This window comes from Schistosoma haematobium, chromosome 2 (assembly GCF_000699445.3).
Source record: "Schistosoma haematobium chromosome 2, whole genome shotgun sequence".
Taxonomy (NCBI): domain Eukaryota; kingdom Metazoa; phylum Platyhelminthes; class Trematoda; order Strigeidida; family Schistosomatidae; genus Schistosoma; species Schistosoma haematobium.
In genome coordinates, this window is record NC_067197.1 from 39,946,086 (window position 1) to 40,018,174 (window position 72,089).

Consider the following 72,089-nt stretch of genomic DNA (forward strand, 5'->3'; position numbering starts at 1 on the left):
AACCTAAAAGAATTAGTGAGGTTATAAGGAACTTATATCTTTTGGTAAGAATAACAAAAGAAGTCTTGTTGTAAACATGAATTCATTGTATAGAGTTCAAGTGGATTAAGGATTGTGTACTTTGAAATGAAACTATTCTATTCAGGTCTCACAACAACAAAAAACTTAGTTACAACTGTTACTCCTCGTGGAGGAGCATAGGCCACCCATCATCCTTGTCAGTGCTTTCCAGTTGTTATTCATCCTTTTCATATCTGCTTCTATTTCTTGACGTAATGTGATCATTGGTCTTCCTCTTTTCCGTTTCCCTTCAGGATTCCAAGTTATGGCTTGCCTCGTGATGCAGTTTGATGATTTCTGTAATGTATATCCTATCCTAATCAATGGTATCAAACGTATTAAATCCTCAATTTTCTCTCTGTAGATTGCATATAACAGGCAAGCTGACACTGTCCCTAAATCCTAACCCTAAACCTTTAATCTTCAAACCAACGTCGACCTAATGGTACTGTTTTACGGATGAACTGATCAGGTAGTTTTCCTTATATTTTGTGTTAAATTCGTTTATTCATATGGCTACAGAGTAATTTAACATTACAACTAATGTCAAGGTGTGGTTAGTACCCTAACTCTTACCCTGAATACCTAACCCTAACTAGAAACAATGCAAAAACGCTTACAAATCTATTTATGTCTTTATCAAGGTTCGAAAGGACGGACAATCTGTATTCACGAGGGCCAGTTTATACGATACTGTTTCCCATTGCTTTTATTGCTTTCTTTTTTGAAGATTATTTAATTACATAATCTTTTTCCTGATTGCCTAAGTGTTGACTGAAAATTCTTTGTGGTTGCTTTAAGCTTTGCTTTAGTAGCTGTTTTCATTAATTTCCAAAGTTGCCAGCAATTAATAAGATTATTTTCTATAAAATTATCTATTTGGTGGTCGAAATATATGTCGAAGTTTAATCACAGCCTTTAACTTGACTAATTTGTAAAATAATCATAAGTAAAGTTGACCCAGTCTAGCCAATCATAAAACAGAAGATAAAAATGAGTAATTAACTCTACGAAATATAGTAATTACAAAGTAATATTGTTGTCAGAGTGGGACTTTTCAGAGATTGTAGTAACGGTTGTTTAACTTAGATCGACTTACGAATTCAACCAATAAAATTACTACAATCTTCACAAATCCCCATTCTGATAATAATCACCATGTATTCACTAACGAGTAGCTTCAAGATGGAATTCCTGGTGTTCTAATGAGAAGCCGTGATTACTGGAGTCCAATCCGTGTTGAGTGTGGGACAGTCATCCACCTCAGACAATGGATGAAATGTTGCGCAAGATCATGGATTGATTGAAGTTAGACATTAAAACCACTGGATATCGGCTCAGTGGTCTAGAGGATAAACGTTCATGCTCGAGACAGAAGGTCCTAGGTTCGAGTCCTTTGTGTGGGATCGTGGATGAGCGTATCTGAGGAGTCCCATACTAGAACGAAACAGCTGTCTAGTGCTTCCAGGTTTTTCAACGGTGGTCTTAGCCCGATTCATGAATTGAAGTGCTAATATTATTGTTCCAGATTACTTATTGATCTTTTAAAATTAGATAAAGAAATTCATCTGTACAACTCCAGACCATCTTCACTTAAGAGTCATTATATGATCGTAAGTAGTTTCCTTAAGTGACTGTAAATGCCTTACACATTTTCGGTGTTTACTCCCGTAGTGAAAACAATTTATATTACGTAGTATAACTGATATAAGACTTCGAAAAGTACAATCTGTACAGATTATTCTTATGCAATTCCCATAAAAGTTACAGTGAATATTTTGGTTTGTAGTATTAAGTACTATTTCTTTGAGATTCAACTTTAATAGAGATAAATACCTAATTTCTTTTCATTATTTTGTTGAATTCTATTAAAATTAAATGCTACTTCATCTCTTACTCTGAATGATCTAACCACCATTTCATGAACACAATCGTAGATGAGTAAAATAATTAGAAATCTGAAGTTTTACAATAAACTTATTACTGAAATTGATAATCGTCTTGGCGAATACCATAATCTTAAATCGACTTTTTCCCCGAGTCCTTGATGTCCTTCAGTAGATTTTGATTGATCCGGAATTATAATTAAACCTTACCAAAAAAAAGTTTGAGCAAAGCAAGATCAGTATATTCACAACCGAAGAACATCTGGCACTCAAAACAACTGTCAACCAACCCCAAATTCAGAACTTTCAATACAAATGTCAAGACAGTTCTACTGTATGGGGCGGAAACCTGGAGAACTACAAAAGCCATCATCCAGAAGATACCAGTGTTTATTAACAGTTGTCTACGCAAAATACTTCAGATCCGTTGGCCAGACACCATTAGTAACAACCTACTGTGAGAGAGAACAAACCAGATCCCGGTGGGGGAAGAAATCAGGAAGAAGCACTGGAATTGGATAGGATGCACATTGAGGAAAGCACCAAACTGCATCACAAGGCAAGTCTACACATGGAATCCTGAAGGCGAAAGGAGGAGAGGAAGACCAAAGAACACACTACGTCGATAAATGGAGACAGACATGAGAGGAATGAATGACAATTAGACATAAGTGGAAAGGAAGGTAGAGGACAGAGTGGGTTGGAGAATGCTGATCGACGGTCTATGCTCGATTAGGGTTAACAGGCGTAAGTAAAAAAAGGTTGAGGTTGTCTGAAACTTTCTTCATGTTCACCAAATGTGTTATAAATAGTGCTTCCAGTTATTTCTTCGTTAACTAGGACTTCATGTTAGTGTGTTACATAGACTAGCGAGTATATAACCTAATGATTAGCAGAATTCAAAAAAATCTAACTATTAGACAGACATTACATCGACTACTACTTAATGACCAATTAACGTATACAACTGTCCTGTAGGAAGTTAGTCGATGTCTGAGGAAAGCTTGATGGTATTTTCCATGACTATAACATTGGGTAATATAGAAAGCATCATTTCTATAATGATTGTAGATACACCTATCTGACAAGTGCTGATTAGCACGAAGCTTTAACTTATACAAAACTCCACATAAACTTCATCCAATCAGTTTTTCAATGTAAATCATATAATCCAAAGTGATTTGTTTGCCTAGTACAGTGCGCATCTAGTTTAATAAGGTGATTTGTTTTCTGTTATTTCATTCTTGATGTGGCACACTCACAAATATACACTAAATCAGTACATAATTACAAGCATATTCTACTGTTTGGTTGGAATAGCATAAATAAAAAAAGAACTTCAGAGTGTGCGGCACTCGTATAATGGTTTGAGATTTCTTAAAAGCTCACACCCAAGGCCAGAAATAAATGAAAATAGTTTTAAAATAACTGTTTACCATCCCACGATTTTTGATGCTCCCCTGATTGACATCAGTCTACAATTTTTATAGAACAAAACAGCTCAAACAAACATCCATGATGATGATGATTATGATGATGTAATACATATATCTAGATGTACGGTACGAAAAAGTTAATAGCTTTCGTCTGCGTCTATCGGCTGTCAATAATTGTGAATGAGTGAAGTAATAATCTATGTCCATAAACTATATTATTTCATGTAGAAATTAATATAGTGTAAGCTTGTGTAAATGAGTATTATGATGTATAGATTTTTAAAAGTTTATCTGTGATATTCTCTGTTGTCTGTGTTGCTGGGGTGCCATTAAAAGTAAGAAGTACTGTGCAGTTATTTTGGATTAGTATGAGACTCAGGAGCATACGACAAAAACCGTTTGATGCTTGAACGCGTTAATTTATAAATTCTCACTGGAAATCGGAGGAGTTAGTCGGTAATAAGCAGCATAGAACCTGGGACATGCGTAAAGGTGTCTGTTTCGTCGCTACCGACTTTGGACGATGTGACCCAGTTTCTTCAGCTATTGGTTCTGACAAGAAGATGGATCCTGACCAGTTATTCTGAACCTACCTACATAGTTTGATTCAGCATTTAATGATTTCGTACACAGATTCTGAATTTTAGTTTGATCTACCTTAGCTACCTTACAAACTACTACTACACTATTAAATATCACGTTTTTGAGAGAGGTGAATGGTAATCATGGGTAAGAAATATACACTTCAACCACCTCAATCGATAAAGACTCACTGCATTTTCATCATCATCATCATCATCATCATCATCATCATCATCATCATCATCATCATCATCATCATCATCATCATCATCATCATCATCATCATCATCATCATCATCATCATCATCATCATCATCATCATCATCATCATCATCATCATCATCATCATCATCATCATCATAGATAACAAGAAAGAACAGATAAATTGATTGAAGTTTACTAATGTATGAGAGGACGATGATGAATTATTTTCTCTTGAAACTAAAGATAAACTAACTATTACATTAAAAACAATATAAACAGTTAGCTTTATTTACCAATATTTCATTATGCCTGATTGTCACATACATATATAAATTCATGCATACATTCACATTTATACATTTCTCTCTTACTTATTTACTGTGTATATTAATCCATTCTCTTTTCATTTATCCAGCTAACATATATACATAAATATATGCAATAGATTTAATTTAATTTTTATGGCTATTATGCAAGAAAACTGGTAAACAAAAGGATATACTTATATCAATTGTGTTTGTGTATGTCTAGGGATATGTGTAGACATGGATATAAGATAGAAGAAAATTATCCCAATCGAAGTGATTTCGTAGAGATATTTCCATTCTTATTATATACTTCAATGTGATTAGTTTTAAATTCGGTTTTTTTTGTTGGTTAGTTTGTTTGTTTTCTCTTTCTTTCTTTCTTTCGAAAATGGCGCTCTTTGATAAATAACATTATTTAAATAAAATACTTTTTTTTCTTTATTCATTGAAATCTGTCATACTTACATATTCATTTATTCATTCATTCACATTCTAAAATACACGCAATTAGAAATGAGAACTCTTGAATAACTGAGCAACAATATGTTGTTGTTTTATATATAATAGAAAAGTTTTATAGAGGTGAAGTGTTTTTTTTCTTTTTGAAACAATAAAATAGATAAAGAACTTTTAAATAAACCAATATTGAACGAATTATTCACTGTAGTAATGCAATTCTTTATTGATATATCTGTTATTTATTTAGTTAAACACATAAACATTGGTGTATGGAGTTGCCAAGTAGATATACGCTACATAAATCATTTGATTTATGTAGGGCTAGGATACTGCTAGGGTGCTCAAAATGAAGTAGGTGGTTTTCTTAGGGGGCCACACCTGGAGCCTTTGACTTAAAGGTCTAACCTACAAAGCAGTGGAACAACCTAAGGAAATGCAGTCCCGTGGTAGCCGGTGACCAATAATTGGTACATACACCATTTGTTTCCTTAGGATCCTGAAGTCCAGGTGCACCATTGGTTTGGAATCGGGGTTTCCCACCTCCCTAGGTGGATCCTCCGTATCCACCTACTCGGTTAAAGACCTGAACATTCGACTTTTTGTCCTCTTAATTTCGTAAACAACACCCGTATCATGAGAAGGCATTGAGTAAGACTTCCCTGGAAGTGGTTGTATGCACATAGCCATGTGAGAGCATTTCGAGAGGGAGAATGCACTCTCCTCACGCTCGGCCGTACCAGGGCATATGGTGGGCTCCGTGGCTTGATGAATAAGGCATCTGACTTCGGATCGGAAGATATATCTATTAAAATAAATCGAATTATCACAGAAAGAGAGAGTGTGTGAAGAACCGAGTTTCATTCTCTTATATACTTAACCTGTTTATCTATCAATATTCATGTTTTATTTGGCATGGGACTTAAAAATCCGGATAATTTGTCTGTACTATTTAAAGATGTTAATTTGTATAAGAAAGAATGAAATATTCTTATATTGTTTGATTACAATGCTTTCAAGAATAATATTGTGTGTATATATGTGTACGATTTGCTTATGGTTAAGTTTTAATAAAAGCACGTTTGTAAAGTAGTATAATCAACATACATTTGAAAATAGAACTAATCAACTATTTACTCTTTACTTTTAGGACTTTCAAAGGTAAAATATTAAAGAATAAAATTCATTATCAGAATGAGTTTTGTGGAGATTTTAGTAAATTTCACAGGTTGAAATCATGAGTCAGTTGAAGCTAGACCACCATTGAAAACCTGGAAGCACTGGACGGCCGTTTCGTCCTAGTATGGGACTCCTCAGCAGTGCGCATCCACGAACCCACCCCTTGCGCGAAGCCAGTAGGTCCTGAGTTCGAATCCCGAAGGGGGCGGGTCAACCTGTGAAATAAAATTCATTGTCAAATCCATTCCATCTAATAACTGTCAAAAGTAACTTGTCTATAAAAATATTTTCTTTAAGAAGTATATTAGTGTCAAGTGAAAAGAAACTGTGACGAACTTATTAAGTAAAAGCAAAAATGTTTAGTCATCAGTTTGAAAAATAAAAACAGTAATTGTGTATGGTGTGTTCTACTGATGTTGATAGATATAAGTAGTATGTATCATCGATCAAAAGTGAAATGTATGGAAGGAGAAGGTTAAGAAGATCAAAGAAAAGAGAACGAGAACAATGAATGATCATTGTGGAAATGAAGGAACAGTGAAGTCTGAGACGATTGATTGATATTTGCAAGAGGAACAGTCAAATTTGAGACAATTGATTAACATTTTGCAAATTAAGTATTCACTGTATAGTTCTCAGATTTTACCAAGAGATTCTGTAATTTTCTGCTCAAATACATTCGGTTGTCCCAACTTATGTTCTCGTTCAATGGATTGGAAGTAGACATTAAAAGGATGAAAAGCAACTGGAAAGTATTGTCCAGGACAGAGTTAGATGGTGAATATTGTTGAGCGGCCTGTGCTCCTTCAAGATTGCTAACAGGCGTAAGTAATAGATATAAAGACATGCTACAATATCCGTAGATTACTGATCAAGTCAAAACGAGTATCAACCAAGGTCAGATTGAGTCGATAATGGTGAGTGCTAAATTTAACATGTGACTGATCTCTTATTTAGTTGTGGACAAATAATATTTCCGAATATACCAGATAACAAGATATCTAATATTTCAGTCTAGATGGCTCATATCAATATTTATCGATTAAGTTGAGATTTATCTTGATCATCTTTACTGGCTACCGTAGAAATATTCGTTGATTATGTGATTTGTTAGCAGAATTAAATGTACATTATCTTCTTCATATTCTTACTTGAATAATCAACGTGACCCTATTTTAAATCATGTGAGAGGACCCAATTTTAGGATGCAAAGACGATAGGCTAGGCCGTTCAAATATACCGGTTCAAAGCCAATTGATTGGTTAAAGAGATTGATGGGTGCTTGTTATCGGTTGAAATCAGGCTCAGTTATCCGAGAAACATATATCTATGTTTATAGATAAATCTGTGCAGGTATTTTAATTCGGATTTCCTAATAAAGTTTCCGATTTGTCCTTTGAAAGTTTACTTAAATAGCTAGTTGAACACACACATTGGAAGCGTGTATATCGGTACTATAATCGGACAACCACCTAACATAACAATAAATCGTTCATATATTTAGCTGACACAAAAAACTTTGCAAATTATCTGTATAACAATATGACTGTAGTTGACTTTCAACCAGAAGATATCGGATTCGAACCTAACTTCACATAATTTTGTTGTATATACTGGCTCTTCTGTTAAACGGAATTGAGCTGTACTGTTTGGGTTGTCACGTGAAAGTTTGGATGGTGTCTGGTCCTCCTGAAAACCAATGTAAAATTACCCTGGCCCACAAGGGTATATTTATACAACTATGAAGTTAATTTATAATAGAGCAATATACCACTGTGTAAATGAGCAATGAATATAATTTCTTAAAGCCTATTAAAAATTTAGATCTCATTATGTTATCAGAGTATCAAAACAATGTGAAAATATTAGCCCATGACTACTAATTACAAATCTTTAGATAATTTATTAACCGACTTAAAATTCCCGTGGGAAACTATTTGGATAATTTAGAACTGATTGGTTCGAACTGAAAAAAAAAAAATAAATAGTCCAATAAAACTATTCAAATAATGTATCACCATGAATCAATATTTAAAATAGTAAAACGTTTACCTCATCAATTAATAATCTAAAATGTTTATATATATTCAATAAACTTTAATCGGTTTTTTTTATTTCATACTACTTAGAGTCTTTAATGAACTCCGCCTGGAGTCCCCCTGGGGGCTACTGCCGGTCCCAAACCCAGATAAAGGAGGAGGGTTGGGCATGGGGTTAGCGTCCCCATCCCGTAGAAAACTAACTCGCTAAAAAAACACTAACCAGAAAAAAGTATTCAAACCTTTTAAACTCTACCCTGGGAGTCAGAAGGTCTTCATTTAGAAGAGTTATGACACCACATGGTGAAAACCGAGTTCCTTCGGAAGTTACGAGGCCGATACACCTTTTGACAACCAGAGTAACCATTTATTTAGATACATGGAATGTTCGTACAATGTGGGAGACCGGGAGAGTCTTCCAAATCGCTGCACTGCTAAGAGTCTTTAATGACTAATTTCTAATACAGACAAATAGTCAATAAATAAAGCCAGAGCAAACATTGATACAGAATAATATGAATTCATTATATTTCGTGGTTTCTCGTCAGTTGCTTACAACCACATATGTATTGGAATATATAAATGCATGAACGCCTTTCCTACTAATCCAGAAAAGTACATAGAGAATTTATCTAGTAGAAAACTAATTCGAATTGAAACTGAGGCACTCTCCCTTGAATTTAAGTTTCATATTCCGAAAAAATGTAGCGGAATAGACATCGAAACTCAGTTTGAGTATTTATATCAAAAATTGTCAGACCTTAAACCTATGAACTATGGAAAACACAGTTGGTTGAAATCGAAATTAGTTGATATTACTAGCCAGTACATGATGACATCAATCCCACAATCAGTGTTAACTAGAGATCACTAGCTAGCATTAAAAAAACTTGTGAAAGATGAAACAATATTTCTACTTCGTCCAGATAAGGGTTCCGGTATAGTCATTATTAACAGAGGTGAATACGTTAGCAAAGTGATGTCTATTTTAAATGATCTCACTAGAATTATCATCGATAATACCCAGAAAGACTTAACAGAGACGACTGAGAAGCGTCTTTTGAAAAAATTGAGCGAACTCCTGAAGAAAAATCTAATAGATAATCATAAATACAATGAACTCAAACCAAAAGAATCACGATTACCATTCTTATACGGCCTACCCAAAACACACAAACCCGACATCCCGATAAGACCAATATTATCCATGACTAATTCATCCTTCTATAAACTCGCCTGCTGGCTGACAAGGTGCTTAGAACCAATCCGAAAGAAACTAGCACCCTACAGTCTAAAAGACAGTTTTGAATTTGTACAAAAGCTTGACAACCTAAATGTTTCTGGTAATTTATGGTTTCATTTGACGTCTCATCGCTCTTCACAAACATCCCCTTGGAAGAAATGGTAGAGATCGTATGTGAATATCCTGAACTTCTACCTTTACCAATCCATGAATTTGAATAGCTCCTGTTTTTGTGTACTAAAAACATACAACTTCAATTCAATAATGTCTTTTACCTCCAAATTGATATAGTAGCCATGGGTAACCCTTTGGGCCCAATTCTGGCCGACATATTTATGGGAAACCTGGAACCAAAGAAGCTTAAGCATCCAATCGATGGTACTGCACTCTATTGTAGATATATTGATAACACATTTCTCGACTGCAACAATCACAAGCACTCCATTAGACTACTCAACCTATTTAATAAAGCACACAAGGATATAGAATGTACTATGGGACAGGAAGTTGAAGGCAAATTCCATTTCCTAGATATTAGAATCAGACGAAAATCTGATGGCACATTACAAAGACACATTCATCACAGAAATACCTGGAGTGGAGCATATCTTAATTATTACAGCTTCTGTCCAATGAGTTACAAAAAGGGTATTGTATGAACCCTTTTCGACCGCGCACGTAAAATTTGTTCAAAGGAATGCCTGGATGATGAAATCGCTCTCATCACTAATTGCCTACGTGAGAACGCATATCCGGTGAAATTCATCCATAAATATGCGAAAACCAATCCTCGGAAAAGTATGATAGAGTAGAAAAAACTTGCTTCTTATACTTACGTTTCAAAGGAGAAGAAATCGCTGGAATGATTAATCACAGATTAAATTCCACGTTTAAAGTGGCCTACCCAGCAGCAAAACTGACGACAGTATGGGAAACGAACTGCTCACTCAAAGAGACTAAAGTCGACAAGTCCTCTTTTCCTAGTAGCTCCAACTACATTTACCAATTTACATGTATTTTCCAAAGCACGTACATTGGAAGAACCAAGAGAAGAGTACATGTTTGCATTTCTGAGCAGGTTCCAAAGAAATTGAGGCTGCGTGGCACTAGGGCTCTCAACAGTGCAATAGCTCGGCATCCACTTGACACCGGGCCTACCATTGACAGCCTTCATGCTTTTAAAGTTATTAGCAGACAAAGAAGTACGGCTTCTCTTCGATTTGCCGAAGCAATCGCAATAAAAACACCTAAACCAGACATGTGTATTCAGAAAGAGACAGTAATAAACTGACTACTACCCTGGTAATCCATTTTTTATCTCTTATTTTTATTTTCTTTTGGTTATTAGTTTTATTTTGTCAATGTTTAGTTTGTGTTATATTCCTCTTAACTACCCTTTCATTCACACATTTCTGCTCACCTGATTCCCTTAAATTATGTGAACTCTCCAACCTCTGACCTGTTATTGCACATATGTATAGCACTATCCATCATTGCTTACAAAAAGCTTGTGAATTAAGGCAATATCGAGGCATACGCACAGTATACACATATGCCAATAACAGACTGATCAATTACAGTCTTAAACCTCAATGGGAAGATACAAACCAAACAATACCAAGTGAATATATATATGGTTTGATAACTTTTGCCATTCAAATCCTTTACATTCATTTATGTCAATTGTTCCATATTATTTCTTATTTCAATGTAAAATTCCAATACATATGTGGTTGTAAGCAACTGATGAGGAACCACGAAATATAATGAATTCATATTATTCGGCATCAATATTTGCTCTGGCTTTATTTAACTTCATAAAGGGAACTAATTGCATGAAATAGTCAATAAGTTTATGGATAAATATCATAACATATATCTACCCATTTCGATATTTTTCATGATACATCTTAACCAATATTGCCAATGAGTGCATATTTTACTTTAGTACTTGTGATGCATCTAAACTATCGAGACATGTCTATAGATTAATCTATGAATCTAATCAGTTGTTCTGTCATATATCCATACTGGTTAAAAAGAATTCAGGTATTTAAAAATCTGTGGACGTTTTAAATATATTCACTTGTAACAGCTATACCTTGCTAGCTGATTCGATCGTATGATAACGTAATTTACAAACAATTCACCCACATTTAGACCTAATAAATTATTTAAATATTTCAGTATAGAAGGGTGTAAAGTATTGTGAAGAATGCTAAGTTCCATAATTTTATATCACAGATTAATTTTAGCTAGAAAAATATTAAAAACCTGGAAGCCTTGAATATCTGTTCCATTTTGGTATGAGATTCCTCGGCAATGAGTATCCACAGCATAACCTTGTACCAAATTAAGGAACTTATAAAGATCCTTAGTGAATATTACAAAAGATAAGAAACATATGAGTGAACAGTTTGGATCAGTTAGCTTCCAACGCTTTCAATTCTATTGTTGTAAATATGAAAATATTTCGTTTCATATAGTATCGATAAAAGTCACGACTAAATCAACTAGTATTATTTACTGACAAACCTATGGCGTTTTGAAATTTGAATGGTATAAAATAGATTAAAGATAAAATTAAAAAGAGATAGATATAAACTTGTATTCGAGTTCAACAGCGGCTAGTAATAGAATCCACGACACTCGTTTCACCTTATTTGGTACTGATCTGCTAAATGTATCTGCATATCAGTATTAACGTTCACATCGGGACTCGAACCCTGTGCCTGTCCCCTCAAACATTATCACATAATCGTCTAAGCTACTACGCCTAGAAGTAGGAACACCCAAATGACAAGCCGCAAATAGGATGTAACACGCTTTCTGCAATCCACTACTAGCCAACATTAAAGCTTAATAAAATTTTATGACGTGATGGAAACACTGAGACAATTTGCTCAGAATACACATATGCTAGTAGAGTATAATAGATCACAGTCCTTAACCTCAACAACGAGGGAATAAAAACCCTTACAAATAAGATAATTATAAAGTTTTCATATATAATATGGGTAGCATTATATTCCAACGTGAATGGTTATATAAATTAATTTCCTTCCAGTGTTTATCACTATTATTCGCACTTCACATAAAGAGAAGGACAAGTTACTTACTTTATTTTCTCATTTTCTATATTCTACACCCATTTAATTTTTCAATCATTGTATAAAACTGACTACTGACTACTACTATAATAAAAGTATTTATGTATTATTAAATGAAGAGTTTAATAGGCAATTTATCGAAATCAATTACTCTCTAACAATATTCTCTAGTTTTTGATTGAGATCATAAACCGATTATTGTTAGACCACCATTGAAAACCTGGAAGCATTGGACGACTGTCTTGTCCTATTATGGGACTCCTCAGCAGTGAGCATCCACGATCCCGCCCACAGGATTCGAACCCAGGGTTCTCGGTTTCGAACATGGTCTAGAGGTTAAGCGTTCGCGCGTTCGCATTTTTTTAATCTAACATCAATCAGCTCATGATCTCAATGAAAAACTTAATAATCTTTATAACATCATACTGAATATTTTCTGGTAATTGATTATCTCAATCATAAATAAACTGTTCCTAACAAATTTATCTCTTTAATAGATTAAGAAAAATTCAACTTAAGTATTTGGGTCAGATTAAATCATTATTGTTTTCTATGGAAGAAATAAGAAAGAAATCCTAATTCATTTAAAGTAGATTATCAATAATCCTATACAATTCAATGTGTATCCATTTGTCCCGACCATTAGTTATTAAATGATTATCAATAGGAATATTATTGTTAAGTTTATAGTTCAAAATGATTAAAACAATGAAGGACAAGTATCAATGTTCAAGAATGTTTTTTTAAAAAATAACTACGTTAAGATTGGATTATGTTCCTTATAGTGGCTATCAAGAAAATCCAGAATGTTTATTTTGTTTTAGTTGTAATCTATCATTATTATTATTATTATTATTATTATTATTATTATTATTATTATTATGAATGGCTTTATTCAATACTTTATTTATGGTACTGTTATATCCTAGCAAAGGTTAAATTACGGGTAACTTCAGAGACCTAATGGACTAAGATTACCTATATATTCTTATGGTATAACTATTCAATAATTAGATTATGTATATTTATATTTCCCTTATTATAACCTTCGTTTTGACCTATAATTTATTATTGTACGATTTACTGTTCTTAAGTTATAGTCAGTTTATTAATTACTGTCTCCCACGTTCATAGCCACATTTTGGCTTTATTATGTTTAAATGTTATTTCCTATTTTATGGAGCTTCGCGGTCTGTTTGGCTGGTATATAAACCAGGTATGTTTGAAACAAATGATTCGCATAGTGGAGGCTGTTATTGGCATTCTGGACTCAGTTGGATGGACTAGGCGAGCAATGGACCAATAGGACGCTAGACTGATCAGACCGGTTGAACCTCATTGGTTTTAGTACAGTATAAGAGCGAATAAGTCGTATTTTGATTGACGAATAGATTACTTGATAACTAGAGGGTCATAAAGTCACAACATGTACAATATAGAATTCTCAGCACAAAGTATTTCAACAAGTTCCCTTTTCTTATTTCTTGATCGATCACGGCGAGAAATATTGAATGATCGCTAGTTAGATGTCAGCAGTTCAGAAGTCGACATTTGAATAATGTTCATCCTTTTCAATGCATATTGCCAATCACCATGATGCCTCTGATTGTACTTTTTTATAAGTTGTACAGGGAAAGCACGTAAACATTTCATAAACCCGTCTGAATAGGCTATGCGATTAATAGATATAATGATATGTTAATACAAAACAAAAACAGTTAACTTGTTGAAAGATCTAGATGACAGGAACAGGTAACGAAAAGATTCAAGCAGGATCATCTGACTACAGTTATATATTAGTATTCATATTAGGATTCGAATCCATTAATTTTTATTTAAAATATTGAAGTGTTACTGAGTTATGATGATTACCAGTTTGTCGAATATGTACAATAGGTTTAGATTTATTTTGACATGTAACAAATGCAAATTTCAATATTCGAATCTAAAAAAAAATAACAAGACAACTTCAAATGTTTCAAGAATACAATTTGAATAACAAATAAACAACCTTGATACTTTGTATCAGGGGATTTATGGAACATACTGATTCAGTGAAGATTTAAGTAAATCAACTAGGGAAGATAAACGGCTAAACTGTTGGAGTGATCCAGTAAATTTCTTGCAAAAGACGAGAAAGCATCAGGAAACACTAAGAAGCGTTTCATCCAATCAGCGTTCACTTGAAGTTTTAGCCAAAAATATCAAGGGAGTGAAACGTCACATATAGAGGTTCTGGTTGGTTGATTGCTATACTGCTACTATGTTTAGTAGCATTCCAGAATCTTTCGTGCAACCCAAGGACATTTAAAGATATTATAAAAACCCTATATTTTCTGTGTTAAAACGAACCTTGGAGTAAAGTACTTCTCGCATACTTTGCGTCTTCTCTCTCGTTGTTCAGGTCGCTGTATAGTTCTAGCTTTGGGATAACAGAATAGCTTAGGAAACGAATATAGCATTCAGTTTGCAAGACTTATCATAAACTGATTAGTAGTGTAAAGTGAATAACACAAATAAAGTGTAAGATCTTGATCATCAAAATACAACAGATTTAAATGAACATAACTAAATGTCATGAATATTCAAGTCACTTGTATACAATTAAGATGGTCAATTATCTGATTGAGAAATAAAAATTTCTTAACATCAATACACACAAATGTTCACAAACAAATTTCGGCGGTTAACCAGTATTATGTCAAAGAGTCCATGAGATCAATGAAGATTGGTCAAACTCATTCATGAGGATCAAAATGGAGAACTGTTATGGCCCAAAGCCGCCAATCAGAAGCAGCGAATTGTCGATCGAACCAAGGACGTGAAAAACATGCGAGCAACCTAGAGTCCTGATTGGTCCTGCTTTTCGCCTAACCCAGCCAGTTAAGTCCAGAACACCAGTCTCAGCCTCTGCAATATGAATCATTATATTTCAAACATACTGAGTTTATATACCAATCAAACAGACCACATCGTACCATAAAATCGGAAACAACATTTGTACAAGATTTAGCCAAATGTAACTGTGAATGTGGGGAGATAGTAATTGATGGACAGGGCATAACTCAAGAATGTTAAATCGTATAATAATAATTCATAGGTCAAAATAAAGCTTATAATAAGAGGAACACGAATATGAATAGTTTAGTTATTTAACAATTATACGATAAAAATATACGTATAGTATTGGTCCATCAATAGATCCCCAAAGTTGCCATTTATCATGTCTCTCGGGACCTAACAAGAACAAAACAAATTCTTCTTATTGTTAATGAATAGTAAATGTTAACGATAGAGTTATAACCTGAAATGATTGCAGTAAGAAACATAGATCATTGAACAGACACTCAGTGGTCTAAAATATATCGTATTTTAGTAAGAGCAGTGAATATCCATGATTCGATTACTGTTAAAGTCATAGCTATGAAGTGTTGGAGAGTTCCAATCTCTAGGATTGGACAGTTGTTCTGAGATCTTTAATTTTCTTTGCTCCTATTAATATCAACAATCAACCCTCTTATCTCAATATATGTTAATCGCTAAAGTTACTTATAGCATAAACATTGATATATTTATCTGATAAACAATTCACAATCATACTATTTTAGGTGTATATTTTGTGCACAAAATACAGTTTATAAATCCCTCCAGTAAATATACTTTCAGTCAGAAGGTTAATGATTCTATTTACTGAAATTCTATTTCAATCATGTTCTAGTCATAAATTACAAAAACCAAACAAACAAATGATCCAATCGATCATCTCTAGTCACTTGGATAATTTGTATCCAATTGAATTTGCAGTCACAATAATGTCAATTATAAAATCAATGAAAATAAAACCTTCATTTATCAAAAGTTTCACCTTAATTTAATATATGACAACATCGCGCACAATTGACATAAAAGTAAGAAACTGAAATTAACGGCTTTTGATTGTTATAGTTATGTGTGTGTGTGTGTGTAATTCATGGTATCAATCAATCACTTTGTTTTCTTAACTATCAATTGATGTATCTTATCTTTTAATTTCTTTTAAATAACCCATCATTCCATTGTTAGTCAGTCATAAGCGATATAGAACCTCAAGTATATGTCTAACCGTTCAAGATATTACACTATTCAACAACTGCCTATCGTAGATGACAAACTTAAACTGAATATGTAAACTGTTTATGAACATTAGCGTATAGAGATAAACGACTAATGAAGTGGTAGCTTTACGATTAAAGTGACCAACTTTCATACCCAGACCTCATATATTTCAGTTTGAATGCCCAGACAGTTTCAATACTAGTTCTTACACAAAAAACTGTTACTCAATTTCCATTACATGAAATCTGTATTAGTTTAACCGGTTTCATTATATTTAAATTATCCCTTACCTAAACTGGTGTACAAATGAAAGTAGTAAGTTATTAAATGAATAGATTTTATTATATTTAAGTCAAAGATGATTGAAAGTTAAATGTTGCATTGAAAGATATTTAATTAGCATCATATTTGGTACTAGGAAACTATGGTTTAGATGATCTAATTAAAAAGACAAACATCAATAAGAAGTTATTGGACTCTCAAAATAAATCAAAATGATTTATGAACATGCTACTTTTACTTAACCATTTTACAGTCAGATTTATGTACATTGGATTGACTAGTAATAAACATCAATTAATTATCCAATTAAGCGTCTATAACCAATAGATCTAATTGGTAGACTAAATTATATAATAACACCTCCTTAGAAGGTAACTACATATTACAGCTGATTTTAAAAAAACTAAAAAAACAATTTTATGTAATTTAATGGTGTAAATCATGAGTCAATAAAAGCTAGACCATCATGGAAAACCTGGAAGCACTGGATGGTCGTTTCGTCCTAGTATGAAACTTCTCATCAGTACGCATTCAGGTTTTCCATAATGGTCTAGCTTAAAATTGACTCATGAATTCAACTATTAAAGTACTACGATCTCCACAAAACCGCTTTCTGACAATTTTATGTTTTACTCACACTTTGATCAATTATACATTTTCTAACTGTTATATCCGATGAAGATTGAATTATGAGTAACTATTTGTAGACTGTTATTATATATATGAATTCTTATTGTGTAAGTGTATAAGTAACTGGATTAGATATATATGGATATTCCTTTTACCATAAGCTTTTATTTGACCTATTGGTCACTATTATACGACTTACTATTCTTGAGATATTCCCAATTTATTAGTTACAGTCTCTTACAATCACAGCCACTTTTTTGGCTTGATTTCGTATAATTGTTATTTTCTATTTTATGGTTTGATGAGGTTTGGTTTGCTTGTATACAAACTAAATATTTCTGAAGTATATGATTCACATAACGGGGACTAATATTAGTGTTCTGGACTGAATCGGCTGGATTAGGTGAGAAGCTACTTTCTCAGTGGACTGACTAATAAGACTCAAAGTTGATTTTAGGCTGCACGTACTAGTTTATGCATCATTGATCTAGTCAGTAAGTCAGTGTTCTAATTGACGAATTGGCCACATGATAACAGGCTATAAGGGCATAACACTAATTATATTATTAGGATGTTGTAGTATACTCCAAAAATTATGTTAAAATCTTGAAAACATTTCATGTGTTGCTACCATTGAACTATAATTTTATATTTCAGTTTCAGTTTGGAAAGGACAGGGGGCTTGATGGCCTGTGTTAGTCCTGGCTATGGTGGTCTCTCAGTTGATCCAACTTTCTTTTGAAAGAATCGACGGATGGAGCCTCAACCACGTGCTGAGGTAATGAATTCCACTCTTTGATGATTCGATGAGAAAGTCGATAGTCAGCTGACAAGTAATTTGTTCTCCGCTTGTGAACTTTTTTAGAGTGTCCTCATAAATTCTCTGTTTTGGAAGATAAGAAAAATGAGGGCATATCAGGTGCAAATTTATGACTAAGCAATTTGGAAACTGTAATCAAGTCGCCTTTAATTCTACGATATGATAACGGGAAAAAGTTTAGCTTGGCCAGTCGAGGATCATACAGAAGCTTCGTTATTCCGGGAATCAGCTTAGTTGCTGTTCTGTGAACCTTTTCCAGAAGCTCACTGTCTTTTTTTAAGCAGAGGCTAGCCGCTTGTATGCAGTACTCAAGTTTAGGACGTACGAACACTGTATACAAGGTCAAAAACGTTTTAGCGTCGACATGACTAAAAGCCTTACCTATTGACCATAAGGTTCTAAAACCTTTGGCCGCTATCGCACGACAGTGCGCAGTAGTCTTTAAGTCTCGGCTAACGATGACTCGTGAGTCATTATGTGTCTGGACGACAGGTAGTTCAGTGTTATTCATCGTGTATGTATCTGTACCTTGATGGCCGATGTGCATCACAACACACTTGGAAGTATTTATCGGCAACTGCCAGGTTTGAGACCATTCAGATAACTTCTTCAGGTCATTCTGGGTTTCTAAGCTATCATCCTTACATCGTATCGTTCTCCATATCTTGACATTGTCAGCATATAACAAGACCGATGATGATAGGAGACGAGGAAGGTCATTTATATACAAGAGGAATAGCACTGGCCCCAAAACTGTACCCTGGGGCGCTCCACCAAGCACAGTTTCCCAGCTAGATAACTTTGAGTTCATTGATTTGTTTATTTGTTTGTTTATTTGAACGTGGTTTTTTCATACTTCAAACTAATTGTCTCTATTTAACATTTCCAGTAGTTTGGTTTAGTGAGTTGAATCTAATCATAGAGTGAGATTTGATCTGGTAGTCTCACACTTTGAAATACTCCGATACCATAGTATAGATCAAAAGTTCAAAAACAATGTCATATACATACGAGATTCCACTATACTGTAGTTGTATTCAATGTAAAACTGTATTTTATGAAAGGTTTGATTTATCCTGTTGTTATTATTCTTGACTGAATTTTAATTCATTTTAATTAACATATGTGCATCCTGTGTTAATTGTCTTAATATTGTAATATAATGGCTAACAATGAAATCCGAGAAGCGCATTTCGTCATGTTCGGGATTCCACAGCTATATGAATCTGGATCTCAGTCTTAATGTTCAGACTGAGACTTAAAGTCAGTCGTGTTCGATTTATATGCAAATTATGTCATATCCTGAGTTATTGAGTTCAAATTGCAATTTACTTGTACAACGGGTGTGCTATTTATAGGGAGGTTTAAGTTTGTAGTGTCAGTCATTATTTTAAGCCCATATATCTTATATTCTAGTTTTCGAACATTCCATTTTATTCATTCTACTTGAGTCATATTTTGACCTTGTCAATTATTCACTTATCAGTCTTGACTGTTTTTATATATGAGCGTATATATGTGTACACTTCATATCCCATGATTCATCACATGTCTGTAGTTTATTTTGTCTGTCTATAAATATTGAGTAACGCTTGATTAAAATGGAGTTGGCTTCTCAGCCATCTTCCATACGTGTCATTTTGCTTTGCTCTGTTTCATTCGCTCCATGTACGAAATATATGTATTCTCAAGTCAATTCTCGTTATTCGACTTATTTAATTCCGTTATTGGATAATGCGATTTAAGTCGACGATGATATACGAGAATAGGTGATAGCAAACATTCGTACGCTCTAAATGGAGTCGAGAACTACGGGCCGCTAAAAGTTATCCTATTGTTGATCAGTTCTGAATAGGTTGAACCAAGCTTCATGTATTGGATTGCCACAGCCTATCTATTTATATTTCATAAGAATAAAGCATTTTATTCAAAGCATATTACAGTGATGTTATTATAAATGTTACACCTTTAATTTATTACGCAGATAGTAAAGTAAAAATTGCAATCAAGGAGGAGAGTTACATCATATAGGTTTGGTTTTTTTAGTATATTTTCATTTTGATAATATCATTTGTAACGAGTGAGTTTCAGTTCTGTTTTGTATCAACTGTAAACCATTATCCTGAATAGTGACACTTAGGCTGTGACAAACTACTATCCATCAACTTGAGAAATAAGGTGACCATTCGCTTATAATATCAAATAAGTGGAGTTGAAAACTATGTAATTACGAAGCTTAAGTGATAGTTTTAGATGAGGAAATCCAACCATGTCTAAAGTAAAACAAGTACTTTTCAATGGGATTGAACTTTATTGTGTTTTATCAGGATTTAGTTGAAACAATTAGTTACAACAACTGAATAATAACTAGGTAGTCAAAAACTCACTCACTATTGGATCTAAATCTCCCGAGCTCGATCTATCAAAATATTGTAGATACACATTAATGACGAACTTCATGTCTAGTTTCAACTGCATCCTTACAGGAGTAAGTATATTTCTTTCAATTTCATTAAGTTTTGCCATCACTACTTGGATACGTTTGTACCCTTTTATTTACTATTACTTACTTACTTACTTACTTACACCTGTTAACCCCAATCGAACATAGACCGCCGACCACCATTCTCGAACCCACTCTGTCCTCTGCCTTCCTTTCTAGTTCTATCTAATTATTGTTCATTCCTCTCATATCTGTCTCCATTTCTCGACGTAGTGTGTTCTTTGGTCTTCCTCTTCTCCTTCGGCCTTTAGGATTCTATGTGAGGATTTGCCTTATGACACTGTTGGGTGCTTTCCTCAATGTATGTCCTATCCAATTCCAGTGCTTCTTCCTGATTTCTTCTGATGTTGGGATCTGATTTGTTCCCTCCCATAGTAGATTGTTGCTAACAGTGTCTGACCAACGGATCCGAAGTATTTGATGTAGACAACTATTAATAAACACTTGCATCTTCTGGATGATGCCTTTCGTGGTTCTCCAAGTTTCCACTTCTTACAGTAGAACCGTATTGACATTTGTAGTGAAAATCCTGACCTTGGAGTTGGTTGAGAATTGTTTTGAGTTTCAAATGTCCTTTAGTTGTGAATATAATGCTCTTCTTTTGCCAATCCGTGCCTTCATATCTGCATCAGATCCACCGTGTTCATCAATGATGCTGCCCAAATATATGGAGGTTTTTACGTCTTCCTAATCTTCTCCGTCAAGTGTGATTCGATTGTTGCATGCTGTGTTGTATCGGAGAATTTCGCTTTTACCTTTGTATATGTTAAGACTTACTGCTGCTACACTGGTTGTCTTCTCTTGCATTTGTTGTTGCGATTGTGATAGGAGGTCCAGATCATCTGCGAAGTTTTGATCGTCCGGTGGCATCTTAGCTGTCCATTGTATCCCATTCTTCCCACAGATGTTGACGTCTTCATGATCCAGTCGATCACCATGCGAAAGAGGAAAGTTGAGAGTAAGCAACCTTGCCTGACAGCGGTCTCTACTTAGAACTAATCTACCAGCTGTCCTTCATGCACGATTTTTCAGTTTAATCCATCATAGGAATTCCATATGATCTTCTCAGTCATGCCATAGTGTTGTCCCGTTCATGCTATCAAATTCTTTCTTGTAGTCAATGAAGTTTATTTGCTATAATCAACCAAAATACTGTAAAAAAAAAGTATTTTGAGTGTTTTAAACAAATAATATGTAAACACAATAAATGATTTGTATTTTAACAGCAATAATTTCATTCAATATTTAGTTTTGTATTCTTATTAAAAAGAACTATCTAAGAAGAAGCGGTTTTCTATACTCACTCACTTCAAATTCTTGGATTGTTGATAACACTTTTAAAGTCAATAATATCATGAAATGCTAGTGTTTACATACATCACCCTTCATTCTACCTTGTTTCAATTTAGTTCCCAGTTAAACTTACATTTAATGAATACTCATAAAGTTTCCATTTAATTCAAACACTTGATCGTTTTAATTTGAAAACAAATTAATTAAGTGATGATGATTGATGATGATAAAAAAAAGTTTCCCAATAAACTAAAACGATAAGACTGTAGGAATATTTTAGCCTACAGCTATCATTTGACCTTGGGTAAGCAGTGTGAACATAAATGTTTGTGTGTATACGATTGCTATGGAAAAAAACTGATGGTATGTTGCTCTGTAAAATGAAACATCATATTATTGATGAACTTATGTATCATAAAAAATAGGTCACTATTATTTCAGATGATAACATATGGTGGACAGCAAAGTTCTTAAGTGTCTGATCATGATATATTGGCTAGTTTTAGTCGAATTTAGATCTTGGTTATATCACATACAACCAAAACAGTCCCCAATGGTTAGAGGGAGTTGACACGAAACTTTAATTGGTCTGGGTTTTGTCATAGTTACCATTCATTAACAAGGTGTATCTACAGCACCAAAGAAATTGTCGCATCCATTAGAATTTTGAGGCATTGCCGATGATCTGTTGATGCCTCGGCTTTTATGTTGTTTACAGTTGATTGACTAATCGAATTCTGTCGACCAGATGGGGTTCAAAACATTGTATTGTTAAAGAGTATTATCCCACTTACTGTGATCGCTTCCTTAGATTAACGGTACCTTAAACAGAAAAGTTGTGCTACAAATTAATGTCATATAACCATAAAATGATACCACAGAAGTGAAGTTTTTGAACCGTATGCACCACCATGCCATTTTCAACTTAGTACTCAAACCTGTGCACATGTATTTTTTACTAAACATTTTAGGCTACTTATTAGTAGTGTGATTTTCAAAGTAGTATTTAGTGGAATGAAATTTTAAAAAATCTTTCAGTCCACTGGTATGTAGGCTTCTTATGATGAACGTATATATGACTTCAGATTATAACTAGAGATATCTAAGCCAAATTAGTTGGCTATCACCAGCGAATATCTTCATGGATGGTGTTATCTAGTGAGTTGTATCATGTGAATTAACAAGTATACAGCAGACAACTATGATTATTTCGGTTCTATTCATCGTAGATTATTTTGAAACCTTAATTCTTTTCTTAAAGTCAACATCCAAAACAGTTTTTTTTCAAATTTTTCGGGTCACTACTTCAACAATATGACGACTAAAATTCGTACAGTTGGTTGGGGTCTTGTTCTAATTTGATGTAGACGCGGTAAATTTTGAATCAGTTTGATAACAGTTAACATTTTCCAAGAGTAATGCAGTTCATTAAAAAATGTTAACTGTATACAGAAACATAAATATAATATCTTTTATATTGTGTCAACTGAAGGTTGAAAAATAATCTTATCACTAGACAGCGATTCTTCTCATTTAAGTACACTAAAATCTGACCACATTTCTGTAAAAATCGTTTCGTCTTCCGAGATAATCGAGCAGATTTATTGTTGAAGTATGTAAATTTATGGTAACTGCATTCTCTGAATTAGATGATTTAGTTGTGAAGATTTTTTATATGCTTAAATAACATTGTCGGTACAAACTTCTGGTAGAGGGGAGTCATGAAGTTTTCTCTACAACTGACTAGCAGCATGCTTTGTCGATTTTGAATATGATTGGTTGTTTTTGACACTTGTCTTATTAGGACTGATTGGAAAGCAGGTCTATAATCTTTACTTCCTTCGTTAAGGTTAACACTTTCCTAATTTAACACCTTATTTTTTATTATATTATTTATGTGCTGTCTTTTTAAGGTGATTAGTTGTACAATGAAATAGCCTTTATTGAGGCAGTAAAACTTCCCACACCAAAGACAAACCACCCCTCCACTTAACACACAGGTATGTGTCGAAAGCTATTCAAATATTTCTTCCCGGATACTTTTCAATCACAAATGAGTCTTACTTTTCATAGAGTTAATCCTCAACATGTACCCCAATTAATCTATGAGCATATCATAAGATGAACAATATACAAGTGTAATCATAAAATATATTTCAATATTGAATACACGTAACATAGATCTAATCATTCTTCAACATTTTATAAGTTCTTGAAAAAGTAAACCATTACGGTTTATAAACTGTTAGTTAAAAAATTAATCATTTTCTAGCACTCCTCTTTTTACCTGTTCCTGCAGATCTCGCTTTCTTTGATTGTGGACGTGGATAAGCATCGACTAGCTTTTTGACAAAATCTTTGATATAATATGTAAAACAAAAAACTTCGTATATATATTAAATCTTTAGAATAACGTCGAATATGTGCACTTCATTGATTTAAACAAAACGAAAATATTATTCAATGTCTTATGCACTACGCTGGCGGCCTGCATGAATATCTGAGTTACCTGTTACTACCTTCTAGATATTTAAACAAGTTATCTGTTTCTTTGTTTGATTTAGCAGATCATTATGTCAATTGATTGCATAATCTATTCAGGTGTGTTTGTGAAAAGTTTACGACCTTTCGCTGTAAAAGTTTCAAAAATTTACAGTCGGAGACATTGTGATGACTTGTAATATGCATTAAAAAGAATGAATATCATTCAGACGTCGACTTCTGAACTGCTAATATCTAACTGGAAATCGCTCATTATTCATCTTCAATATCGATCAAGAAATAAGAAACAGAAACTCACTGAGATACTTTGTGCTGAGAATTCTATATTGTACCAAAAATATAATATTAAATAAAGCCACTAATAATAATAGGTTCATTTTTGTCATGGTATTATTGATTTTAGCATTATGTGGTAAGAGGTTTTACTTAATAGACATTTTATTTCAAATTATCCGAGCTCTTAAAATGATCGTTCAGTTTAAACAATGTCCGTCATAATAATAATACCAATAATAGTCTAAAGGTTACGGTCATATCATTCCCATTTGAATGAATATGTTATCAAACGGTTTTTGCGAAAATCTGACGAATTGCATTAGTAATTTTATTGATTCAGCTGATTTACTGATTATAGATGAACCAATAATACTAACAAGATTGTTTACTTGTTTTGTTATAGCCTCTGATAATTGATCTGATTATAGTTTTCTGTCTTCTCTAGTACAAGCCCACTTCAAGGCCTAAAAGCGTTAGGTTCAGTCCCTGCAGAAGTCACAGATCAGTACATCAGAGAAGTTCATTACTAGCACGAAATAGTTGTCCAATAATTTCTAATTTTCTGTGGTTCTCTAAGTACAGTCAGTCTGTGGTTTAAACAACGGGATCTATTTTCTAATTAAGTAATATGGTCGTCAACTCCTCCTGGAGGCCCTCTGGGGCTACTGCCGGTCCCAAGCCTGGATAAAGGAGGAGGGTCGGGTATAGGGTCAATGACCCCATCCCGTAGAAAACTAACTCGCTGAAAAAACGCTAACCAGAAAATTGGTCATCAGATTATCGTGTCCATCTTATTCAACACTAATGTTTCTAGAAAGTTCACATTGATTAGGATAATCTTGTGCAAATTCTATGTATAATCAATCCTAAAAAATTTTCAGTAAAGACCAACAGTTTAATGATGTCTTCCTTTCGCTACCTCAATACCCACTTCCTCCAAATCACATACCATCATAAGGCCATTTGCCATCTGTTCCAGGTGCAGCTTCTTTAAAAAATTCATTACACTCCTTATCTGTAAAACAGTCACCGACAGTTAACAGCATTGTTTTCATTGGTTCTGTATCCACGACACCAGATTCATTTTTATCAAAGAACTAGTAAAATATTTGTAAGAAAAGTCAAAATAAGGTAAAGTTGATGAGAATGTTATGTATTCAAATGGAGTAAGTAAAGTGAAATCACGTTTTACTGAATATACTACTTACCATCAATAAGTACTATTCCTGGAATTGTTATTTTCTATAGAATGACATTCAGTGTTGATATTAATCTGAAAAAATGTTAGCTAGATAGTGCTATAAGTTTACTTAGCCTTGGTTAGACGTTTTTTAAAAGTGCACTTCCACAAAGTTCACTTGGGATAGAAGTGATAACATTCAGGTAACAGCAGCGAGTACGACGAACTGAGAATTAGTAATTTTGTCAGAGTAAAAAGTTCGACACTAAACAGTTAATTCATATTAGTTAAGTGTTGTTTATTACTGTGCATCCAGTAAAAAACATATCATCAAAATGTCCCAGTGAACAAATCAATATTATTCCATGGTATTTCATTATGGCTACTTAATGTTATCAATGAGTACATGTTCTCACTTCTCCTCATTTGACCGATCTCATAGGCCACAGTGTTTATTGAAGATTACTTAGTATAATCATCTTCGCAGTAATTATTGATTGAAATATTTAGCAGAGGAAAATAATTGTCAAATTGTGTTGTGCCTTGCCTACGCCAGAGAATAACAAATCCAATTCCACAGTATTTACCTAATGATTGCTGTAGACACAAGAATGTATACAGTAATCCACCTTTACGCCAATCAACAGACAGTCTATTTTGCGAGAGAATTAATGCAACCTGCAACAATATTGTGACTTTAGGAAGCTTATTGATTTTTCAAGGCTTATTATCAGTTGTCCAATCTTAATATTGTAGAAATATCATTACATAACTTCGTTAATCTATGTATGAACGAATTTGTCCACCCTAAAGCTTCCTCACTGAATGTTCCTTAGACTACTATCCTCAAAGTTCATTGTCACCTTCAAAATCTACACTGATAAACTCATTGAAGAAAAACTGTGATTAAGAAAAGTCATGCGTAAAAATCGCCATATATTTTAGTATTCTTTTTAAAACAGCTTATTATTATTTATTGAATCACTAATGAAATGATTTCATCATTACTAGTCTGCTACAAACCATGTAAATTGAAATTGAACGGATTAACTGGAGGCCAGATGGAATATTTGAGCTACCTGTTCCTTTCATCTAGATATTTTAACAAGTTACCTGTTTTTGTTTGTTTTAACATATCATTATGTCTACTAATTGCATAACCTATTCAGGCGTGTTTATAAAATGTTTACAACCTTTCGCTGTACAACTTACAAAAAAGTACAATCAGAGACATCGTGGTAGTTGGAAATATGTACTTAAAAGGATCAACATTATTCAGATATCGATTACTGAACTGTTGACATCTAACCAGAGACCACTCGCCGTGATCGATCAAGAAATAAGAAAAGGGAACTTGTTAGAATACCTTGTGCTGAGAATTCTATATTGTACCATAAATATAATATTGAATAAAGCCATTAACAATAATAATAATACATATAGAGTAATGAGCAAATGTCAAGTCTAACATTATCATATTTTACTTTGTGATGACAAAAGGAATTCTTCCTAATAAATTTAAACAATCTGAATACCTAAATAAAAATATTTCTATTGTATATTTAATGTGAAAAAGTATTAAAGACGTTCATTTTCATGGAGTTTTGTTCTATGAGCTGGATGGTTTATTCGTGGAGCTTTCATTGTTCTTCAGAACGACATTATCAGCAAAAACTTCATGTAGAAGTTTGTAGAAGAACAACGATGAAAACGCCACGATCAAACCATCCAGCTCAGAGAATAAAACTCCATCAAAATCATTCACCTGAGCTACAAATCTTCTACACCAGCTCAAGACGTTTATTTTAAAATTTTATGAGAAAATTCGAAAGTGGTTTCTTTAATTTTGATTGGCTCGTCTCTAAAAGGTTACTTTCACTGATCCTACTTTTTCAAACTACCATTTAGAATACTAGGAAATATAAATGAGTTATTCCAAGCACATTTTAATATTTAAACTTATAGTATAGTGAACGAGAACATAAATGGGGACAATCGAATGTATCTGAACACAAAATTACAGAAAATCTTAGTAAATTCTAAGACCTATACAGTAAATACTTCATTTGGAAATATCAATCAGTCGTCTCAGACTTTACTGTTCCTTTATTTACACAGCAATCATTCATTGTTCTCATTCCCTTTTCTTCGATCTTTCTAACTTTCTACTGTCAGATATTTCACAGTCCATAGGTGATACATACTACTTATATCTGTGGATATCAGTAGCACATACCACAATAATTCACATAATTCTATATTATACAATATACAACCTCATAATAGATTACAATTTAAACATTTTAATATATAAATCACTGCCATTTTGATACAAGACTAATTAACAGATCTGTAGTGTATTAACGTGTCATTCATAACAATTATTGAGTACAAAATAGTTATACAAATAGGACAATGAACAAAAACAACTGTTCGATTGATCTATATTTGGAATGTACACAAAACTATTGAAATATCCTATTAAATATTACCTCGATTTGTATTAATTATCATTAACTGACATTGGATAGTAATTATCACACATAGTCAGAAACTAGCCCAATTTATCTAGAGACTAATCATAATGAAACCTGGTTGTTGTTGTTGTTGTTGATTTATGATAATAACTCACCAGAAATGCATTATTCAATTGATTCAATCTTTCCTCTCTTGTATAGGAATATGTTTGAATTATTTCAGTAAATTGATCCAAATCTATAGCAATACTTTCTATAAATTGAAAGAGGAAGTATGAACGTTACAAATGCCGTGATGAAAATCCACTCATTATTTAAGTTGAAAAAGGATTATTATTAATTCTGTCAAAGTGTGTGAAATGTAAGTTCAAAAACAAATGAACAATGATCTGTTTAAGGAACGATCCTTGATGAGACTATAATTTATAGACGATCTTTGAGCAACATCAACATGACCTTGGAATGTCCACCTACTTACTAAGGTTAAATGATGGTTATAGATTAGTGTAAAGAATTAGGATTAGGATCTACAGTTGAACGTTAGGATTAGGAATTAGATTTGATGTTTTCATTACGAAATGACATCAGCTATAATGTCAAAATGATGTTTAACCAAATGAGTGAATGAATTTCGCGCCAAAATTCAAGACCTGCTGTCTTAAATATGATTGGTTCGTCAATAATTATAGTCTCACCCTATGTTTCGTGTTAACAGCAGTTAATCAACGTCCAAAATAAGAACTAAGAGTACACAAATATGAAAGTTGTTGCTATCAGACAAAGATTCAAGGAATGTAAGAAAAACAACTGAGAATGACTTACAAGTGCTGAGGGAAAGTAATTATAGTGAGAAATGCGATGAATTTTACAATATGTTCAGAAATAATTATAAACAGAACTGTTTACTGAATATTAACAAGTAATCTAAAGCAATACACACAAAAAAATTTGAATGAGAAAAGAACAAGGACAGGGTATGAAAACCGACTTAACACTGATTCTAAACACTGTTCGTGATTCAAATAAGCGCAATGGGGAAATAGTTATGATTTAATTAAACTAATAGTAATGTGTTGGTTGGTCGGAGTCAGTTTGAAAGAAGCCTGGATCAAAGTTTCGTGCTAGCTCCCACTGGTCACCAACGGGTATCTGCAGTCCTCAGGGCACTGATGCCTCAGGTAGGATTAGAGTCTAAATTGTTGAGTGTTGCAGCTTGAGATGTTAACAGTGAGATACTTGGGTTGGTACTGAGTTTACATCAGCGATAAAGAGTAGATAAATATGATAGTGATTGCTACTCATCAAACACTATAAATATAACAATCCTACAGGTCAGCACGGAACCAATAACCCCATGGAAACGTCTTAGACTGTGAAACTGAAGAATCTAAGTCGGAATCTTAATGATAGAGTCAATCCACTGAAAACTGGAGATGTGTTTTGTTGACAAGTACAAAGTAGAACAAAATGTAAGGCCCTGTCGATTGCCATTAATCACATAATACTGATCAACATTTATGATCACCCTTTGATGCTAAATGTCGAAATGATGGATCATCTTTTCAATCCAGTTATATGCTATTAATGATACTGAATTTTTCTCACAGCAAATGCATTAACTACAAAGTTCTCATTATTACTATAAACAACATTATCCAAGCTGATTGCAAATAAAAGTTGAATTTTCCTTCGTTTTCACAAATGTAAATTCAGTTTACCTTGAGATACTTGTTATTGCTTGTCATTAGCGGCGTTGCATTTATGTACATAGACATTGTGTTGAGTTCATCTCCAAAGAATTAATTGGATGATTTCTGATTCATTTAGTGAAGAAATTGAGTCTATATTGACATACTTTTAAATACTTTTGTGTGAAATGAGTGTTATCTTTTTAGCCGTCAGTAAAACTTTAGTTTAAAAACTATTCATCAAACGTGTTTCAGTTTTCTTAATCATTTAATACCCCTAGTAAGTCCTAATAGATCACATTCTGTTGCTAGGTCATATCGTATTTCAGATATCCAATTTTGAGCTGGCTTACCTTAAGTGAGCAGTTTATTCGCCTGATGAAGGTTACCACTTCATATCATGATCTGGATTAATCCAATAACTTATATACATATTCAACCTGATTTAAGCAATCTGGCTTCCTACATCCTTTTAGTCTCTTTCTCTGGTTAAGCAAATGTTTAGGATGTGTATACAAATAAATAAATCGGACGGGAAAATATAAAATTATTCTACAGAAATGATGTCTATTTATATTCAATAAAACTGTCTTCCGACTAAGCTGGTAACCTTGAAAATCTCATAACTTTGATGTTCACTTAAATGCATATCCGGAATTCAACTTTTACCTAACATTTTATGCATAATAGACATACTAACAGTTTGTTATAAACTATAGTTCAGTGTTTCAATTACTGAATTTTTGTCATATTGAATATTTATTATGATTAATCTTTAACTATACAACTGAAAATGAGTGCATAATTTGGTGGAAGATTAGACAGTTTTTAAATGAACCAACTTCTCATCTAGTTATCAGAAGGGGTTTTGTGGAGATTTTTAGAAATTTCACTGATTTAAATCATGAGTCAATTGAAGCTAGACCACCATGGGAAACCTGGAAACACTGGACCGGCTGTTTCGTCCTAGTACGAGAGTCCTCAGCAGTGCGCATCCATGATCCCGCACCCCGCGAGATTCGGACCCAGGACCTATCAGTTTCGCGCCAGGCGCTTAACCAACTAGATCACTGAGTCGGCATACAACGGTGTTAATGTCTAACTTCAACCAATCCACGAGGTTGCGCCACCGTACACCATTGTCTTCAATTAGTTACTAACTCACAACAGATCTGGTTGTTTAATTTTACTTATTCATGTGAAATAGATCTTCCATAATATGATTTTCATTTTAGATGTATTAAATCAAACCACATAATTCACACAGCACCAAGGTCATACACAGTAAGTTAGCTATAATTGCAACCGAGCTATCATAGATAAGTGGATCAATTGTTCAGCCAAGACCTATCGATTACATGTTCCTGATCAAGTTAGTCTGGGTGATTTTGTATTGTGTTTGAATATTTTGCTTTATAATTAGACTGCATTTTCTCCTTCAGTCTACTTCAGACTTTACAAACATTAAGAATTTGCTTAGTAGGTGAGTCAGATCATAGATTATAAAGACTTTTTTGGAATAAAATCTATAGTTAAGGGTTTATTATTACATATCGTCAGTATGATTGAACTTATCTGTTATAACATGTTTGGTATCTGATCTAGAATTGTGGAGACAACTTTTTACAGATATGTCAAAAAATATTTTCTGTGTTTAGTTTTCTTCACAGTGCACTATAGTGCGGCGTTACATACTTGGACATAACAACTATCCACTGCTACCTGATCTTCAAATGTTTCACAGTCAATATTAATGAGTGACAAGAAATAACTGATGACTATCAATAAACAATATTATTATTATTATTATTATTGTTATTATCAATGTTATTATTATTTAATACCATTTTCAACAAACATCTTGTATGCATCTTCATGTAATTTAGGAAAGATCATTGTTGATGCTGAAGACTGATTGCTGATTATTCTTACTCAAACATATGTGCGTCCAGTGAGGTTGACTTTGAATAGTCATTATGTTACAAGTCTTTATAAAATAAATGAAATGCGATCATTTGCGGAATCCAGGATGTCATATTTTGAATACCAGGACTCGAATCCAGTACTTTTATCATTAATAAAACTTATTAATTCATACTTTTCCTCTGTTACACCTAATTAGAAAAGCTTACCTGGTCCAATCCCTTCCATATCTTCAGGTGTATAATCAGAATAGATTTTATCCAAAGTAGCTGAAGTAGGACATTGATTAAGCATTTGTAAACAACGACATATTTGATTTAAAGTGACTTTTCGACTTTTTGCCGAAGAAAGTGAATCATAAATACCTATAATTACATACAAAAGAAAATTAAGATCAATATTGAATGGAAGAGATCTATGTCTTTGTAGCCTATATTAAAATTACCTGATTCTGAATAGACATTAAAATCAAAGAAAAATTAAACATGATTGAATAGTTGGTTCTCTTTTGTCTCAGTTCGTGTAGCTTCCTTAGCTAAATACATCTACAGATTTGAAAAAAAACTCTGTGAAATTTGCAGTAGTTATCAAGCTGAAATTAATTTGTGATGTAAGGTATCATCGAAGAGAATTAGTTTGAAGAAAGCTCTTCCCAGTGATATACAGATATATCAAACCATGAATTACCTTAAGAATCTGTACATTTCGATAGGACTATTAATCACTATTTAGTGTTAGTTGGAGAAAAATCAAACATCCAGGGAGCATTGGATAACTCTGTCTTATATTATATTAAGAAATGTGTTTCACTACACTATGTACACATATATGATCGGATGTAGACACTCAAGTATCGTGGCTAGTACAATAAAGTTGTATTCTTGTTCCTTCCCGTTAACAATAAATCCGTCAACTCTATTACTTCGTATTTGTTACACGATTACTAAACCATAAAAGTCCTCACATTTTCAAACATCTAACTAGCACATTAGAAAGTAAAATGAGTAATCACAATTACACTTTATTATTCAAACTCGTAAATCATGTGATTATATGCACATAATATAAGGTCATAATACAACACCATTTGTATATCCTGATAGATACGCATAACTGGACCATTTCTGATACGAAGCTGATCAACTGATTTTGGTTAGTTGGCTTATAATTTACGAATGGCAGAAGATAACACCAGTAATTATGGGGTCGAAAGAAAGCCTACAAATAGACCTATATATAAGAATATCATTAAAAATCATTATTAAGTTAGACAATCATTATTATTACTATTATCACTATTATTATTATTATTATTATTATTGTTATTGTTATCATTATTAAATGGTGTACCAAAAGCTGTTGTTTATAATTTAACCAAATCTTAGTTATTCCACATAGCTTATAGTAATTCACCTTTACAAAATGACATTGGCTAACAAACTATTCTTAGTTTGAGACTTAAGAACAGTGCTTACTCACATCTCCTTAGGTAGCCAAACTTAGATCATTTCAAACCAACCGTGAGCATAATGCTTTTAGATCACTTAGTCAGAATTCAAGGAAATAAATATTCAACTGCAACGAATTCAGAAAAATACAATAGTATTCAATCAACATCGATTACAGTGATGGTCTCACTCTAAACATGATTGAACGCCAACAGTCACGAAATTCTGATTAAAATTTTGTGAACCCATTACAAAGCAAAATAATGAGTAGATCCGCACTAATGTGAAATACTTGAATAATCTCCTTGTTTCTTCGGCGTTTCTCAAGAAGATCACGAGTCTCGATTCAGACAAATTTTCTGGTGAAAATTTATTTTATTTCCTTCTAATTTCAGAAAATAGAATTGACTGAATTAATAATTCGACATATTCACAAGTAAATTGCAATGTAGTATTTACCTATCAAAATTAGATTCATGTGTGTGGAATTTTAGACCGGAATAATTAGAACATCTTTTAGAAGTGAGCTGAGACATACTTTCTTGTTATCTAAGTAGATCAGAAACTAGTATGTTAATCAATGATTAATGGGTGATATTCGTCACTCATTGATCTCAGTTGCAGTAAAATTTAAAACCAGGGAATACTGGACACCTGTTCTATGGTAGTAGGGGACCCCTTAGCAGTCAATGGAATCCCACTACCCCATCAGGGATCAAGCCCAGAACCCTCTAATTTTGATGAGAAAATAACGAAACTATTCCAAATAACTCGACCATTAAATAAACAATACCAGATTCTAAAGATGTTGTAGGACAGAAGTGTTTTACTGTTCAGCTCTAAATGGATTTTCATTAGTCACATACTTTTAATAACACTTTCTTTTAGAATTTGACTATCCTGTCTGCTAACTGGTTGTGCTATTTCATCTTTTGTTTCTCTCTCATCTGAAGGATCCATCTGAAAATGTAAAGAGTAAACAAAAAATTCGATAACACAATTAGCTTTTGCGGATTATTCAATTTAAGCATAATTTACATTATGAAATAATCTAAGGTAAACAATCATTGAAAACCACGGACCATTGGTCAATTACTTCGTGTTATTATGGTATATTACAACGTTTAAACTAAATTAAGTCATTTTTATTTGTGATATGAACCGTTAAATATCACTTCATCAGAAGACGTGGAAGTCTTAATTTCGATTCCCTGATAGATGATGAATGTGAGCAGCTATGGATTCTTCTATTGATGAAGTCAAGAGCACTCAGCATCGAGGAGTTCCATGCTAGGATAAATGAATATTCTATTGTTCTCTGATTTACAATAGAATTTCAACTAAGATTAATCTCTGACGAATATCATTCATAAATATCATGAATTATTTAGATTTTGATTCAATCCATAATAATGCAATATTCTATTTAAATGACATAGATATCAACATTTGACTATTTTCGAATTTACCTAATATAAACCAGTTAAATCTCTTTCTTTTCAAATTCCTCTACTTTTATTCTACTTTCATATAACCAGCTTCTTGTTGGATATATATATATATATATATATATATATATATATATATATATATATATATATATGGATAATGTTGTCATAGAACAATAAACTTTAGTATTCAATAAATTGTTCAATGTCCAATTAAGCGAATTAACTACGTTTTTAAGCAACTCAGGTAATATTGAACGTGTTTTTCTAGATTATTTTACCCAAATATATTTTAACGATTATAAAAATATCAGAAGGGGATTTTGTGGATATCATAGTAATTTCAGTGGTTGAGATCATGAGTCAATTGAAGCTAGACCACCATTGAAAACCTGGAAGCACTGAACGACCGTTTCGTCCTATTGTGGGTCTCCTCAGCAGTGCACATCCACGATAATAATAAACATCTTCAGTTAAAATGAAATCAGTTAACTGTTTACCTATCATTACAAAATCTCCTCCTGGAGCTCCTCTGAGGTTACTGACGCTCCTAAGCCCGGATAAAGGAGGAGGGTAGGGAATAGGGTTAGCGACCCCATCCCGTAGAAAACTAACTCGCTAGTCAGAAAAAACGCTATCAACCAATTAAAAGTACTGAATAAATTGTCCTATTTCCTTTACCAATAAATCATCTAAACAAATAGTAATGATATTCTTACTTTCAATTGAAATATATTTACCAAAATTATTCCTGTTAAGTATCATAAAATGGATATAAGAATATTAAACAATAACAACTTAACAACACATTCTCAAATATCTACATACCAAAATCAAATATTTTAATTTAAATCCGTTCTTTTCTATTCATGACCTAATCATTTCAACACTGATTGGTCAGTTAGTTAGTTAGTACAATACTGAACAGTAGAGATTTGTTTTCACTCTAAGACTATTTGAGAAGTTTTATCTGATTAGAGGAAATGAGATTAATCCAGTGATGAATAGATAAAAAAGATATGTGCTAAAAATAAATACAAATATAGAATAGTTTTTTTTATCCGGTTGTCAAGGTATTCAATGTATATTCAACTACATACACTCAAACAAATATACTTGGGCATACACAACACAAAAAGCCAGTTACTATAGTTACATATAATAAGAAATTTCTCTTCAAGAAAACATATATATGTACTTACCTGTGTTGTTTGGATCATGAAAATTGTTGTTCAAATTGTGAAACAAAAATAATAATCCTTCAAGAATGAAATAACTTCACCCATTTACTGATTTCTATTTTATTTATTTAAAGTACCTTCTTATGTATGATGAAGTCTTAAGTTGATGAAATAGATAATTTATTTTCAATGGGTTAATAATTAATAGCCAATGATTGAAAAGTGTATGAAGTAGTGTATTACAGGCTTAAGTACTTTTCATTTAAAAATGACTATTACATAATATATATAAATATAATAAAGTACTAATCCATTATTTATTGTAATAAAAGTACACGTTGATAAAAAGTTATTCAAATGATAAGTATCACAACTGATTGATCACTGGGTGGTGATTAATGTCATATGTGTCAAGTCCTTATTTAGTGCAGATCGAATGCTACCGACCATGTTGCAATGTGGCCACCAGTCTAGGTGACTCGACACTGAGTGCACTATATATTGAGATTAGATGGTGGTTGGAGGTAGTCGACAGGAAACCCTGGACCCGGGTTCCGTGTTACTTGACATTCGTCAGCAAGGTGTACCTGTAATCTTGAGGGCTGTGATGCTCTCTGACGGATTCGATCCCGTGTCACCCAGCTTCACAGTCAGAGACGTTACCACTGAGTTATCCGGGCTGCGACTGACCTCCTATAGGACTGAGATGTAATCGATTTCATGTGTGTCAAGTCAAGTGTCAAATGGATTTCCTGCCAAAATCCGATATCCGTTATCTTATATCTGATTGGTTCGTCCATAAATGATAGTCTCGTCTAAAAACCTTCTAATCTCATAAAAGAACTATTGAATTACTATTGAATAATCCATAGTTTTAACATAAAAAAGTAAGCAATATTATATAACATTAATCAAGTTTAATTAATGAGTTAACTACACTTTGAATGTAATTTCAATTAACTAAAAGAAAACATGGTGATGTAAACCAAAGTACGTATTTCTATCATAATTGTTTGCATGTTCTAAAGTCTTTACGTATCATATTTCGAAACAGTAGAAATTTAATCTTATTCTATATTCAGATAGCCTTAAATCGATGAAATAAGATTTAACTTATCAATACGGAGGGAATTAAAGTTTACTTTTCTGTTTCTTTGTTAACTCTTGCTTCCGCCATGGAGCACCAGTTCCCTCAAGATTACAGGTACACCTTGCTGACGAGTGCCAAGTAGCACGAAACCCGGGCCCAGAGTTTCCTGTCGACTACCTCCAACCACCATCTAAATGATAAGTATCCATACTAAATACACATTGAATACGTCTAGTGTTTCTTTACTATCAGTAGTTTCTTAAGTGAAAGTTAGCCTATAATATGGAAATAACTTTTTATTCAATTGTAATTGATAAATAAAAGTGTATCGATAAATCTTATGACTGAACAATAACTGGTACCTTCAATGGGAAATAACGAGATTTGCATAACCCAAGGGAAAAGGTAAAGACAATAAAAGAAAATTCATGAGTCGATTGAAGCTAGACTACCATAGAAAACCCGGAAGCACTGGACAGCTGTTGCATCCCATTGTGAGACTCCTCACGATTGCCCATCCACGATCCCGTCTCGCGAGCGAGTGCTTAACCTCCAGACACCTGGGCCGGCATCCAACGGTATTAATGTCCAACTTCAACCAATCCAGGTTTCCCATGGTGGTCTAGCTTCAACTGACTCATGAATTAATTTACCAAATTACTATGATATGCACAAAATCACTCTCTGATTAAAATTTATTTTTGATCCAATTTTAATCAAAACTATGTCTAAACACATTGATTTATATATCTCATTTACTTATTTGATTATTAGCTAACTTTGGTGTTGTTTTAATGACAGGGAACCTTAAAGCTTCTTTGTTAAACAATGTATCAAAACATTGGTTGATAGGTATACTTTGATAATGAAAGAATCAGATATTAGAAAGTGACTATTGGATTTTAGAGTGGAATTCGAAATGCGATGATAAACAAATTATATCTTAACAAAATCTAAATGACATATGGCAACATTTCGTTAGAAAGATCCTTAAAATTGATAAATATCTTACTATAAATTATGAATGTTTGAAGTTAGCATAAAGTCACTTGAGTTTTGAAACCAAAGAACTATCTCCTTACGTACTTTTCAATACAATTGTAAACATTCCTGATTCTAACCCTAAGCTTTTTTATATATTGATTTATTCACTCATGTCACTTGAGTTCTGATTAGCTAGAAATTAACTATACTTTAAGAAGTTCATTTTGGAATTTCTTGAAGATCGTCAGTAATGTATATTTCCACCTGTTGATAGTATTGAACACACTCACAAAGTACAACAAAATAGCTGTTCAGTTATAATTAGAAATTCTGTAGTTTCCCGACAGATATCAGTACACTTCTGTTAATTACCTTCAGCAATATTTAGGTTAATGAAAATGACATGCTGATATTTAGAACCTAGGTTATCAAACTGATGGCTAATGACGTTAAATGATAAAGATGAACGTTCCAAATGGTATAAATAATGTACTGTAAAAAATGAATACAATTAAAGTATTAAATAAAATAACTTTCAATTGTGGTACTTTGCATCAGAAAATTCAGTGAATACCAAGGATCCAAAATGATCCAGGTGTTTGAACTTGGTCCGTTAAACAGCCAAAGTAAAAGAAAAAACACTTAACCAAATAAGCAACTAGAATGACAGCTCTGTATAGTCAGATTAAACGACACTGATCAAATCCTATAACAATCAAGTTTATCCGTAAGAAGTAAAAGATAACCAATCATATAAGACAAATTAGATGTAGAAGAAAGTAAAGCATTAGAGAAAACATAGATGGCTTAAAAGAATGTGAAATATTGTAATTACAAGCAGGAAAAGAGAGAAATAATAAATGAAGTAGAAGGCAGAGATCTTAAAATGCAACACTACAAACAAATTTCTGTCAGTTTATGAGCAGATAAAACACATTCAACTATTTCCTATTGTTAACATTTTACCAAAGAGAATTACTTACCACAAATTTTATCAATAAGCTGTGCTGAATTTATAAGGGAGTCAAGTGACTGGAATTATACTGATGACATGTTTTTACCAAAACTTATTACTTATTAAACGGAGGTATCTGTAGTGGTAAGATTTGGAAAAATTATTCAGCTTAGATAGACTATTGCTAGCATCAGAATCTAAGACACGCATTTCATTCTATTTGTGATTTATCACCTAGATGTATCTGAGTTTACGTTGATGTTCATATCAATAGTCCAAACTCTCAATGCCACATAGGCTGACCTGCTGAATCTAGATAATCGCTAGTTTGTTCAACGGATGTCATTATCAAGAACGGTATGATATTTTAAAGTGAATTTTGGTCATATCATAAAATTTCATCAAATATTTACTTATATATCAACTGAAAACTGTTTTGAATACCGGTTTTCTTTAAGTCAATGATACAGTAGTGTTGAAGAATCGATACAAAGATCTAATTCAATTACTGTTATTGATTATAACATTACAAATTTAACAATATTACCAAGTTGTTTATATAAAATAAGCTCTAAAGTCATTTATTTATGGTAAATTTTATTCAGTTATGAAATATTAGTTTATGGCGATAGTGAAAATTGATGAATTTATCACGGACTAACTCCGTTAACCAACTATTGGAATTCAAAAAAGTATCGGACAATTATCTTATCTCAATAGGGGAGACATTCTAGACTGAAACTGTGAAGGATTACAAAATTGTAACTTTTTATCTACATTTTATCCATTACAATGGAAAAACTAATGAATAATTGGTCCATCTACATTATAAACTATCCAATAGGTTTAATCAAACTATGTAGCAGTATGAACCAAAGTTTAAACTAGAGAAATATTTGTTTTATTGTCCACCAGATTGAAATTTGATCCCTAATTTGTTCCCTTCCAGTTATATTTGTATACATCAACCTAGTTTAATTTCTGGACATCCACTTTTTTATAACCACATCTGAGTAAGGACTACATCAAGTGGAGATAGTCAGTACGAATTAGCCGAAAGAAGCCAATGACATGCTAATGTTCGGTAAAATTAAGAAAGAAAGAGTGAATCAGTTCTACCTTCAAATACATTAAGTATTTAATGTTTTTTTTTCATAAATTTGATGTAGTTCATACCATCCGATCTAGATGTCAGTTTTTAGTTAACAGTATTCTGTGTTATAAATTCAATTTCTCCTGAAAGCGATACTGACTGTTCTAGTGACGAGCTTCAGTCGTCAATCGCTTGATAGAAAAGTAAAAAAGAAACCTAATTATATTCCGATCCGGTTTTCGAATACTATCTTTGCAAACACAATGAACAATACTACAGGGATCTTCTTAGTCAGTTAATTAGTTCATTTAAATAACATCAATTAAATGTAAACTGTATTACTAAGTGTCAGAAAATACAAAGAGATGAATCAACTAGTGTCTCTCAAGTTTTCAGAGATACTCTAGTTGATGGAATTTCTTGGTGAAACTTACTTTAAAAGAACTTTGTTTCGTCCTTAAATTAATACATCAACTTCAGTTTCTGTTATTAGTGTGTTAAAATCTATGGCAATCGATTGTGGTTAGATTGTCGGTTGGGACCATAATAGCTTTTAATTACGAATGATAGCGATAATTCTAAGATGAACGGAATCCATTGAGGATTAGCTAAAATGGTGGTTGATACAAGATATAGCTTCTCAACAATAATTCCCAACGGTAGGACCCAGGAAGAAGGCAGGAGTGGAAAACCAAACTTGATATGTAATTTAGACAAAATTAAAGTACGACAACTGTGTATATATATATTATCCAAGCCCTAACTTGGTGCAGAAAAACTGGCAAATTAAAAGCGATTACGACCAATACGGGGAATAGCAAAGGTCATAACAAAATATGAATTTTAAAAAATGTACTAGAGGTTTCCACCACAAGAAAGAATTAACAGTTGATCATGAAACTTGATAACTCGAATCCTTTCTAGCATAGGGAATTAAAACAACGAATGATACATAAGAAACGTTTTTCCTATGCAAATAGCACAAATGATAGAAGTGCTATTTTAAGCCAAAGACAGATAGAAATAATATTTTATTACTGTCATACTACTTGCGTTGAAATAAGTAGCTCCGTGTTCACAAACATATTTACGGTGAGATCAGTGAAATTTTCCAATAAATACAAGCCATCGATTGCTCCTCTCACACACAAATTGAAATGACTAAATTAGATAAGATCTAACTGCTGTGATAATATACTATTCAGAATTAACCTCAGTAAGGACTCTGAAAGATCAATTTAGGTATTTAAGTTATATGTTTGAAGACAATCATGCCAGGGAATTTCTAAAAGTATAAAATAGAGGCTTTTCTAGAAAATAATACATTACTCGTAAGACCTTTCTTCTATACATTCAGTGTTCCCTAGATTCTTATTTACTAGGAGGATTCTTTGGGAGCTAATAATATTACAAGCGACGTTGAGCAAAGTTCTTCTGAAAGAATAGAGACAAGTATGTGAAAGCATAAAATGATTACTTATGTGAATTCCTCAAACCCCCCATATCCCATTGTTGATTCGTTAAGTCACGCGTCATTTACAACCACTACAATCTTTAATTAAAGTAGATAATGTATTTTTGACAACAAATACAAGTATTTCGATTATAAAAGTTACTACTCATCAAAAACTAACTACTTTGTCTCAGATTATTACTGAACAATCACAAATTCAAACGGAAAAATTGTACATTTCATCCTGCTAGTTCTCATTAGTTCATGTTGTTACTAAACAATCGTTATAACGATCCTTAATATTGACATAATAAGATGAATATCTCAAAATGGATTGTCATATAATAAAACAGAGGAACATTATAATTCACAAAAGTATTCTTTCGGCTAGAAATAATTGATCGCCTGAAGTAAGTAAGCATACTTTTTTTTTATTTCATCCAGTCCTTTAACGTACTAATCTCAATTTGTCTGTAGGTTCATATACTTAAAACACAATTCAAACGTGAATATTCAGGAATAATCCACAATTATTGTTCTCTACAACTCTACCTAAGTTTCATGAAAATGTAACCTTTTTCAATTTCTTCTTACAACTCGTTACCAACATACCATAATGCATATACAACATAGATTTTTTAAAAAACGATGAAAAAATAAAAACCATCATTTGTTATTTAGTGTTCCAACAAATCCAATCACATTTTACAATAAACAATAAATATTATGAACTAAATGGCGTCAACTATCGATTTGTTACATATCTCAAACTCTAAGAGTTTTCATATCTCCACATTTTAAGCAACTCCGCCTGGAGCCCACCAGAAGACCAAAGAACACATTACACCGAGAAATGGAGATAGATATGAGAAGAATGAACAAGAATTGAATAGAACCAGAAGGGAAGACCAAGGATAGAGTGGATTGGACAATGCTGGTCGGCGACCTATGCTCCATTCGGAGTAACAGGCGTAAGTAATTAAGTAAGTACATTGTAAGCACAAAGAAATGCATTGAGAAAAGTAATTCAAAGAAAAAAAACCTTGTGTTTGTTACTAATGATACTACTTATAAGAAAAGACAAAATATATTTGTTTGTTTTGTAAACATCCGTTTGTTGATGATCAGTATACACCTATGAATTTATATTCCAAATACTATTAATCAATTACACTGTTCGATCAATAAACATATGAGATTGAATTGATCAATTAATTCACATGTATAAAACTTTATAATTGCGCTACATAATGAATGAGAAATATTGAGGTAAAACAAAGTAATAAGAACTATTGAACATTGAATAAGAGATTTTAAGAAAAAACGTTTAAAAATTAACAATTTAAATATTGTACTCGTGTCTGTAATCTACTCGATAAGATAAATTGTTATTTTGTTGTTGTTTTAGTTTTGGTTTTTTGTTTGTTTGTTTGTCTGTAGACAAATAAACAAAATAGATGTTTTATTAAAATGATTTTGTTGCTATGACAACAAAGTGATATAGTAAAGAAAAAAAACGATATCATAAGCAAGGATTGGTCTATATTATGATGATATGATTAAAACAAAACGAAAAAAAACTATTCATCATAGTTGGAATACAAGGGAACAAAATGAACATGATTAAATTGCATAAGTATGTATAGGTTATTGTTAAGTCGTTAAAAATAATTTACCATAAGGTCAATGAAATACAAGAGAAAATAACAAGGTTTAATATTGTATCGTCAGTGTCTGAAGAAACTAGATAAGATGTAGTAAATACAGATAGAAAGAAAAGGATAATGATGATGAAATGAAGATAGCTTCAAGACTAATCTCTTCACTTTAGAACGAAACTTGCTGCTCTGGTGATTAGATAAGAGAATAATAAACATACTATTCATACAGAATCAACTGAAGTTTAAAATGCAAAACATTAAATCTTTGATTCATTTGTCTAAAGGTATCTTTGGTGTGTGCTACAGGCGTCTACAGATACAAGTAGTAAGTATCATCAATCGAAAGTGAAATGCCTGGCGGTAGAAAGTTAAGAAGATTCAAGAAAAGAGAACGAGAATAGAGAGTGATTGATGGGGAAATGAAGGAACAATAAAATCTGAGACGATTGATTGACATTTTGTAAATGAACTATTTACTGTATGATTCACAAATTTTACCAAGATATTCTGTAATTTTGTATTTAAACACATTTGATTATCCACACTTGTATTCTCGTTCACTACAGTATCCATCATTCAGATAGTGAGACACATAAGTCTAAAATTTGATTCATTATAGGAGTTCCTAGAATTAAATTAAAATATTTACATATTATTCCATAGTCTTCAATTGCTCGACAGTTCTCTACTTCAAATTAAAAAATCTCAGCAAAATCCATTATCTTACTAGTTTTCAATAGTACACATAATGATATTTACTCTGTGTGTTACGTCCTTGATCCGTCTATCGACTTCTGGTGCTGAGGATAACTTGTCTAATCTAGATTAAGACCTTGACGCATTAGGCTGACCGGCTTAACCTTAAGGCTAGTACGCGTGAGTTCGAAGTTGGGTTGAGAGAAGAAAACGATACTATCACCTGACTGACTGACAAGCACGCGAGTGAAAGAAGACAGAACAACTGGAACACTACTCGATCTATTCCCGATTTTAGATCGGTGTTAAAAGATACGTGAATAAATAGATGACTAACCCGACCACAACGCACAATAATTAGGAAAACACAATCATATCCAAACCCCGGGAATTAGGGTAGAAAATATGGTACAAAATAATACGTTTAAATTATAATAGCTTTGGAACGAAAAGGGCTATGACAGTGAATCATATATCAAACGAAAGCTTATGATGTGTAGAACAGACTCGGGACAAAAATAAATGTTATTGTTTTACAAGCTTTGAATTAACTGAAATAACGTCCCGAAAATGAGCTTTCGTAATTTGTCAAAGCTTCTTGTTTCTTTGTTCCCATTACTGTGGATAGTTATTAAGTAACCTCAAGTCTGTAGCTTCATAGAATCATCTAATCTGACATGGACATCATGTCATCGTAACCCATTAAATACCTCGATTTATCCTATTTATCCATTATCTTATAAGAAAAAAAACGATTTTTTTTATTTTCGTTAATTAATGCAAATCAATCATATTTATCAGTTTGATCATTTTTGTGTAAGTTCTCTCACTCCCCCCTCTAGTCAGCTGGAGATAGTATGAGTCACTTATTTTTGTTTCAAAAAAAAACAACTAAATTAACTAATGACAACCAATGTCAACAAACAAACAAACACAATAATGATTATACTGACTAAATGTTATCAGTTTTTATTTTCTTGTTTCTAAAGCTTATCACATTGTGAAGATTTGTGTAGATCGTAAGATAATTTACTACAATGGTTTAATCTATAAGAGAGTAATAAGTGATTTCCTATTAAAAAAAGATGGCTAATACTATAGACTGACAACAACTGGGAGGGAACTATGAATTACTTAGGGTGTGTACCCATAAACGGTGAAGTTTAATTCTATGGCTGAGCGAAGATTATTTGTATTAGATAGTGGTTGGAGGTAGTCGACAGGAGACCCTGGACCCGAGTTTCGTACTACATGGCGCTCGTCACATTGCAACATGATCGATAGCATTTGATCTGCACTAATAAGGACTAGACACGCATGACATTGATCGCCACCCAGTGATCAATCAATTGTGAAGATGATTTGTCATATGATCTTGAGGAAATTCCAACCAGATAAAAAAACAGTAAATATTAATGAAACAATTACAATTAAGCGGGGTCGTGGAAACACACTGCTGAGGAGTCCCACAATTAGACAAAATGGGCGTTCAGGGCTTCCAGGTTTTCTATGGTGATCTAGCTTCAATTGACTCATGATCTCAACTACTGAAATTACTACAATCTCCACAAAACCCCTTCTGATACTAATTACAAGAATAGACAGAAGAATTCACATAGAATATTCTTTTTTACACGATTAGCGAACCTTATTACGTTGGCTATAGGTTTACAACCATCACAGTTTAGAATAAGGACAGACTTTCAGTGATAAGATTAATGGTTAACTTCTCTATTTAAACGTGTATTCTGTAACCCCAAACCTTGACAAACAATTGTGCAAAATATCACTACGTCTCTTTTTTTCAAACTCATTCACTGGTATGTATTCTTATCACTAATCCAATGCCCTCTAGGTAGTTAAAGATATTTTCTTCATTAAAATTAACCACTATACAGTCGGTAGTCAACATCTTGGTTTTACATTTTTCATACATTCTTGAAGTTGCTTTCATGATTATAATTGGTTTGGTACTGCACTTAAACTTATCTAACGCCCCCCCCCGCCTCTACCCACAAACCACATCAAGAGTCGGACCTATAAGTTTCAAATCTAATCCTATGAACTAGTGTTCGATAGTTTATGATTTCCAAACTTAAACAAACTTCTTCATAATCTATACTGCAATAATTATCCAATAACACGCTCATTTACTTTAATACTCTGTGTAAAGCTTGTAATAATTTCAGATATGTGATTAAGTAATAATAATTTACTCATTATCAGTGATTTCGCTGATTTCTTGAATTTCTTATGAAAGTAATTACCTTTCAGGTTGTAAGTTTGGGTATGTAACGAAAAAATGATTATGTTACACCACTGAAACTCAATAATATTTCAAAAGTTGGGCGATTAGATATAAACTTGATTTTTGAATGGTCTACTTAACTTGATGATTATCATTTCGGAGCAGTATTGAGCTGTCAGTGTCAGTCAAAGCTGATATAAATTTGAGAGCTTTTCTCTATCAAATTCATTTTCGAAGCTTTGATTACAGATTTATGGGGAGAATAGTGGTTACGTCTCTTGTGGATGTTCTTATGTTGTTGTACAAAGAGAGGGGAGAACGGAGATTTATGGCCTAATTGTTACCCCTCTCTATTGGATTCCATGAGAACTGCATTAAAATTAAAAAGTTCAGAAATCTAATGATACGAAAGTATTCCGAGGATTTATACCACGGTACTATTAAATTCTTAAAAAATTGGATCTGAAATAAGACTGTTCACCTAATCTTAAGAAGCTAACTATGCTCGTTTTTCGACACTATATACGCAAACAATCATATTAAAATCTTCCAAGTTATGTAGCTACTACTTTTCACATTGGTTTAGAGATTTCAGAGCTCCGGCAGTTTAATGTAGATGTCATTCATATCAGATAGGTTTTGTGGATATCATAGTAATTTTAATGGTTAAGATCATGAGTCAGTTGAAGCTAGACCACCATGGAAAACCTGGAAGCACTGGACAGCCGTTTCGTCCTATTGTGGGACTCCTCAGCAGTGCGCATCCACGACCTCACCCTCTGCGCGAAACCAGTAGGTCCTGGGTCCGAATCCCACAATAGGTAGAAACGGCTGTCCAGTCCTTTCAGGTTTTCAATGGTGGTCTAGCTTCAAATGACTCATGATCTTAACTACTGAAAGTAAATGTCATTCGTTGAATTAATGATGTGTAATTAGTAAAAAAGGATGCGAAGAAAAATATGTACATAGATTATTGAAATGAAAAGATTGTGCATGAATAAAATTAGCAGTTAAAATAAACAAAACTGAAAATTTTTCAGAAACTTCACTGTAACCAAGTAGAGGTATAGGGTAAATTAAGAGCCCATATGAATACTTAATGTATATAAAATTAGGTTAACTTCTGTATAGTTACTGCCTTCTTTACGAGACAGATTCTGGAAACATTGAAAATGTTCGACAAAATCTTATAAATAAATTTCAATGCTTGATTTATATCGATATGGTAGCCAACATTGATTAAGTGTGCCAAAATAGAATTCCCTACTGTTTTCTTTTCTTCTTTGATCAGTCACGAAGGGTTGGATTCATTAAACGACTAGAATGAATTAAATATTTGTCTTGCCCTGATATAACATCTTTCATCATAATAATATCTACTATTGACTGACTTCATGAAAAACTCTCATACTTCTAATTATTAGCTACAAATAGTAAAGTTAAACCATGTTGGTAGACTGAGTCATTTACTATTGATGCGAATGAATCTTGGTGGCTGATCACATCTCTGATTGACTGAGATTAGAAATATGAACTATTGAATCTTAGCTTAGCTGTCTAAACTTAAGAAGTTCACTGAGAGACATGATCAAATAAGCTGAATACTCTTTTAGACGTTTACACTAGCGATTATTGTTGTAAATATTGAAATTAAACTAAACTTTGAGAGTTTTGGATAAGATTAGAAGTATCAATTTATATTTGATTTTACACCATAGTGGATTAACAAACCGTAGGAAAACATTACAAACTATAGTGCAGTGGACGATATTAGTACATTACTCATGTTTATTCACAAACGACTTAGAATCATTACTCGAGTAGGTTGCAATCACTGAGTTAGTAATGTTACGTACGTGAATACGGTATATCGGTTAATGATTCCGTCAACCTCCACCGACCGTGTTAGTTGAGAGTCCTCTGGTTGGAGTCCTCTCAAATATCATAACCAATGGATGAAGACAATAGGTGACATGTCTCAGGACTGATCGCTATGGTGTAAATGCTTTCACTCTTTGTCTCACTTTAAACCATGATTTTTGGATTTCTTTAGTACATTTTATTCCAAGAATTCATTCACCATTTATGTCCAATTTTTCCTATTATTATTACTTTTGCATCTTGTCACTTCTCACCAATATCACTTTCGAAATGGTTAGTCTGAATCACAATTATGATGTTCTGGATTTTGTGTCCACTATTACCCTATCTCTTAGTGTCTCTAAATTGGTCATTTACACACGTGATAATTGCTATTTATCTTGAGCCGGCACCCTGATTTCAGTTGGTCCATTATTTGCTGGCTGCTCTCTATCCTGTGCCTCGAGTCCACAAGTAGCAACAGACTTCTAATATGTAATTCAAGTAGACGTCATTTATATACAGCTATGCCGGACAGCGTCATACCATAAAATAATAAACACAAATAAACATAAACAAGCCAGGGTAAGATTATCATTTATTGACGAACCAATCAGACTCGAGATATAGAGTCTTGAATTTCGGCACAAAATTCATCCAACTATGTGACTAAATAGCGTTCTGGCATTATAGCTGATGTCATTTTGTGATGAAAACCCTAACTTCTAACTCCGAATTCCGATTCTAATTTATAACACTTTTTGACTCTATTAAGTGGCTGGATTTGCTCTAGGCCACTTTAGTGACCCTCAAAAGTTGTCCATCAATTACTGCCTCAATCAAGTAAGAAATGACTGTGAATAGTGGAGACCGTACATAATAAACGAAGAACAAGTAAGGAATCGTAAGTCGTATAACAGTGGCCCATGAGTTAACCAAAAGCTTATGATAAATGAAATACACAGACATTGTATTCTAGTTTCTTAATAATTACACAATAAGAATATTTATGATAATAATCTACAAATTAGTTCTGGGAGTAACCATTCCTCCAATTCTCGCTCTGACATAACATCTACTGTTATTACTACTACTCTAGGATTCATCTTATTGCTTCATCTCATTAATTCAGTTCTATTTAATTGATAGTTTAGATTTCAATGTTAAAGGTGGTTAATGGCTCACAATAAAACCAAATATATTTTGGTATAAAACGTTTTCTAGCTCTCTAGACCTCTTTTGATCCGATGCTTTACTTACTGAATCATGTGATCTAAATAAACGCTAAGATGATGCATTCGTTCAATGAATTGAAATGACGATGTGGGCACTTACTGATTAACCAGAAATAGGTCACTTGGTTGATGCAACCATTCAGATTTCATTTATGAATCAAAATCACTATCCATGTATAAATACATCATGGACATGTAAGATCTATCTGGAGTCAAGAATGTGAAATATCGGAATCGGACTCCAATGATGTTTGGCTATGTCGTACATAATGAAACCTGATCCTCCTGAATTTGCAAGCCCATAATTCTAATAATCAGCTTCAGACCAGTGCATATTAACTATTGAAACAAAGCTCTCAAAATTTTCCCTAACTTGACCTATACTCCATAAGTGGATTAATAGTTTCTAGCTTGTATATTCGTCTAATAATCATAGATGTTTATTCAGTCTAAAAAGTGAAAGGTAACTGTGTTTTTAGCAGGAGTGTTATTTTATGTAACAAAAAAAAACAGTTCAAATACAAAATACAACTTTTAAAGTCAAAAGTTTTATGATTCACTGAGTGAATCACTATGATATGCATATTAAAAAAATAACTCAATACATGCTTATTCTTATTATGTCAATTGTTGACAGTTGAAATCGATTTCCAATAAACATACAAACAAGAAGGCCATATTTTATATCCCTATATATATATAAATTTTAATTTGTAGTCCCAGGCATAGTGTTTATTTCATACATGACATTAGTTCTCGCCTCCATACCTCAGTGGTAATGTCCCTGACTATGAAGCTGGTTGACAAGGGGTCAAATTCAAATTATTAGATTTCTCAAGATTATGTGCATACATTGCTGAAGAGTATCGTATAATACGAATTTTCTCTCTACCACCTCCAACTAACTTCCATCTAAACATGGTGCACCTGATACTGAGTCACTTAAACTAGTGGGGATATTTCAACTTGATCAATGGAAATCAGTCAGCATTAGGAAGGACTTGATATACATAGCATTCGTCACTATTCAGTGATTAATCAGTTGTAAATGCTTATAGCATTATTATTATTATTAGAGTCTGAAATGTTTTGTCGCTAATATTTATTACTGAATGTTGATCATTTTCAGTTGACATATGTACACCCTGAATGGGTTACCTCAATGTAGGTATCCTGTTACAGGTTTGATAGACTAGATAAACTGTGTCTAGCAGTAGAATAAATGATGCGTGTTTCATCCTCATTGGGAATCATCCGCTAGTTTTACCTGCATTCAAGTGTTGATATTCACTCACGTCCTGGATTTTACTTCTAACTGCAATGGATTTATTCTAAATAACTTTTTAAAAAATAGCTAGACCGAGACAGTTCACACGCGATGCACATAAACCAACTAATGTTAACCAAAATGTTGTTCTTAATACCAACAACAGGATAATTCAAACGGTCACTAATACTGACATAAACATTATATCTGTTGATTAAATCGGTGGTTATCTGAACTTAATAGTTCAATCGGTAACAGTTTTGCGTTTGAAGCGACTGGTTTAGAGTTCCAAAAAGAAGGAAACGGGCAGCTTGGATTTAATTGTTACCTACAATCCATCCGTTCTATAAGCACAATAGTTTCAAGAAGGTGGTTGATATACTTACTGATCAGTGTCCGATGTCAGGTTTGTTTAGTCCTCTTAATTTTTCGATTGAACCATGTCGATCGAATCACAGTATGGACTCTGTTAAGGTGACACGACATAGTACCCATTATGTCTTGATTTTAAGCGAAAATAAAGGCAAGGAAACAACTCATAAAGCTTAGGTTTTATGTACGATTGTTAACAACACGGAATACCCAATGATGAATAAGTTGATGAGTTTTTTACTCATCTTACTCTCGTGTTTAAAGTGATAAACAGTTTAGCTCAATATAGCTAAATATTGAAGTAGGACGAGATCCCTTTATTGCATAATGACATCTCAAACTAAAACAGATTTTGCTGGAGTTGACATTTCACTCCATGGATTAAAAATCGAATCCTAGAGCTATTAGGACCTTGATCTGATGGAAATGAATAACATTAGTTTATAGATATATTCAGTTGTCTAACTTCAAATTGAACGGGACACGTATCCCAAAATCAATTCTAAGCCACCATCAGCAGTATGATTAACTTTAACGAAATGGAAATATCAGTTCAAATGATTTTTAAAAATTAACAAACAGTAAAGTACAGTGACAAGATTCTGTTAATGTTAAGTAGCAGCTAGTAATGGAATCTAGGAATCACATTTGTTTCCATTTGGAACTCGTCATTTGAATGTATCTGGATCCCAGTGTTGATGATCAGTCTAAAACCCTATCTTAATACCTTACATTTCAAACGATGGTGAGCTATGCACTGGACTTCTGAGTTCAGATAACCACTAGGTTATGGAGGACGAAACGGCCGTCCAGTACTTCCAGGTTTTCCATGGTGGTCTAGCTTCAATTGACTCATGATCTCAACAATTGAAATTACTAAAATCTCCACAAAACCCTCTTCTGATAATAATCAACATATTCTCACTAGTGACTGGCTTCAACATGTATATCCTGGAGTTCTAGTTAGAAGCAGTGACCAGTGGAGTTCAACCGGGTCAGTTGTGAGATAGTAACTCACTGAAGACAGTGGTGGATTTGTCGCTCAATTTCGTGGATTAGTTAAAGTTAGACATTAACACCGTTGGATGCCAGTCAGCTCAGTGATCTAGTGGTTAAATGCTCGCGCGCGAGACTAGTAGGTCGTGGGTTTGAATCCCACGAGGCAGGATCGTGGATGCGAACTGCTGAGGAGTTCCACAATAGGACGAAACGTCCGTCTAGTGCTTGCAGGTTTTCCATGGTGGTCTAGCTTCAACTGACTCATGATCTCAACAATTGGAATATACATAGTCTTGTAATGAGAAGTTATTTTTCTAACATCCTTTTAAAACATTATTTGAATGACGGATAAGAGGATTTACCAACTGTGAATAATTAAAAACAATCGACTTACATATCAAAATAATGGAAAATAGAATCTTATTGTTAGGCTGTCAAACAAACACTTAGTGAGTCATTTCAAGTAAGTGTAGTGAACAGGACACGAGTGGGGGCAATCGAATGTAATTAACATATAATTACAGGACTTATTAATAAACTAACAATCATAAAGTAATTTACTAAATGTCCACCAACTGTCTCAAAATGACTCAGAATTCATCGTTCTTGAATTTTCATACAAACTGAATCCTGTTTCGATTCTTTACTGTTCGATCCTCTTGTTTCTCTGCTGCCAGGCCTTCTGTTCACGACTAATATCATATACTACTTATGTCAATAATAAGTAGCACACACCATATAAGTACACAAGTAACTTATGTCTCATTCAAATGTCAAGTATATGGCTAATAATTTCTGAATTCCCAACAATGTGGAGACTATAACTACATACATTAATGACACGAATAGAAGGTACACATCATTTGAATTGTGTTCATAAGCAAACCATAATGATAAGCTGTAGATATTTTACTCATAACAGTTTCGTTTCAGACATTCTTACACCTAGTTTTGATTAGAAAATTTGCTGAAACAAAACAACTATGAACTATTTAGCAAACACGGGCGCGAAATTGAAACACTTGTTTACAAATAACTATGGACCAAGATCTTATTATATTCCAGCCTGACCGAAGTTGACAGCATAGATCAATTGATTGATTGATTGATTGTGAAGTCATAAATACACGCTACTATCCAATACTCTCTAGTGTATAACAATTCACTAGGTATTAAATCAATCTGTGACGAAAAACACTGCACAAATATGATGGTTTTTCACAAAATGTCTAAACTGAACAAGATTTATTTATTTATTTGGATACATAATATTGGTACAAAGGGGTACCGAATATATATGCGTCAGACAAGTCACTTGATTTGTGTGTGGGCTACGATACTGCGTGGGTGCTCAAACCGGAGAAGGTGGTCTTCTTAGGGGGCACACCCGGAGCCTTTGACCCAAAGGTCTAATCCACACGATAGTGGAGCAACCTAAGAACATGCAGTCCCATGGTAGCCGGTGACCAACAATAGGTTCATACGCCATTTGTTCCTTCAGGATCCTGGAGTCCATGTGCACCATTTGTTTGGAACCAGGGTTTTCCAACTCCCCTAGGTGGACTCTCCATATCCACCAAACCGGTTAAAGCGCCGGACATTCGCTTTTCGTCTTCTCAATTTCGTAAATAGCACCATCGCCGCGAGAAGGCAGTGGGTAGGACTTTTCTGGCATTGGTTGTATACGCGTGGTCATGTGAGAGAACTTTAGGAGGGGGAGCTGATTCTCCCCACTTCCAGCCGTACCAGGGCATTTGAGGACAAAAACCTGAACAACAATCTTGAACCTGCAGTTCAAATTACGGACTGATTTTCGTCAGACAACCGTTAGAAACCAGAAAACACTGGACAGTTCTTTCGTATTAAACGCCTCAGCGATTCCCACTCAAGATATTAGAAGGGGTTTAATGGAGAGCTTTAGGTTTTGCTGTGAGTCGTTATTCCTAAGATTAGTGAACCGCCATCAGTTCGTGAGACATACTATCAAATTCAATAATCGCCTCAACTCCCCGTAGCATTAATAACCTTGACCTTATTATTGCCCGGATTGAGGATCAATTCCTAAGCGTTCTGAAAATGAGTCGGTTACCACCGATAGCATTGAATGATACATGTGCACTATATCAGAGATTAACTGAATTCGAGAATGTGGAATATCGAACATCAACAAAATGTCTCATTGACTTCCACTTCCAATCTTTTGTAAGGCCGTAGGTACATAATAATCAAAAGGTTTCGTTTGATTTCAGTTGGTAATATGAATTACCTCCAAATTATCAACATCAAAATTTACAATCACATTAACTTCATATATATTATTACGTAATCCATATTATTCAAGATATGTGAGTTTGGTTTTCATTTCCCGATTACTTACTCTATAAAAGGGGTAGTTCTATTTTAGGATCCTAAAAAAGTATCCGAATTAACAGTTATCTTAACGACCTAGGAACGTCACCACAGTAACTATGTGACAACTGCTTTAGGCCCGCCACAAATAGGCTTTTCATATATAGACCTCAGAATCTCAGCCCAGTACATATAAGATCTTACCGCCAACGATAGAAATCCACCAAACAAGTTGAGATGTGTTATTTTTAGTGCTGATCTTTCAAATTCATTCCTCCCGTTGTGAAAAGGCAGTATCAGTGGAGATTCTGGTTGTCCATAAAAAACACCTCACTCTCATCACACACCAATTTAGCTGCCAAGCCTTGAGTTTACAGCCTCTCTAATTAACCTTTCTGACTTAGTAGAACCTAAAACAATGAGTGTCTCAAAAAATACAACTCATCTGATTCATTACAATAGGCAAACCTGACCACTATGTCAAGATAACAGTTACGATCAAGATAATCCATCTAATATATGATTGTAAGTTAGGACTGTTTGCTCTTTGTGTATCTATATTCTGGCTTTCTAAATCTTAATTCAATCCCTTCTATTACATATATATATACACTTATTTAACTATTAACAAATAATATCATATATGAACGTTTGTTGAAAACAATCAAACAATTAGAGTTAACAATAAGAGTAAATTATAATGTTGGAGATTATTAAGTTTATAGCATAGAGTTACCATCTATTCTATAGTATTATTATTATTGTTACTACTTAACAAACAGCCTATTCATACTTTAGTTAAAATCAAATTGTTGTTTTCACTTAACAACAAGGACAGATATCCACAATTTAATTTAATGTAATAACTAACTAATTCATTCAATTACTAATTATTTATATAATAAATCTATTATCATTTCTTTATGTTTTAATAAACCATTACATGAATTTACTTTTAAGGATAATCTCCAATTACTGTCATATACATAATTGATGATCATTAGTTTTAATTTACATGTGATTTATCTAAACAAAAATGAATGAAACAAGTGTATATATGAAATAATGGAATATACATAAATTTGACAAATTAAAGATATACCATATATGTGTATAATTAAAATGGATATTTTGTGACAATACTATTTTGGTGTGAAATGATATTGATAGAAGAACACCTACCCTGAAAGGGATTAAACTACAATACAAGCGACGTTTAAAAACTGGGATTCTTTGCAGCACTAAAGTTATCATTTGAAACTTCCGGAATAAGTGAAGAAATGCAACAAGAAATAAGACAAACTATAATACCACTAACTCAATGGATGAAGGGCAATAACCAATTGATTTCACAAGAACAAAAAGCTTTGGAGAAACTCAGAACTAGAAAAGATATTATCATCGTTCCAGCGGACAGAGGGCGCACCACAGTGATTACATCAAGAAAGCTGAGGAACTACTCGAGGATAAAGGCATATACAAACCGATGAACATAAATCCAGTCAAAAACTTAGGCAACCGAATCTCAAAGACTTTAAACAAGCTCGTCAAATCAGGAGAGATAACAAGGCAAGATCAATGGAGAATGAAATCCAATAGATCAGTGCTCCCTCGATTCTTCGACAGGCTGAAGATACACAAACCAAACATCCCACTACATCAAATCGTAGCACTCTCCGGAACGCTAATGTACGATTTGTCAAGAGAAATTTCGCGAATATTGAAACATTTAGTGGATTCATCCAACTACTCCATCAAATCCTCCACACAATTTCTTTTATCAGATTAACAACACTTAAATCAGCGACAACGAGCTGGTGATATCCTTCGATGTAATAGCGCTATTCACCTCAATTGAACCAAGCTTAGCAAAAGAAACTCTATCCCTGCTTCTCACCAACGACGCAAATCTCGCAAAGTATACGAAGCTTCAAAGTCAAAGTCTACTAGAACTCATCGATTTATGATTAAAAAATAATCATCAATACAGACCATAGTGAATGGATATTTTTATCAGAAGGGGTTTTGTGGACATTATGGTTTTTTTTAATAGTTGAGATCATGAGTCAGTTGATACTAGAGCACCATGGAAAATCTGGAAGCATTGGACGGCCGTTTCGTCCTATTGTGGGACTCCTCAGCAGTGACTGTTAGACATAGATGTTGAAGTTAGACATTAACACCGTTGGATGCAGGACCAGTGGTCTAGAGGTCGAGCGCTCGCGCGCGACGCTGATAGGCCCTGGTTTCGAATCCCGAGAGGCAGGGTTGTGGATGTGCACTGCTGAGGAGTCCCAAAATAGGACTAAACGGCCATCCAGAGCTTTCAGGTTTTCCATAGTCTAGCTTCAATCGACTCATGATCTCAACTAATGAAATTATATAAACTATATTAAATAATTTTTTTAATGATGTATCAACTTCAAATTGTTAAACTATTATTCAAAACATTATTCCTTTTAATTTATTTAACTCATTCTCACCAAATACATGCTAATTCATTTCTGAATTGTCGGAAAGCTTGGATCAATCACAAGTAGGTACAAGGCCGAACAGATCATATGTTTTTTCAGGGCCATATAATATATAGTAGCTAAATATGTTGAGAGGCTTAGTTGAGTTAGAGAATTATCCACTCAGCTAAGGTTATCGTCTACATGTCCCTGTTCTAATCATTACGGTATCATATGTATTTACATATGAAGTGTATGTATTATTACTCACCCTTTAGCAATGATAATATCGATTGTAACCAAAAGTGGAACATTAAGAATATTAGTTCAAGAAGTGTGAATGAGGTCAAAAATTCACTGTTTCCCTGCAACTGATTTTGAGCCTTGTAAATCAACATTACAAGCCAAAGATTTTGATCATCTCACTGTTTAAATCTACGTCATCAAGCAATAAATAGTCATTTTAGCCATCTTAAACATCCCAAATATTTTTCGGTACAGTATGAACTTTAAACTTTTGAAATGTAAAGTATCTTTATAAGACTGGTAACAACCTGTACTTCCATTTACTCTATGTTGTGAGCCGTTGAAAATATTTCAGTACTTCATTTATCTGACTAGTTGTATGATACCTGGTAATGCCGTGACAGATGAGGTGATGTATCTAAACATATCTATTATCAATTCTTGACCAATCACAGCTCATTTTGATTGGATACATCAATATGCATTGATTTCACCAACTTATGTATGTGCATTTACATACATACTTAGTGTTTTCAACAAATCCATCAAACGATGTCATAAAACTATAAATTTTAGGGTATATCAATTTTGTATTCTTTTTATATGTGACAACATACTTGTTCTATATCACATCACTGTTTAAAATATCCCAGAAAATTCTCAGATATTGGACATTTCAATTGCTTCATCATCGATATTTACTCATAGTTTTCTCAAAGATAAAAGTTTTAACAAATGATTTCATGACTAATCATCTGGACAGTGAATTAATTCACTTAAAATATAGCTATCTTCTTTCATGTGCTATTTCCACAAACAGCCTTCATTGACATTTCATGAATTGTCGATAAGGGGTTATGGAGGTAGTAGTCTAACTTAGATCGGTTCATGAATTCAGTGAAATTCAACAATCTCCACAATCTCCTTTCTGACAAGTATCATATTCTCACTAGTGACTAACTTTGAGAGTAAATTTCGAACTTGTCGTGAGGAGCCGTAACTAGTGAAGCTAATCTGTGTAGAATGTGAGGCAGTTACCCACCAAAGATAACGGAAGACGGTCGCGCAATGTCATGGATCAATTAAAGTCAGATATTAACACCGTCAGATGGCGGCTCACTGGTTTAGAGGTTAGGCGTTAACGCGTGAGATCGAAGATCCTGGGTTCAAGTCCTGTACGCGAGGTTGTGAGTGAGCACTACAGATGAGTTTCATACTAGGACGAAACTACCATTCATGACCTCTGAGTTTTCAATTGTGGTCTAACACTAATCGGTTCATGATTGAAATGAAAATTCATGAATTTCACAAGAGATTTTGCGAACTTTAATTGAAAACCTTAATTGCTTACTTCAAACATTTCAGTATATATTTAATGATGAAGATGACACCAATAAAACAAGGATTGGATAAACACATTTAATTGGTTTCAAGATATATAACCTACTTACTACATCAAATAGATTTATATACACTTAAGTCATATTAAAAAGTCTCTGCTGGAATTTATCAAATCCAAATCAATGTACACTGCCGAAGAGTCCCACAACAGGACGAAACGACCATCCAATGCTTCCAAGTTTTCTATGATGGTCTAACTTCAATCGACTCATGATCTCCACTATTGAAAAAAATAATAATAATCAACATTGTTATTATAATAAGCATGACGAAAAATTTATAATGGTAAAACACCGTCTATTATGAAACATATTGGGTTTATAATAAAAACAAATTATCCTGTTTTCAGTAAATAGATTATTGTTGAATCATATGATATGTAGTTTAAGTGATCAAGTTGTATATAGATATATAGACATATTATTAAGTCATAGTTTTGTCATATCCCAATAATGTTAGTTTCTTATAACAGAATGTCCTAATTAGTTGTTTTTTTCTCTTTTGATAAATTTGACTTTATCATCTGACAAAATTTGACATAAACTTGATAATCTACAGTAAATCTAACTGGAAAACAAAATCAACCAAAGAATGTCAATAAATGACTTGTAAAATGAAATGAATGACATCACATAATTGGAGAAATCTATATTTTGAACTGGTTCCAGACCAACGATTATAGGACATGATATCATGTTTGAGGTTAGTTTGCAATAATAATAATAATAGTAATAATAATAATAATAATGATATTGATAATAATACTTACTAACTTACTCCTGATACTCCCGATGGAGCATTGGCCGCCAACCACTATTTTCCAACCCACTCTGTCCTCTGCCTTCCTTTCCAGTTCTATCTAAGTGTTGTTCATTCCTCTCATGTCTCTCTCCATTTCTCAACGTAATGTGTTCTTTGGTCTTCCTCTTCTCCTTTCGCCTTCAGGATTCTATGTGAGGATTTGCCTTGTGACGCAGTTTGGTGCTTTCCTCAATGTGTGTCATATCCACTTCCAGTGCTTCTTCCTGATTTCTTCTGACGTTGGGATCTGGTTTGTTCCCTCCCATAGTAGATTGTTGCTAACAGTGTCTGACTAACGGATCCGAAGTATTTTACGCAGACCACTGTTAATAAACACTTCTATCTTCTGGACGATGGTTTTCGTAGTTCTCCAAGTTTCCACTTCATATAGTAGAACCGTATTGACATTTGTATTGAAAATCCTGACCTTGGTGTTGGTTTACAGTTGTTTTGAGTTCCAGGTGTTCCTCAGTTGTAAATATGCTGCTCTTGCTTTGCCGATCCGCGCTTTCACATCTGCATCAGATCCACCATGTTCATCAATGATGCTGCCTAAATATGTAAAGGTTTTTACATCTTCCTAATCTTCTCCGTCAATTGTGATTGGATTGGTGCATGCTGTGTTGTATCGGGGAATTTTTCTTTTCCCTTTGTGTATATTGAGACCTACTTTTGCTGAAACAAAATCACATTAGCTACTACTAATTAATCAATTTGTATAAACATCTGAGTTCTATGATATTTCAGTGAAGGAAGGAACAACTCAATGATATCGTCTCTAACTGTGACATTGGATGATGTGGTTTTGAACTCCTCCATCCAACGGAATATTAGTAACCTTAAGATTTTAGATACACTCTATTGATAAGTGTTACCTATCATATAACTAATGTCTTACACAGTTGCCCTGACAACTATCTCTAATCATCCAACTGTAAAATATATGTGCAAAATAAAAATACCTGCTAAATATTATACATTTCAATCTATTGAGATTTCGCGATTGACTATACTGAATATCTATAATGATAGAATTCCATTCTAACATAGATTAAAGCTTATGACTTTTTATAAACTGCCTTGAACTATCTCATATCAAAATTTTAACCTCATATTTATACATTAATAAATAGTTATCATTTACTAACCGACTAATGACATAAGTTTTTTTTCAATTTAGTTCAGTTTATCAGACAAAATTGATGGATTTCAATCAATATTATAAAAACTCTTCTGGATGAAATAGTTTGTGACAGTATCCATTGTAGTCTATCAATTAAATTTACTAATCATGTTAGATCAGTTGAATTTTGATTTTTTTTTTACACTGTATTACTAAGACATTGTCATTCGTTTGTTATTCATGAATTATAATTTGAAATAATTGGATTTATAAATAGCTGTCTACGCAAGATACTCAACATCCATTGGCCGGATACCATCAGCAATAGCCTTGTGTGGGAGAGAACAAACCAACTTCCAGCTGAAGAGGAAATTAGGAAAAGACGATGGAAATGGATAGGACATACATTACGCAAATCGTCAAACTGCATCACGAGGCAAGCTCTAACTTGGAATCCTGAAGGGAAGCGGAAAAGAGGAAGGCCAAAGAACACATTACGTCGGATAATAGAAGCAGATATGAAAAGGATGAATTACAACTGGAAGGAGCTGGAAAGGATTGCCCAGGACAGGGTTGGATGGAGAATGCTGGTGAGCGACCTATGCTCCTTCACGAGGAGTAACAGGTGTAAGTAAGTAAGTAAGTATAATTGGAAGAATTATTGGGTGATATTTACACGTGAAGAGATTATGGAACACTTGAAGTATTGTACACATTCCATGTATTTCATAAAGTTTTAATGAGCCTGTAACCTATAGCTAACGAAGCCAACAGCGAGACAGACACCTATTTGTGTCTTAGAACAAACATATCATTCTATCCCTCAGAAGCATTTCATTTGCATAAACTTTCTGAATTTGTTATCCTCTACTCAGCCCATATTCACAAACAACCTTAAAAATAAGCCATCATATCGGACCACTTCAGTGTGAATTTATCAATTCACTTGCTATTATGAAGTTAGATATATTGTTTGTGCAATACGCTTCTGCTAGGTTTGAAGCTTTCACAAGTTCACTTAATCTGAGAACGAGAAACAAGACTCGGTGACCAAAGACCAGTAAGCTAGCTATTGATGCGTCCCAGCCCCGCTAACTAGAGAGAGAACTTCAAGCATGGAATGGGAAGTATATTCTGCAAAACAGCCAGAAACGAGCGATAACAACAAACACAATTCAAAATGTATACATACAGTACAAACCCGTCCTTGGGGAGAGTTACCAAATAGACGCAACGGACCAATAGCATTTAAGATATTTCCCAGTGGGAAATACGACATGAAGGTGACAAGAAATTTAAATTTTCTAGATAAAATTACAAAATTAAGTCCTTTCCCAAATGAGTTCTGTGGATCTAAAGTCCCCAACAACTTCTTACCTAAAATAGTTCGGAAAATATTGCTCGGTTTGATTGAGGAGAGGTAACAGTGATTTAGTAAGAATTTCAATTACTGAACATTGTAAACATTGTTCATTCAATCATAAGAGTCCGATTATTTAAAATCGTCTATATACTTAACAGAAAGCTATCATGGTTTTCAGTAGTACATTAACTAAAAGCTCAATCCATGACTAATACAGCCTACATACTATTTATGTTAAATATAGAATATTGATTATTCTCTAATATTTCATTTTTGTTATGATGATACTTGGAACTCTGTAAACTGATCCATTTATATATTTGTATGTATAAAAAATGTGAAGTTGTTATGTTACTGAAGTGAAATGTAAAACTTCAATAGTTTATTTATATTCATTCGAGAAAATGGTTATTGACTGAAAAAGAAAATAGTCCTTATTTTAAAGATTTCGAATCATTCGGAAGAATTATTATTCATTCAAAAGCGCATTGTATGAACAGTTGGTTTATGATATTATCGGACTTTTCAGGAGTGATGATTAATGATGATTGAGCTAAAATGAAATGGTTCATATTTTCAAATCATTTCAATCCGTGGTACAGTGCAACAATCATTCACTTTCATTTATGATAAATATCTTACTCCAACCACCATCTAATCTCACAATAGTGCACGCAGTTTCGAGTCACCTAGGCTGGTGGCTACATTGCATCATGGTCGATAGTATTCGATCTGCACTGATAAGGACTAGACACGCATGACATTGATCACCACCCAGTGATCAATCAATTGTGATATCTTAATTAGAACCCAGTCATTCGCTGATGATCAATTGATTATTGATTTCATTTGATTTATTTTAGAGATTGAACTTAACCTTTAGAACAAATAAAAATCATTATGAATTAAGTATAATTTATGTATATACCGATCGATTCAAAGAAGTAATGTGCTTCTTTTTAATAATAATCCCTGTAAATAAACTATTATAGTGAGCTAAATAGTGACTTACTAGTTATATAATATGAGTTTTGGTGAATTGTGTTCATCAATCGATTAGTTTGTGACCTCAGTGACTATTGTTCGAATATATTTTTTTTCTATGTTTCATTTAATGATGATTCAATTAAGAATTACAGTTTACTGAACAACTGTTTGGTTGTGTGTTGTGTTTTTTTTCGTACCATTAAACTTGTGAGGGTTTATAACGATTTATCACATAGATAATTTGATAAAGTCATTTCTCTAAGTTTCATTCAATTAAAGATTATTTTCGTTAAAACACACATACACACTGTGAACATAACCAGTTATTCCTGGTATGAAATGTAAACAAAAATTACATTTTCAACTACCAAATATGGATATCATCATATATTGGGTAATGTTTAACAGTGTAATAAAGAATTAACATTTAGAAGTGTTTGAAACTCATCACTTGAGAGTACCTGTGATGGAAGCTCACGTAGATTCCATAAAAATCTCTTGCAATTTGCTATATATACTACTGATTGTTAATAAATGAATCATACAATAACGTGTCAACGAGGCGAAACAATAGGAAATGGACAAGTTTGAATTCAAGATCAATAGTACAGTGTTTCACGATGAAAATCAAGACAAATAATGATGAAACATGTAAGATGTATAATGATTGAGATTGTTATTCACCGTATATCTTCAGAAGTCTACAGTATAACTAATCAATAATACTACGAAGGTACGTCTTAATAAACATGGAGCCAAATACCAGATTATCGTCCAATAGATTACTGATTTAAAGTAGCCACACAGCTTGCTCAACTGGTATGATGTTCACAATCATTTGAAAGAGTTTGTATTTTCCCGCTGTTGATTAATATTTAAAATTAAATGTTGATCATCATACTGCAATCATAATAAATATCCTACCCAACAATAATCAGGCTGAGGGCTATCTGTACTCAATTGTCCGGTAAATAAAATTGTAATATTTGAAGTGATAGATCATGGATTCAAGTCTCAATAAGAATATCAAAACTGAGATACATGACTACTTCTAGGACGAAAACTGTTAAAATCAAAACGAAACAAATCTCCCAGATTAGATTTTTGATCAATATACAAAAGCATTAATAATAATTCGGAAAAATTAGAAACGTTAAGTATGTCATTTTCCAAGTCTTCAGTTTTAACATACTGAGAAGTAGTATTAATATCAGTATTAGTATCAGTATTGATAATAATGATAATAATGTCATTATTATTATTAGTAGTAGTACTAGTGCGAGCAGTTGTAGTAGTAGTCGTAGTTGTTGTTGTCCAAACAACAGTCGTAGAATATTTCATAAGACCAGCCGGTGTAAATTTAAATACTTACATTCACAGTTAATTAACACAAACACTGAATCTACCAAAAAGCCATAAAGTGAATTGAATTGAAATCTTCAACATAGTGACATCATTAGTTTACTACAAGAACAACATCATAAGAAAATGAAATTAATTGGTAAGTATATTCGTTTGTAAATTGATAAATACAAACTATATAGTGCGTTCATGAAAATGAAGTAAAATGATCACCAGATTAATGAAAATCTCATTGTTCAGTCAGCTGAATTGTACACCTTATCAATACATCATTCATAGAAATCAATAGTCATGAAATAATTACTAACATAACAATTGATGACACTAGTTTGATCAGTCAATTCAGTTAAAATGATAACATTATTAATAACAATCCTATCAGTTCATTTTCTCTACTCTATTTTCAGATCATTCATCATTCTAGGTCAAGTGTTGTAAATAATACAATCCATATAAAGGTCAATTAACAGGTAATATATGAACACTAGAAAAAAACTATGAAAACAACAATTATTGATTCATAATTACACAAAACTAATAGTTTACATGTATCACATCCTAATCTAGAAACAAACGTTTATATCAGTCAATCACTACTCACAATTATCACTGCATTCAGTGATCGAATAAAGATGTATTAGTACAAATGTGCAATAATATCAATCGATCAAAATGAAGTAGAACCTGACACATTTGTAGAACTTCTCAAGTTGACACATCCAATTGGCAAAGTGACATGAAATAATCAAACGAACTCACAGATTAGGAGATGTAGAAACATAACTAATAATGATAATAGAGAAGATTAGACATCCAACATACAATTCGAGAAGAAACTATGACGAGACAATTCATGGACGATTTAGAAAGTACAAATCTAAGAGAAAACGATGAGTAAATGCTTGTGCAACATTATTATCGACTTTCAGTGATGTCATTTACAGTCTCTAACCATTCATTACGATAATCGAGCAGGTAGTCTGCACCTACTTATACGCATCATTTTAACGGTTCGCAACATCATGGACTAATGACATGATTTGGTTTGGCCATCCACACCATTCTTCAATAACACTTAACATCTTCCATTCACATTCTTCAGCAAACCGTACCAGTATCAAACATATGCCTTTCCATTACTGCTTCTCAACAATTTCCTAGTTAATTCCTGTCCATGATGTGAAACTACAAAATCAACATCTTCAAAATAATCACCATCCGATATAGGTGTAGTGTCAGGCAGAATTACTCCAAAACTCAATTCACTGCGATCTACATACTAGATTGTGGAAATAACACACGCAAATGTTGTTCAATTAGTTCAACTCAGAAAATGATGAGAATGCAACGAACACACAACGGTGGAAATGAGTCACCTTCAGTAGATATTCAGATTTTGTAAAATCAATAGAACAAACATGTACAAACTTGTTATTTTCTAAAGTTACATTTATGAGCTTGTGCATCATATGAAAACATTGATTTATTGAATTACACAAATCAATACTGAAAGTTCGGAGAACGATAATAATTAACATCTATTCGACTATGTGACTAAGGCTGAAACTATGCATAACTCCCATTCAGTTTGTCGTATCCGACACTTCCCATCATTCCTCCGTTCATCGAGTGGTTGGTTGTTGCCTTATTAGAATGTCACTTTCATTAAACATTTGATTTTATTCTGTAACATTCAGTATGTTTGTTTCTGTCGCAGGAAGATCTCAACAATTCTAGTTACTCAAATGTGTGTTGATAAATTGTGCAGAAACACACATTTGAAAAATAGATACAAATGAACTGGAATTCACAGCATTACACAAGTCATTGATTATCTGAACTGAGTAGTTGACGGGATAACGAGATGGTGTTTGAAGTGAATGGTAGTGTCTTGGTGTACTAGAGTGAGCATGAACTCGGATGTAGGTATGTCTATTGGACGAGTCATTAACAAGACGAAACTCATATTCTGAATTTCGCTGTTAGTCATCATTCAACTTTGTTTATAATGTTTTTGACTTGATGGTAACATTGTGTTAATCCACTTAGGAAGATGATCTTTTGGAAAGAGACTGATTAGTTGCAAACCTGGACGCCAATGTGTAGATTCAAAAAATCAGTATAAATGAATTCAGTAATATATTTCGTTAATCACTTTGACATCAAAAGTGAAATGTTGACAAATCTATATTTATTAGTTAAATATTGATTTTTTATTTGATTAAGTAATTTAATTAATTAATCAATTAATTAACTAATCTTGTTAATTATTTATTTTCGACACTAGTAAATAAAAGTACAGTAGTGTGTTCTTCATCGACTTATAGTTATTTATATATCAAAGTATGTAATGATGAGAATAATGAGAACTCGAAAATATCCTGTTCCCACTTCTGATTCATTGATTTTCCAACTGTAGAAATGTATCCATAAAGTGTTATCCGAATTCAAATTTGATAAACTATGTAATTGTGAATATGAACTATGACTAACACCCCGAGCGTTTTTATAAGATGCTTACAAATTATCACTAATCTAACTAGTACATAATTCAAGTTGAATTATAATGGTTGTTCACTTGGAATTGTTTGGCTTGTATCTTCCCATTGTTATTTAGTACTGCAATTGATCAGTCTGTTATCGGCATATGTGCATACTGTGCGTATGCCTCGATATTCCCTTAAATCACAAGCTTTTTGTAAGCAATGATGGATAGTGGCTAGCAGTAGAATCCAGGACGCGCGTTTCATCCTATTTTCGTCCTATATTCACCCCATTGCACATCCAGGTGGCTATCAGGACCCAGTAGCTGAGTGGATAACCCGATGGCGTTTGAAGTGAATGGTACTGGGTTCGAGTCCCAGAGTGAACATCAACTCTGAGATGCAGGTACATCCAGCTGACGAGTCCCAAATAGGATGAAACGCACGTCCTGGATTCCACTGCTAGCCACTATCCATCATTGCTTATAATGGTTGTTGTTAAGGTTTTCTATGAATCAATTCTTTGAAAAAACAGACGTTTGTAAATAAAATTCATGTGTTATGTATATCAGGCAATGAAAAAAGGTACAAAACTGATCGAAAATACTTGTAAATGAATGACAATTAGCTAATGGGAATATAAGAAGATTATGCAACAATCTAGCACCAAATTTTATTTCCAGTTGTTTGCTTAATCTTATGACAGTATTTTCTTTAATCTAAAGCATAATGTTACTTACATGTTGTATGCTGTTCACTCGACATTTATTAATCATTGTACTTGTAAAAAATAACACATATGAACTATCAAGAATTTGTTGTTTGATCCATCAGAATACTTGTAGAGCTGACAAGATTGATTAGCAATGATTAATTGAGATCTGAAACTTATGTTTGAAATCAATTTTATAAACATTTCTGTGAGCTGATAAAGAATGTCTCCAATGTGATTAGGTAGAAATGAATTATTATCGGTTGACTATTGATATATGATGTGAACCTATATACGGTATCTGTATACTGTCTATACAATAATGATTATGTGGTTAAGTTCACTAGAATTTCGAGGGTGCGTTGTTGTTTCTACCTATATCTCATCATTTCGAATTAATCTTAGATACTTGTGGAAAACCGATAAAAATCTGAAGAATAATAATCCCAAAGAATGTCAAATATAAATCAAAAGTGTTCGTTTGTAATTGAAAAGGAACATGTTATGTAACACGAGCTAAATCTTGTTGAACAGGATTATTAGTAAACAGTTAAATAAACGGTAGCCAATAAAGTCAGAACGAGGTGTGGTTGGGAATGTGTATATTTTTGCACAGTAACCAGTGTGACATGAGAATGACGTACAGGAACATAGTGTTTAATTCAACGAAATTCCTTAATCATTATAGTGTTTGTACAGATTGAATAGAATTATGAAGAATTACAAATAATTATAAAACTTATTTACAAATTAAGTTTGGTTTAGCCACCCCCATATACTCTTAAAAAGAGGAAATTCAGATGAGTTTATGGGCTAGCTATAATAATTAAATGCATTATTCACATAGTATATAAAGTCACTAGCTATATATCCCAATCGGACTCAGTCTACCTATGAATACGCATGAAATGTAAATTAGTCGATATTTAGTTAGATAGATTACTAATGTTGGAAGCACATGATAATTTCTCAAAAACTTCATCAGAAGCTGGGATGATTTTTTGAGTATGTTTCGCTCAGTTACCGCTCTTTGGAAGTGTTTATGAAAATTCCAGATGGTGAATTATTATTTGTTATATTGGTTGAATAGTTATCGGATATTTTTTTGCCAATGTAAGATGTATCTCAGATGTTTCTAGTGTCTCAGTGTCGTTCTTAATCCTATGAATAGCTTCATTTTCTGTATGCAAACTACGCCTCAAAAGAAAGCTTTCTAATGGGGCCCGTAATTTTGTTCTCATTTAGATCGAACGATTTTGCCGAATGGGCTCACCAATTTAGGTGGCTCGTGGATCTGACTCCATTTAGATTGTACGAATGCTTGTTATCACCTATCCTCGTATATAATTATCGACTTAAATCACGTTAGTCAATAACGGAATTTAGATAAGTCAATTAACGAGAATGGCCTTTGAATACATATATTTTGTATGTAAAGTGAATGTAATAGAACAAAGCAAAATTACGCTCAGGGGAGATGGCTGGTAAGCCAATTCATTTCTAGCCAGGCGTTACGCAATATTTATAGGCAGACAAAATAAACTACAGGCATGTGATGATGAGACATGAGATATGAAGTGTACACACATATACGCTCATATAAAAGTAGTCAAGATTGATAAGTGAATAATTAACAAGGTCAAAATATGACTCAAGTAGAATGAATAGATTGGGCTGTCCGAAAGTTAGAATAAAGTATATGGGCTTAACATAATAACTGACACTACAGCTTCTACCATACTTTCCTGATTTTATTTTCTGCTCAGAGTTTGAAAATTCTGGGATCTGGGATACCGTCAAATTACCAGTGTCTAAGACTTCAAGTACACAATGTGTCGTTCACGAAATATCGTTTTAAAACTTTGCTGTGTGTTCATCAAGAATTAGAAAAGGATAACAGCTATCTGTTTGAATAGAATCAAGACCTTAACAAAAGTGATCGATAATTCCAAGTCATTCGAACGAAACAACAGTAAGAAGATATATATTTAAAGAAATTTCTTTTAAAAAAAAGATAATGTTTAACCAACTTATTAGAAGTAGATTATATTAATGAACTAAAAAAAAGATCAGAGGATCACATTGACGGAATTCCTACCGATCGTAAGTCAATCAAAGTAGATGAATATGCGAAAAGAAAATTATCTTACATTAAAAACACCTTAACTATCATGGCTTATATTAAGTGAATTCTACTTAGTGTTCATACAGCCTTTAGGTCATTTCACTTATGTAGATAACTAGTTAGATGGTAAAATATTCCATAAAACGCGAATATAATAATAATATTTGGAGGACTCTAGAAACAACTATAATTCACATTCTATGTCCGAATATAGTTAGTTTGTTCAGTAATTTAAGGATAAAATTTTTAGTAGTTATCATACATTTTCTAAGTTTATAGGACATAATTACTCCGAAAATTCAATCTGACAGTAGGTAATAATAATAATAATACAATTAATCATTTATTACTGCCTAGACTTCCGTCTAACAAATAGATCATAATCATATAATTAGGTCAACATATTAATTATTTCAATCGGAAGAATAAATGATGGATTCAGTCAAATTTTTTATGACTTCTTCATTTGAAATTTCTATTAGTGATTATTATACATTGATTTCCTGATTTCTGTTGAAAATCAAATCGTCAATGCGTCCTGCTGAGGCGTCTCACAATAGGACGAAATAGCCGTCCAGTGCTTCCAGGTTTTCAATGGTGGTCTAAGATCAATCAATTCATGATCTCAATCAAAAACCTAATAAGCTCAACAACCCTATATTGATTATTTTAAAACTTTAGTACAAAATATTATGTTCATAGCTAATAGATTAAAAATACTCATTCCATTATGCCGATCACAACTGTTTTCTTAATCTAGTGGTCGAATTTTCATATCATGATGATCCGATCGAGATATATTCGTTGGAATGCTCATTCGTGAAGGTCCTACCACTCTAAACAGGTTGGTTGTGGAGTGATAAGATTAAAAGTAGCAAACTTAAGGTTCAAGGTTGAGGTTATACTGTTGGCTGTTCAGAGGTGTTATAACATTGATATACTGCCCCCAGACAACTAGAACTTACAGAGATGCCATCTTTTCACAATGGAAAACGAGGGTTGGAAAAGGTTAACTATTGAAATGACCCATTTTATAAGCCCCCATAAGTTCCCATTGCTAGTGATAAAGTCTGAAAATTGTGCAGCTAATATATCAAGAACCACTTACAAAAAGACTGTGTGACTAATCTAAAGCAGCTGACCACAGTTGGACTATTCGGTCACACTCCCAGGTTGAAGAAAGTAATAACTGGTAAGTTTTATATACTAAGTTTTGTGAAGATGAATTCGATTAGTATGACGATTTTAATCACAACCATATACAGATCATTTGAAGAATTACTGAAAATGAAAGAGAAATCGACAAATGTTTCCCCTTGGTTTGTAATTTGCCAATTGTATGCATTAGTTATTATTCATAAGACATTGCATTTCTCCGAAATTAACTGTCAAACGTCTGAAAACTGATTAAGTAACTTGAGTTCAACTTTACTTTTTCATGTGATCCTCATCATAAATTGTGATCGTTTACTATTGTGGTTTTTGTGTTAGATAATCAATACAATGTATACCAATATAATGGATCTTGTTAACTCACATGAATAAAACGATTGAATTTCAATACTCGGTCTGCCTACGACAGATTTTAAACAAGTTTTACACAATTTGTTAGGTTTCCTTTTATTCTAATTAATCATATGATTACTTTGGTGTGAAAGTAGTGTATATTTGTATGTATGTATGTGTGTGTGTGTGTGCGCGTAATCACTATGATGTGAAACAGTCGAACATGTAATGTTCTATCTTATGAAAATAATCCTACCCAAATATTTGTAACTTTTGTTTATTCCATATGTTTGCAATGAGTAAATGAATGAGAACGAATTTTTCCTTGAAACTTGAGAAAGCACTGACTTCGATTTCATAATAAGACTGAATAAGTGTACAATATGGATCTACGCTAAAGTAATGTAAAACAACTGTTTCGTTTTCTGAAAGGTATCATATAAATCACCACATTAAACAGTTATCCAAAAGATCATTGTGAATTGTTATGACACTTATTTCTTGAAGTTCTTATAGGTAAAATTTTATGACACTGTGTTTTCAATGACGTTAATCAGGATAAAGTAACTATTAAGTCCTTGATCTGTCTACCTGAAAATATACTGGAAAGAACTTGTCTCAATATAAGTTAAGACCTTGAAACGAGAGGATAACTAGTTAAACCTTGAGGCTAGAAATATGTGACATCGAATTGAGACTAACGAACATTTAATTGAGTATACAATAATTTGCATAAGTTTGTTCAATCAATTCAGTTAAAATGATAACATTATTAATAACAATCCTATCAGTTCATTTTCTCTACTCTATTTTCAGATCATTCATCATTCTAGGTCAAGTGTTGTAAATAATACAATCCATATAAAGGTCAATTAACAGGTAATATATGAACACTAGAAAAAAACTATGAAAACAACAATTATTGATTCATAATTACACAAAACTAATAGTTTACATGTATCACATCCTAATCTAGAAACAAACGTTTATATCAGTCAATCACTACTCACAATTAT

The 72,089-nt window shown here is 33.1% G+C and overlaps 2 protein-coding genes across 3 annotated transcripts in view; both read right to left on the reverse strand.

Annotated features, from left to right (window-relative positions):
* Positions 1 to 24,257: 24,257 nt before the first annotated feature.
* Positions 24,258 to 36,288, reverse strand: MS3_00006943 (uncharacterized protein; the record flags this gene model as incomplete). 2 transcript variants are annotated; one of them, XM_051215181.1, is made up of 6 exons in its annotated part: positions 24,258 to 24,482; positions 25,854 to 26,001; positions 28,717 to 28,814; positions 32,382 to 32,537; positions 34,487 to 34,580; positions 35,788 to 35,892. In XM_051215181.1, 5 exons carry the CDS (start codon positions 34,578 to 34,580, stop codon positions 24,388 to 24,390), a joined length of 591 nt encoding a protein of 196 aa, XP_051068373.1. The 2 variants fall into 2 exon arrangements, with proteins under 2 accessions (XP_051068373.1, XP_012797142.2); XM_012941688.3 differs by lacking the exon at positions 35,788 to 35,892 and adding an exon at positions 36,271 to 36,288 and having other exon boundaries at positions 24,388 to 24,482.
* Positions 36,289 to 64,158: 27,870 nt separating this feature from the next.
* The window catches only part of MS3_00006944 (uncharacterized protein), a 20,025-nt gene continuing 12,094 nt past the window's right edge, over positions 64,159 to 72,089 (reverse strand). The window contains exon 5 of the mRNA XM_012941687.3: positions 64,159 to 64,931. The gene's annotated coding sequence lies outside the window, so the exon portion shown is untranslated. The remainder of the gene's footprint in view (positions 64,932 to 72,089) is intronic.